Raw genomic sequence first — 61,581 nt, 5'->3', positions numbered from 1 at the left:
CGTATCGACGATTTCTCAGTTTGGAGCGAAAACTGGATCGTAATCCCGCGCTCAAGGAGCGTTACTCAGCTTTTATGAAAGAGTATACTGATTTAAAGCATATGTCCAAAGTCCATCCTGACTCACGTAGCCTCTGCAAGTATTTTCTGCCTCATCACTGCGTTTTAAAGGAGGATAGTATCACGACAAAACTCCGTGTCGTTTTCGATGGCTCTGCGGCTACATCAACTGGATGCTCTTTAAATGATGTGATGATGACAGGTCCTGTTATTCAGCCTGCATTATTTAACATACTGATCCGGTTCCGCACATATCCCGCTGCTCTCACTGGTGACATTTGTAAAATGTACCGCTGCGTAAAGGTATCTCCACCTGACAATTTTCTCCAGTGTATCCTATGGCGATATTCCATCCAGTCCAAGGTTCAGGTCTACACGTTAGACACCGTCACATACGGTACGAAGGCTGCATCGTTTTTAGCTGTCCGCGCAATGCACCAGCTGGCCATCGACGAGGGTAATCCCTAACCTCTTGGCTCAGCTGCTCTGCAACAGGAGTTCTATGTTGATGATCTCATCTCTGGCGGCAACTCGGTCGCAGAGGTCATGAAAAAGATGCGCCAAACTTCAAGTCTACTGTCTTGCGGTAACTTTAAGCTTAGAAAATGGTGCTCGAGTAAACAGGAGGTGCTTGATGGAATTCCAGAAGACGACGTGGAGAAATTTCTACGGTTTCATGATGGAAGCGACATTACCAAAACTCTCGGTTTAGCTTGGGACCCTGCGTCGGATCAGCTGCTGTTTGCCTTGTCCGCGCTGGACACGAATTCAAGGCCCTCCAAGCGGTCGGTTTTATCAACTATTGCGCGTTACTACGACCCTCTTGGATTGATTAATCCTGTTATTGTCAGGTGCAAGATCTTTCTTCAGCAGCTTTGGAGAGAACATTTGGACTGGGATAAAAGCCTACCGACAGCGCTGCACTCAACTTGGATCGACCTGAGAAACAGTTTGGCAAGCATCTCTCGCATTTCCTTTCCTCGCGTTGTCCATCATTACAATTGTAGAGGTTCATGGATTTTGTGATGCCAGCATGGAAGCATATGGTGCTTGCATATATGTCGTGTCCAGGCAAGGGGAGTCGTCGAGCAATGTTTTATGCTCTAAGTCTCGAGTGACGCCACTAAAATCATTGTCGATTCCAAAGCTCGAATTGAGTGGAGCCCATTTGCTTGCGACGGTTATGCGCAACTTAAAGGAGACGGGAATCTTCCCAGGTCAGTTTTACTGCTGGTCGGATTCGTCTACGGCGTTATCTTGGATTCGGGATGAGCCAGCCAAATTTCAGGTTTTCGTGGAAAATCGAGTGGCAACAATTCAGGAGTTGACGCAAGGCATGGAATGGCGCTATGTACCCACATCGTTGAATCTCGCTGATATCCTCTCCAGAGGCTCGCTTCCCAGCCAACTCATCCAGTCAGAGCTGTGGTTTCACGGCCCCTCGTTTTTTTAGGTTCTAAAGATGAGTGGCCTGTATCTCCCGTTTCTGAAACTCCGACCATTAAGCTTCGCAAACGTGTATTGCTGATCGCGTCTCCACATGCCGATCTCACGTCCGGATGCAAATTTGCAAACTCTTTCTTTGGCATGCACAGCACATTCGCCTACATACATAAATTCGTTCATCGTCTTAGGCATCCTGGACTCAGGGTTTCTGACACTCAGCAAGGAACGCATCTACTTGTTCGACACGTTCATCTGGCAAGTTTGTGGTCGGACATAAAGGAGATTAGACGCAATGGGCAAGTCAGAAAGTCTAGCTCCATCAGTTCGCTATCTCCGTTCATCGATCCGTCTGGTTTACTCCGAGTTGGAGGTCGTCTCGGCGACTCATCGCTCCCGCTTAATGCTCAGCACCCGTTTATTTTGCCCAAGGGACATCCCGTAACGTCTGCAATGATATGCTGTTATCATCAACGGAACCTCCATGCCGGACCTCGTGCCTTGCTGGCTAAAATTCGATTAGAATATTGGCCTATTGGAGGAAGCAAAGCCGTCTCGAAAGTAGTTAGCAAGTGTGTGAGATGCTTCAGGACGAGACCGCGCATGGCTGAGCACATTATGGGAGACTTGCCTAAGGAGCGTCTGGAAGGATCGCGGGCCTTCGAAGTAACTGGAGTGGACTATTATGGACCCTTTTTCTACCGATCAGAAATCCGCACGAGGCCTCCGATCAAGTGCTACATAAGCGTGTTTATTTGCTTCACATCTAAGGCCATACACATGGAGCTTGTTAAAGATCTGACCACCGCATCGTTCCTAGGCGCATTGAAACGTTTTACGTCCACTCGAGAAAGGCCAAGTCATATTTGGTCGGACAATGCGACAAATTTCGTTGGCGCTAAGAATGAGCTTCTGGAGCTGAAGAAGCTTTTCTTGAGCGACTCGCACATGAAGGAAGTCCATGAATCCTGCTTGGCTGACACCATCGACTGGCATTTCATCCCCCCGCGCTCTCCGCACTTTGGCGGATTGTGGGAAGCGGCCGTGAAGTCCGCAAAGTATCACCTGTACCGCTTTGACGAGCTCCGCACATTAATCTGCCAGATCGCGGCAATTGTTAATTTTCGCCCTTTGCTCTCGCTTTCAGAAAATCCTGATGACTTGGATGTGTTGACGCCTGCTCATCTGCTTTTGGGAGGCCCGCATTAGTCAATTCTCGAACCTGACCTAACGAAGCTCAATTACAACCGTCTGGATGGTTGGCAGCGGGTCACTCAACTGCAGCAGACATTCTGGAGGCGTTGGCGAGAAGAGTATCTGACTCTTTTGCAAGTGCGCTCGAAGTGGCGTACGCCTGCGAAAAACCTCTGCGTCAACGATGTCGTCTTGGTGAAGGATGAGAATCTTCCTCCAATGCGTTGGCCACTGGCTAGAAGGGTCGACGTCGTCAAAGGCAAGGATGGAGTATGCCGCGTGGCTGATTTGAAGACGGCTTCAGGAACCATCAGGAGGGCCGTTACGCGGCTTTGTTTGCTGCCCCTTGAGAAGTCAGTTGAAACGGGGGGAGTATGTTCGGGCCAGCGGCTACTTAAGCGTCTATCATAATATTAAATGTAGCTGTAACTAGTTGTATAAGAGTATCGAAACCTAAGTTATGTATGTCCCCAGCGTTCGGCAGTGCTGCTGCGCTCTCCCTGTTAAAGGGCGCTCTGCACCTGCCGCTTCGGCTCTTGTATTGATAGGCCGTCGTGGTAAAGTAGTTCTATGCTAATCTCTCGCCGCATAGGTTGCATACCGAACCCCCGCTTGTGCACATTTATCTGGCTGGGCAAAAGAGCGAGCAATTGGCTTCAGCTAGCCGTCGGTATAAATAAACATTATAACGTTGTAAATCGAAAGTCTTTTAACTGATTTTGGATAGATATAGGTGCCAAAAAAAGCTTGGCATCTCAAACAGTAATTATATCTAACAGTAGTTGATCAATAGACGGATCTGAAATTTCCGCGGAAATTACACTGTCTATTTCCCCAGGGAATATTTTGTCGACTAACAAAATTAGATTGTGTGCATAAGGTAATACTCGTTTTAGCCATTCAACTGAATACATCTAACATTTTTTATACCCGTACTCAAAAAAGAGTTAAGGGGTATATTAGATTTGTGGTAAAAGTGGATGTGTGTAACGCAGAGAAGGAAACGTTTCCGACCCCATAAAGTATATATATTCTTGATCAGCATCAATAGCCGAGTCGATATAGCCATGGCTGTCTGTCCGTCTCTCTGTCTGTCCGTCTTGTTGAGCGCCTAGATCTCAGAGACTATAAGAGCTAGGGCAACCAAATTTGGTTTCCAGACTCATGTGATATCACACTGCTACAAGTGTATTTCAAAATTTCGCCCCGCCCCTTCCGCCTACACAAAGAACGAAAATCTGTGGCAGGCACATTTTTAAAGATACGATAAAACTAAAAACGCATTGTCGTAGAGAATGCCCATATCTATCAGACTGCCGAATCTGAATCAGATCGGATCATAATTATAGACAGAATGAAGAAATTGATTTTCAGTCGCTTCCCCTGCCCCCTCCTGCCAACGACAACGCAACTAATTTTCCTTCTCGCTCGCATACACTGCCGCGTTCAGTGCGCGAGCAACCCCTAGCGGAGGAGATGTAGAATCTAAATGGTAAATGTATAATCTACATGTTAGATGTATAATATACATAATATATGTAGATGTAGATAACAGATGTAGCAAAAAAATGTAAAATGTAAATTTTTTTTTTTTAATTCAACTGGGCCCCCATCGTCTTGCGGGCATTGTTGGGCCCGCAACCTTCCAAAAGGTAATTTTTGTTCATTTATTTTTTGTTCATTTTTTCGGTGTGGTTAACGAATTTTAGCTCCAAAGTTTCTACATAGATTGAAATGAGCACTACTTTAGACTACGCCTAATTAATGCACCTATACACGAAAAAATAGAGGTCAAAGGATATAATTTTTTTTTCGACTTTTCTTGAGTTTTTAAAGTTTTTTTTTTTTCTTTTTTTTCTGACATAGAAAAAAAAATATCATCAAACCATTTCTGAGCCCGAAATCTTTAAGAAAAAGTTGGTTTTGTTCCTTGAGGAAAACTCGTGTCGAATAGTGTTATCCGACAACAAAATTGCAGTTAACTTTTAATCGCGATTATAGTGTTTTTTGACCGAGTAGTGCTTTGATTCAGCTGTCAGTGTGTTCTGAGACATAACCCAATATTTTGTGGTTTTTTTATCTGGTAAAATACCAGAAAGACGCCAAGGGGCCCAGTTGCACCGTCACACAAATCATGCAACATTAATGCGACAATATTATTTGTCACAAAACACACTGAAAACTAAATCAAGACACAAATTGTTCCAAAAAGATTAAAATCGCGATTAGAAGTTAATTGTTGGTATAATGAAGATCAAAAATACTTTACTACCTATGCGCAGACCTATTTAATAATTTCATAAAAATCATTCCAGCCGTTTGTGAGGAGCTCAGTTACAAACACTGTGACACGCTATTTTTGTATAAATAGGTTCACTGTTAAGTTCAGAAGATATAGCTATACTGTGGGTTCCACATGCCACAAACGAAAGTATTTCTGCCCTCAGATGGTATTGAGGATCATCTATTGCCATTATCGATCTAAACTTATGACCCCTTTTCCACGGACCAAAACTACAGGGGCTTGTTACCGGAGATGATAAATGGTATTTAAGTAAACATTATAAATATATTCATTAATATTTAAAATTGACATACAAGTACTACTTTAACTCCACCCATTTTCAAATTTTTATATTTCTCCAAAATGAACTTATTTCTATATTATTTACATTGTTTAAACTAATATCACCCTTTCTTCAAAATTTGAAGTCTTAGTTTTCTGTGCTATCAGCTGATTCCTCTCCTCCAAAATTTCCTTTATCTTATTCCCAACGGCGGTCATAGACCTTGCATAATTAAAGATTGAATATTTTTAACGAAAAAGTAAAGTGTAAATAAAAGTGTATAAAATGTATGTAAAATAAACATCGGTATAACCGATGACAAATATGACTCCAATTACGTAAAATGTTTTACTCACGACCGCATGGTATGGACCGTATTTTCTTCGTGTCACGTCACGACGAACAAAAAATTAAAGTTTTATTGCCGGATACAAATGTACTAAAATTTTGGAAGAATGCGAATGAAAGCGTTACAGCTTTTAGCTAGAAAAGTATTAAATTTTCCAGCCAGCTCGGCTACAAGCGAGAGTGTGTTTTCTAATTCGGGACAAATATTAAATGAACGCCGTACACGCTTATTAAGCCCTAACCTTGATAATTTGTTATTTTTATATAAAAATATGTTAATAAAAACGTATATGTAAGTAAAATCAGTGTTAATAATGGTATGAAAAAAAAGTATAATATTTCGAGCTGGACCGTGTTTGACCGTGTTCGGAAAATTTTTAGCCGTGCGCGTTAGTGCGTGTTGGAAATTTTCATTTTCGTGCCGTGTTGTGTCGTGTCGGAAAATTGCAGTCTATGCCCATCTCTAGTGCGGTCCATCGGCGAAAGCACTTTCTCGATATCCGCTATACATTGTAAGTTATATGGTGTCTTAAATGATTTACGTTAGAACAACAGTCAACACCACCCAGGAAAAACAAGCAAAACGAGAAGGAACGTGTGACGCTTCTGGGGACGCGACTCAACTTTTATACCCGTACTCAGTCAGTATATAAATTTTTAAACTTATTATTTATGTAGAAAAAAAAAAAATTAACATATTACATTTTTTTGCTACATCTGTTATCTACATTTACATCTACAATGTATATTCTACATCTTCTCCGCGCTCGCGTACATAACGAGGCAGAGTGTGCGAGCGAGAAAGAGAATGAGTAACGGGTCTCTTGCTGTAGGGTGCGGGAGAAGCAACTGAAAATTAATTTCTTCATTCTGGCTGTAATTATGATCCGATCTGATTCAGATTCGGCAATCTGGTGGATATGGGCATTTTCTACGATACTGCGTTGTTATCGTATCTTTAAAATTGTGCCTGCCACAGATTTTCGTCCTTTTTGAAATACACCAGTAACAGTGTTATATCTCAGCAGTCTGGATACAAAATTTGGTTACTCTAGCTCTTATAGTCTCTAAGATCTAGGCGCTCAACAAGACGGACAGACAGACATGTCTATGTCGACTCGGCTATTGATGCTGATCAAGAATATATATGCTTTATGGGTTCGGAAACATTTCCTTCTCTGCGTTGCACACATCCACTTTTACCACAAATACAATATATCCCTTAACTCTTTTTTGAGTACGGGTATAAAAATAATACGAGACAATGTTTTTTATGGATATGAATAAAATAATTCGAATGCAAAACAAAACGAGAAGGAACGTGTGAGTCGCTTCTGGGGACGCGACTCTACTTATACCCGTACTCATTCAGTATATACATTTTTGAGCTTATCATTTTTTAGAATTTTGAAATTAAAAAAAACGAGAAGGAACGTGCGAGTCGCTTCTGGGGACGCGACTCTACTTATACCCGTACTCAGTCAGTATATACATTTTTGATCATATAATTTTTTAGAATTTTAGAATTTAAAAAAAAATTTTACATTTTACATTTTTTTGCTACATCTGTTATCTACATCTACAATGTATATTCTACATCTAACATGTAGATTGTATAATGTTCATGTTCCATTTAGATTCTACATCTCCTCCGCTAGGGGTTGCTCGCGCACTGAACGCGGCAGAGTGTGCGAGCGAGAAGGAAAATGAGTTGTGTTGTCGTTTGCGGGAGGGGGGGCAGGGGAAGCAACTGAAAATTAATTTCTTCATTTAGGCTATAATTATGATCCGATCTGATTCAGATTCAGCAGTATGGTAGATATGGGCATTCTCTACGATACTGCGTTTTTAGTTTTATCGTATCTTTAAAAATGTGCCTGCCACAGATTTTCGTTCTTTGTGTAGGCGGAAGGGGCGGGGCGAAATTTTGAAATGCACTTGTAGCAGTGTGATGTCACATGAGTCTGGTAACCAAATTTGGTTACACTAACTCTTATAGTCTCTGAGATACAGGCGCTCAACAAGACGGACGCACGGACGGACGGACGGACAGACAGACATGGCTATATCCACTCGGCTATTGATGCTGATCAAGAATATGGGGTCGGAAACGTTTCCTTCTCTGCGTTACACAAATCTAATATACCACAAATCTAATATACCCCTTAACTCTATTTTGAGTACGGGTATAAAAATCTGAATGATTAAAATGAACTAAAAAAAAATAAAATGTCCAACATGCAATATGACATCAACATATAAACGAGGCCGTATGTAATATACTTAAGAAATAAATTAATCTTGAACTTAAACAACAAAACATTTTTGTATTTTTAGCTTAGTAATTTACTACTTCTGAATAAATATAGATATTTTCATGAAATAAGCTGTTTTTGAAAAAATAGATAAAGATTAATGTTTTTTAAAGCGCTCATTCTACGCGGATATACGAGGGCGGATCAATAAGTCCGAGACCTTTTGAATTTCTCTCAATTTATATGGTAATAATTTTACTGTCAAAAGGCATCTATTGGCTGATTCCTTTCAAAATTTGAAGAAGCTGCGCCAGTTTGTTTGTGTTGAATAGCCATTGATAGCATTAACGATGTGGTGTTGGCCGACTGGAGATTGAATTTGCAAGATATTCTGTAAGCCATAGGCAAACATGTGGCTAAGTGGTTTTAATTTTGAATTATCACTTGGGTATGAGAAAGCTTTCCGCAACCACATTGGTTACCTTCAGGAAGGGTAAAATAGACAATGGCGAATACTATGACAACTTATTGCATGGATTTAATGAGGATTAGCAAAGGAAACGACAGCATTGGGCCAAGAAAAAAAACTTTTCCACCAGAACAATGCAAGGGCGCAGACATGTGCAGTTGCCATTGCGAAACAGTTTCCATTGCGAACATGAACTAATTCTAAGTTCTCTGGATTTAGTCCTTAGTGACTATTTCTTGCTTCCAAACCTGAAAAAATGCCTTGGCGGAATGAGATTTGAGTCCATTTGAAACAACCTCAAAGAATTCTTCAAAATCGCCAAACAGGCGAACGATGAGATAATCAATGAGGAATACAAAATCCTACTACTGCTATCAAAGCGACCTACCATAAGAGTCAGCTAAGACGAAACGATGGACAGTGGACTGAGGGCAGTGAAGAAGCCCTAACAGCACTAATGGAAGCTCACTTCCTAGGATGCACCGAGGTTGCTGACGCTACAACGCATCAGGACCTAGCAACTGAGGAACAGCATACCCCAACGGAACTCATATCGTCTAAGAGAATCCACTGGGCTATAGACTCCTTTGCGGGTACAAACAGCACCTGGACTAGACTGTATATTTCCAGCCATGCTACAGGTGACCAAAAAAGTGATCACCCCATGGCCCTCTGCAATATACTCAGATTGCCTGAGCATAGGCTATATCCCTATCTAATGGAGGACCTCGAGGATTTTCTTCCTTCCAAAGACAGGAAAGTGCAGCCATATGAGGATTATAGACCGATAAGCCTAACCTCCTTTCTACTCAAAACTACAGAAAAGCTGCTGGATCTACACATCAGGAACGATGTAGGGGGACAGATGTCGACCAACCCGCATGCCTACACCAAAGGGAAGTCGGTAGAGACGGCACTGCATTCGCTAGTAGCCACCATCGAGAGAGCCCTCCACAATAAAAAGAATGCTCTAGGAGTATTCGTAGACATATCCGGAGTAATCCGGGCCTGTCACCTGCTCTAATGCACTGGATCTACATCTCGGTGGTGCGACCGACTCTGCTGTATGGAGTCTTAGTGTGGTGGCAAGCGACAGAAAAGAAGAAGTTCAATAAGCTTATGGAAAGGACCCAGCGGCAGGCACTGCTCTGCATAACGGGGGCGCTGAGGTCAACCCCAACAAAAGCACTCGAAACCATAATCGGAATCGACCCCCTGGATCCACGCTCAACTACCTGCAGGAAAAGCGGCACAACGCTTAGTAGCATCAGGAAACATGTCTCTACAAGGATTCGGGCACAGTTCAATTGGCCAAGACAATACCAGTATATCTGACTACATGATCCCCCAAACTTGCCTGGATGTAAAAACAACCTCATTTATGGGACCCGACGATTGGAAAAGGGGTCGGGACCAGACTCAACACCGACTCTACACCGACGGCTCCAAGATGGAAGGAGGAGTAGGTGCGGGCATATACTGCACAGACCCTGAGATAAGGCTGTCCTATAAGCTACCGGGCCAATGCAGCATATTTCAGGCTGGCTAAGGAAGGCGTCGGACAGAACCGAGAACGTGCCTGTCTCCCTTAGAACACTACAAAGCGCTCTGGAGAAACGAGCGGACACAAAGGTCAGAAGCAGGTGGGAGAGTAACACCATCTGCAGAATCTCGAAAACCATGTGCAAGGAACGCAATGGTAAACTTAGCCACTACTTGCTGCACCTACCACGGAATTACTGCAGAATGTTAGTGGGAATACTCAGAGGTCACTGTCTGACTGCAGGACACGCAGTTAAACTAGGCATCACCAACAGTGGAAACTGCAGGAAATGCAACGAAGCCGGGGCTATCGAAACCCTGGAACACCTCATATGCAGCTGCCCGGCGCTATCAAGGGCAAGGAGAAAATACCTGCGTACCCCGGTGATGGCATCACTGGAATAGGCCTCTAGGAGGACACCAAGGACACTACTTGCCTTCGCGAAAAACAACTCGATCTTCAAGGACTTCGAAATTTCAGAACAGTAAAGAAGGTTCATGCACCCCCCATATCAGGACAACTAAGGGCCATATCGGCCTATGCGTTGCCCCCGTGAGGGCCGTTCGGGTCAAGCTAACCTAACCTAACAGCCAGTGGAGCCTTTTTTTTACGGTATTTTACTTATCGGATCTTCCCTATTAGAGACTGACGACAAGTATGAAAATCTTAACCTAATATATTTATTTAATTAATTACACTTAATTACTTAGAGTACGTCCCTAGCTAAGTATTATTGTTGGGTGGGGAGATCTCTTCGCCGGAGTCGTGTATGGCCAAGTTAAAGATTTCGCAAGTCTATTAGGATGGGCCTGAAGCTTGGCCTAATACTTTGCTTTCACCTTGGCAATTTCATCTTTAACTGATCCTACATTTAAGTCTTTATAGATATTTTCATTCCGTATGTACCATGGTGCCCCAGTGATAATTCTTAGTATCTTCGATTGAGCTCTCTGGATTATTTCTAAATTACTACCGCATTTCCCCATAGCTCGGAGCCATACGTCCAGATGGGTTTTAGAACTGAATTGTACAGAAGTACTTTTTACTCCAGTTTGAGTGGTGAACGGGTGTTTATTAGCCAATGTTGATTACTAGCTTTAAATTTAAGTATATTTCTCTTCGCTTCGATGTGTCGGTCCAAGCACGCTGCCTTGGGGTACACCAGCTTCAATTGGATGATATTCAGAGATGAAATCTTTGCATCGTACTGCGAAACTTCTTTGCTGTAGGTATTACTCCAATATTCCATGGATGTTCTGTGGAAATTCCAAGCATCTGAGCGCTAACACGAGCCGAACCCTTTTCCGAATGCTGCTGAACATTCTCGGACCGAAGCAGGAAAGAAGACTATTGCTGACCAGTGGCGTTCGCTCAGCCATCACGTGCGCTGCAGTAGTATGGGCGGACGGCATTAAAGTCGCTAGCTACGCCAGGGGCGACAAGTCCATCCACCTCTGCGGATATTTAGTGGCTTTAGGACCATCTCAGTATGTTTGTTAAAGAAAAAAGAAGAAGAGGCACAGAAAATAAAGTATCGGGCGGAATGTCACTGCTATACTACTACTACTTATAATAACATTACACAGAAGACAGAATTATTGGCATCAATGGTATACATTTTTTTGTTGCCTAAGTAATTCCTTATTTTATCATCTATTTCAGAATTAAGGCAATATTATGATGTTTTAATACGGCGCAGTGATCAAAAGAATGGTTTTGTGAGCAAGCGAAAAGGGTGTTGGTGTAGGGTCTTTCCCCCTATTATAAAAATAAACTTAAAACATTTGTTTATATTATTATCACGATCAGAAATATTTTTAGAAACCACCTTACTATGTTTTTGACAACAAATGGTATTCAGGCCGGCTCCGTCTTTCCCATACTTTTGCGTTTTACGTTTTCAGCCAAAAGTCAAACTTTTTATTTTGAGGCACTCCGACATTCGCAAAAGTGTGATGTATTTACTTCTGTACCGTTAAGCCGAAAATGTACTGAGCTGTTATACCCATGAGTTAGTGCCAGCTCATATAAAACGGCCTCTGTTATGCTTACCGGAGATTTAACGATAAACAAATTGGGCTGCGATAGCTGTTCGCACGAATTCACAATTTTTTGTTGCACTGCGCAGTTTTTTCAGATCCAAGTTTGATTTTTATAAATTATAGTTTATAATTATTACACAAGCTCAAGTGCGCTGGTAATGGTATCCAATTCATGTCAATACATCAATAAGTCATCGTAGCAGAGAATGCTACGGCAACACCATCCGAGTATGCGACCGAGTATACCCCATATATCTCCAGCAGTAGTTCGTTGAATGCCACGTTTCATTGGAGGGGCCAGAGGACTCCGACTTGCATTGTACCGTTCTGAAAAACCTTGTAGACGTTGACGTCACCTGTGAGGTCTCAACAGTCCTGCATTTATCGATAAGGCTCACAGCCGGGAATCAAGCTCCAGGTCCGTCAGTACACCCGTAATGACGGTCTGAAAGGTACTCTTCTATGCCTAGGAAGGCTACGGTTAAGGAACGCTTCGATAATTATCGGTTATAATCGATGTGATTGGTGTAGGTCCTTTTCAGTGGATTTCTTTTCCGATAGGCATGGTGGGAATCAGAGAATAGTCTTCCGTAGGAAAGGGGGCTATGGGTCTGAAATCTTTGAGGACTGTGTGCGAAGACTAGCATGCCTTGGGAACAAAGATGATTTTGGTTTAAAGACAGGTCTGTGGAATATGTCTGGGGGAGAAGACTCGTTGATCGAGGCAGTTGGAGGCTCTGTGTCTGGCTTGGGAATTTTCTCATGTTCTGTATGGGTCACAGAAGAGGGTGAGTTGTAGTTTGATCTGTTGCTCCTGTCTGCGAATTTTACATCGCAGCCTAGGAAGTGATGAAAAGTTCTAGCGACTTTTCACTGAAAATATTTCAACACTGATCGGCTTTTTTCAGGTGGGCCAAATTGGGTGTTGTCTCTGAGTTGCTCTAGATTTTACTGCAGAACTCCGTAAGGCGCGTTTAAGATCTTTAAGTTAGGCAGGCATCAGTAAATATTTTTACAGGACGGTTCGTGGTCTCCCATTGAATGTTTGTCATCGATTGACATATCATTCTCTGCAGGTCCAGACAAGGTGCCTAGTTGTATTTTAAAACACTGTTTGCAGTCCTTATGCCAACCCCTGACCTTTCTTTTCTACCTATCATTGGAACGGTCTTGTCTCCCAGTGATTTCGAACGAATCCGTTTTACAAAAAACGTTCAAGATCTCACATTGAGAACTACCGAGGTATGGCAAAGCTTTCCGACATCCCGAAGCTGCCTTAGTTCTTGGTTACCAGGCAATTACAACACCTATGCAGTAGTCTGATGTCTCCATTGCACACGGTTTTTTTAAACATCGATCGACATCGACAAACCTTCTCGGGTTCTCTTCTGCAATTAACTGAGAATTTCAAAGCTTACTGCAAACTGACGTAATTTTTACGGATTTTAGCAAAGCTTTTGATTCCGTGAACCATTCTCTGCTAATTCACAAGCTTTATGTAATAGGTTTCCCTACTAATCTTTTAAACTGGATCTCGTCATATCTTAATAACCGCACACAACGTATTTTACTAATGTGTTGTCGAATGTGGTAATGTTAAATCAGGAATGCCACAAGGCAATCATTTAGGTCCACTTCTCTTAATTTTATTTGTGAATGACCTTTCTGAAGTTATAACGTACTCTTCTAAACTAATGTACGCAGACGATGTTAAAATCTATCTCTCCTACTCTGATTGGTACCTGCACACACGCCTTCAACTCGACTTAAACGAGTTGCAAATTTGGTGTTCAAAAAATCTTCTTTTTCAGAACCTAAATGTAAATTTATGATTTTTACCGTCGCACTCATAGTGTGGAAATCATATACTGGATCGAATTTTGAGTTCAAATGATCTTGGAGTCCTTTTTTATCATAGACTGGATTTTAATAGCCATATAGCTGCAACATTTAATGAAGCTTAAAGTGTTTTGGCGTTTATAAAGCGTTGGTCCAAGGAGTATGTCACCAAAACGCTGTACGTCTCCTTGGTTCGTCGATACTGGAATAATGAATCAAGTTTTTTTCAAAATTTTGCCACGCCAGGCGTTAAGGCCTCCGCAAAGAAACGCGAAAATTTGTGGCAGCCACAATTTTAAAGATACCAGAAAATTAAAAGCGTAGAATCGTTGGGCTTATTCATAAAAGAATAATTTCTCAGGGTATAAGTATAAGGTGTTAAGAACTTAGGGTCTCAGGGTCTTTTGGCTGTAAAATGTATATCCCGATTCAACAACGTGTATAGATGCAGACTTAAGCTCAAAGCTAACGAGAAGGAACGTGTGAGTCGCTTCTGTGGACGAGACACTACTTTTATACCCGTACTCAGTCAGAATATAAATATTTGAGGTTATGATTTATGTAGAACTTTGAGACACATTGTTTGCTTCATCTGTAATATACATCTACAATGTCGATTAAACATCTAAAATGTAGATTTTACATATGAAAAAGACCTGCAAAGGTTGCGCATTGAAAAAGGCAGAGTGTGTGCGAGCGAGAAAGAGTAGCGCTGGAGGAGGTGGGGAAAGCAACTGAAAATGAATTTCCTTATTCTGGCTGTAATAATGATACGATCTGATTCGGCATTCTGATAGATATGGTCATTCTCTACGATACTACGTTAGTTATATCGTATCTTTAAAATTGTGGCTGCCACAGATATTCGCCCTTTGTGGGGGAGGAAAGGGCGGGACAAAATTTTGAAATACACTTGTAGCAGTGTGATATCACATGAGTCTGGAAACCAAATTTGGTTTCTCTAGCTTTTATAGTCTCTGAAAACTAGGCGCTCATGAAGACGGACAGACCCACGGACAGACAGAAATGGCTATAACAACTCGGAAATTGATGCTGATCAAGAATATATCTACTTTATGGGGTCGGAAGCGTTTCCTTCTGTGCGTTGCACACATCCACTTTTACCACAAATACAATAAACCCATTAACTCTTTGTGAGTACGGATATTAAAATACGATTTTTGGCCGCTCAATTGACGTTGTTCTCTTTTTATACCCGTACTCAAAAAAGAGTTAAGGGGTATATTAGATTTGTGGTAAAAGTGGATGTGTGCAACGCAGAGAATGAATCGTTTCCGACCCCATAAAGTATATATATATTCTTGATCAGCATCAATCGCCGAGTCGATAGAGCCATGTCTGTCTGACCGTCTGTCCGTCTGGTTTGTCGCTTGGATCTCAGAGACTATGAGAGCTAGGGCAACCAAATTTGGTTTCCAGGCTCATGTGATATCACACTGCTACAAGTGTATTTCAAAATTTTGCCCCACCCCCACAGACGAAAATCTGTGGGACAATTTTAAAGATACAATAAAACTAAAAACGCAGTATCGTAGAGAATGACCATATCTACCAGATTGCCCAATCTGAATCAGATCGGATCATATGGTACATCTATAATCTACATGTTATATGTAGAATATACATAGTTGATGTAGATAACATATGTAGCAAAGAAATGTAAAATGTACATTTTTTTTAATTCTAAAAAATCATAAGCTCAAAAATGTACAAACTGACTGAGTACGGGTATAAGTAGAGTCGCGTCCCCAGAAGCGACTCACACGTTCCTTCTCGTTTTAGAATATTACACAGCTATCCCGTCCCACAAATTTAAGCTCGATATATTAATATTAAGCCAACACTAATAGTTACCATTCAACTTTTCAAATTAACTAAGGGTTACCGTCAAAAAACAAGTGCTACGTGTCTTTTTCTACAATAATACTTCGTTTGACAGTAAGAAAATCGTAGCACTTGCTATTAATGAAATATGTATGTTTTAACGAGCGAATTCCTATGTGCCAAGAATGTCGTTGCGTGGCGATCTGGAAAAGTAATTTAACGATCGGAAAAATATCAAAATAAAAAATAACAAAACTAGGGACTCTTTCACAGCAAAGAAATCTTCATTTATAGCTTAATTTGACAATTTGTTCGATTTTGCCATGTCGATGATAAAAATTTGAGAGGACAAGAGAGAGAAATGGTGGAACAGCTCTTGGAAATTCCTTGTGTTGACGATGTATCGGACTTTGCGGCGGGTATTTTGATTTTCAAAATGATTAAAAAATAATACAGCCGAGCGAGACTAAAATCGAATACTGAAAAAAAGATCAAATTCAAAAGTTGCTGAACGTCGAAAAGGAATATTATACTCAACATCCATTAAATAATAAATATTCCTTAAAATTCTATTTATTGTTGGCTTAAATTTTAACCAATCAAGCTAACATTTTCGGGACGAGACTATTTTTTTAAATTCTACAGTAAAAAAAATTCAATCCGAGCAGAGCGATATATAGTAATATAGTAAATATCGTCTGTAGCACGTCTGCAACTTTAAACGAATCGGGCTGGACCTTTTATTGATTTATTCCAAAAGCAACATTTTTAGGCACCATACATACATACATATGTATATCTCATCGTTAAACACTATTCGCCATTTTGATTCTGTTGATTCTCATAAAGCTCCTCCTATGTAACCTGTTTTATCTCTTAGTCTGACCAAATAGTTAAACTTTAAATGTGTTGAATCCAATCCATACACACCACATAAATATGTACATACATATTTATGTACATCAGCTCTCGGCGGGTACAATATGTTCGAGCATATGTTTATCCGCTTGTATAAAACTAAATACGTACATGTGTATGTACATATGTACACAAAAAATATACATACATATATGTATACTATGTACGCATTCAACTCTTAATAAAATATCGCATGAAACCTTCCTTTATTACGAGATGAATACTGTTGTTATTAGTAATATGTGCATTCATATGTACATAAACTAAAATTAAATTTGGAAATAAAATCTGTATGAAAATGATAGTACTAGTAGCCCTGTAACAACTGTCATCTGTATGTGTACAGTACATATACACATGTATATATTCATCAAAGATTCACATAAGTGTAGGTAAACATGTTTACATACATATGAACATAGGCATGACGAAACGGAAATATCTTCACGTTTTTGTTTGCTGGGTGATGGACACGACACACACACTCAAACCATTCTGAAACGGGTTAATGTTAATACAACAGACGAGAAACGCACACTGGTGTGTGTATAAAAGTATACAACTCAATAAAACATGGATAGGAGTAAAACAGGTTTCTGGCTTCTCTCTTTGTGGTTGAATACTTCATCGACTATAACCGATTACGAGGAATGTCTTCATTAGTTGGGTACAAAATTGCTACGTTTATCAGTTTAGGTTCTACATTGCATTTCCGAGCCGAATTTCTATACTCTAACACTGATACATATGTTAATATACTGGAGATTTTATTGGGGTTGACCCCAAGCCGATGTCTGTTACGCGTGCCAGGCAGAAACGCAGACCTTGCTTCAGCTTCTCCTAAACCGTTCCTATATCATCTACATGCATATCCAGTCCCACTTGGATCTTCCTCGTCTTCCTTTTATTTAATTCACTGTACTGGAAAGTAAATGTCATACGGATCTTTCTTTATTAGCAGCGGAACTGAAAAATACATATACAAACATATATATGCATGCATATTTTTATAAAAACAACAATACTGTTATCACATATGTAGATACATACATACATATGTAGCTTGGGGTATGTTTGTTTGTATGCATTGATGACGGTATGATACACACTTAACTATCTGCCGGCTTCAGGCTCAGACACAAAATTTCAAGCAACGACACGCAACAAGCACTTTGGCTGAGTTTGCGTTGATCGTACATATAAATAACAAGAGGGAAATATGTCGGAAAGAACCTTGTATACTCTCACTCAATATTTCCCCAAGATAATATTTTAAAATGTCGGGTAAATAACCATTGAAACATTGTATTTTTGAACATATTTAGTTAGTATCTTCATTGCCAGTTTATTTACGTATCTTCTATACTATAAATTTGTAGACAATTATGTGTGTGTGAGGGGCTATCTCCGCAACGCGTTCACCAAAATGCATGCGGTTTTTTAATAGATATCCAGAGTATGTGGCATGGTTTTTTTTTAATGTTATGGTAGAGACATCAGGCCGGTTAAGTCATCCAAAAAAAATGTCTATATTCAGAGTGGTGCAGTTTGTTTGTAATAATTTAAAAAAATAAATATTACACGCCATATCAAATATTACCTGCACAGTTATGTAAGAATTTCACCCGCACACAATCGTGTCGGGGTCAAAAAGTACACACCTACGTACATACATTTGTACCTACATATGTATGAGTGCTAAAGTGCTCATACTCCTTTTAAGGGTAAAATAATGTCTTCATCAGCAAAGCAACAGTAGCGACAACCGAACGAAGCGAATTGAGACAGTGGATGATAAAATGGAGAATAGAAGGGAATGGAAAGGTTTTGGATAGACTAAAAACGGAAAACATTAATGTGAGCATATGTACATACATACATATGTATATATTATGTATATGAATTAAATGTATTGACAATTCACAAAATATTGTGATTTAATAATTCACGTTCACAAATTTTACAAAAACATGTACATATTTATGTACATAGTCTTAGACTCCAAGACTTAGAGCATTATAGCCAATGACTTAATGGATATCATACCACTATAATATTGGGGATGCCGTGAGCACATATATATATACATAGATATGTATGGTACAGAGATAATCCAATCCTTGCATCGCGTAGAAACAGCGCAATCGAAATTCAAACTCAATCGAAATAGGATCTAGTGACGGCTTCATGCCATCTCCCCTTCGTGAACTAATACTTAGCGGCTGTACCGCTAGAGGGATATTATGAGTAGGATGGTTTAGGAGTAGTGGGTGGGGTAACTCCTGGTCCCACAATTATCGGAATGGCATTCAATGATTTTCCACACTAAACAAAATAAAAATTGTGTTTCAGCACCAAATATATCTGAGTAGCGGGTATCTTATAGTCGGAAGGTCAAGCAAAGGCTAACTTGTTCCTCTTTCATTTTCTGCTTCGACGGACAACATAATTCGAAAGGCGAGTTCGGCTCAATTTCTTGATAATGATGATGCTTCAATCTGCGTCTGTCTTGTCGCTTAATGGAGAAAGAAACTGGATTTAAGAGTATGTATGCATGTATGCATGTATGAGCGTTTACATGTATATAGGTATGTACATATAATGTGTGTGTGTATCGCTAAAGACAAAAGTGATGTTTTTGTGGGTTTCGATTTGCAGACTAATTAAGACCTTAAAATTGGTACTGGTCAAGTAAAAAAAAAATGAAAATTAAGTCATTGTGCTCTGCATCAATAAAAAGCCTTAATATGGACACAAGGTGGTACATACATATGTACCACGGTTTTAGACACCACATATTTAAATCTAAGTACATATGTATGTACATGTACATACATACATACATATGTACATATGTTAATAGTATTAATAATAATATTTTTCACCGTTGAGTAGTACATGTACATGTACATACATATGTACATACATCGCATTTTTCAAATTTGTGATAATCCTAAATTGATCCACAACTACGACACTTCTAACCAAGTACCTACTCAACGGTGAAAAATATTATTATTAATACTATTAATATAATGTATCATCTGTTGTGTCGTCTTATAAAGGCCTGTGAATTGTAGCTGAAGTTAAAAACCTGCTGATGAACCAAGTTATGGTACTGGAGCACGGAGAAGTTGCTTGGTCGCGTCCTACAGATTAGGTCGCTTTCATTTTTTTGCCGCTCTGCAGTTAATAGGCAGACGAATGCAGATGCAAAGTCTTACATTTCTTTATACAAACATATGTACGAAAAAAGTGCATGTGTGTGTACAGAAATACCACCATACGTACTTACATACTTACAGAAATGTGTACATATGTATGTATATAAAAATATCTGGTTTTTTGTTGTTTCCAAGAACCGACCAAAGTTCCCTCATAAAATAAGACTAAATGTGTGCATGGAAATGTCCATACATACATATACATATATGTATGTAGATAAATATGTATGCATCTCCGTTCACATACAGAAATACATATGTGTGTATGTATTACCCGCTGCCAGGGCATCTTTCGTCCATTTCATAGAGGGAAGAGAAGACTTGGAATGACTTGAATAAGACGTTAAATTACAAAAGGAAGGCATATAATGAGAACGTAGGAGCGCACAGCAAGCGCATTTTAAGGCCTGAATCCAGCCCCGCTGTGCTCTCGCAGGCAGAGAATCTGCTTGAGTCCAAACGTTCGTTGTCTGTGACTTTTTCGAAACACAAGTAGTAAGCCCTCAGCCACGCCACAGGTTACCAAAAGGTCGTTTTATAGACATCGTGGCTCGTTGACTACCCCGGCCAGGGCATGGGCATTGACAAATTTCAGAGTCAGTGTCTGCAGGTACAATGCAGATCGCACACAGATACACACTGATTCTCTCACAACACATTTCTTCCTCGTACATAAGCATGTATACATACATATGTACCTCTTTAGTGAAGTATTTTATTTTTTTATTTTTTACTGCTCTAAAGTTCAGAAAAAAACATTGCCTTTTTTAATGCCTATTACAAATTTTTATCTACGATTTACAAAATATAAATATAAACCTATTTCTGGACGAAAGAAATTTATATAAAAACGTTTTGTACGTACTTATATTTTTAAATAAAATTGTTTCTGAAAATTTTTTTTAAATGATTCTTAAAATATCTTTAGAAACAAATCAGGTTTGTCAGAAGGCATCGAACTTTTGTTCCCCTAGTGCAGCTGTATAATATTTATATTAATCTAATCAATACGTGGTACTTAGATATGGGACATACAGTAGCGGACATTGAAATGTGGACACTCAAAAACAAGTGCTTTTTTCTGTTTTATAAAGTTTTGGTATGTTTCCAAAGAAAAAAACTTATTTAACTAAGTAAACAATTTAAACACCCAAGGAAACACTCCAAAAGTTAAAACACAAATGTCCTTGTTTTCGAAAGAATCCTTAAATTAAAAATTATTCACTTTTTCATACAATTTTCATATATACACAAAAAATTCATTACTAATTTTTGGTAAGAAAAAACAAAATTTATTTTATTGCGTTTAAGAACACGACTATTAGGAAATACAAAATTTGTTATATTAATATTTAGTTGAACCTCCTCTATTTTTTATAATTAGTTTTATGCGTGATGGCATTGAATCTATTACATTCCTGATGATTTCGATTGTAATATCTTCATTCTACACTTTTTCAATTATCTTGTCCAATTCTGACAATGTTTTGGGTCTCTGCTTCGTAATGAAAACCTTCATAGCGTGCCAAAGGTTTTCGATCGGGTTGAGATCAGGACTATTTCCTGGCCACTCCAACGACGAAATTCCCACTTCTTTTAAATAACTTTTTATCTAAAAAAATCAATTGGTGAAAAATTAAACTATTTTATAAATCAATAGACAATTGAATAACAAAGTTAAAACAAATATTACTTACCAATTTTGCACGGTGGCAAGGAGCAGAATCATCCTGAAAGATGACACAGTCGGTAGGAGAAAATTGTTCCTCAATTGAGGGTATGAGGTTTTCTTCTAAAATGGCTTTGTATTAAACTGCGTTTACAGATCCGTTAAAGATGATGACCAACTCCATAATATCAAAAACATCCCCAGATCATCCTGCTCCCTCCTTGCCTCACCGTTCTTTTGAGGCACTCATCCTTATACAGTTCTCTGACTTTGCGACGAACGTACGTCATGCCATCTGAACCAAATAGGTTTATTTTAGATTTATCGGAGAAAATACCGTTTCTCCAATCTTCTACAGTCCAAGATTCGTGAAGTTTGGCCCATTGGATCCTTTTTTTTTCGCATTTTTAGTGTTAATAAAGGTCATATTGCTGGCCCAGGACCGTTAAGTCATGTCTCCTGAAGACGCCGTCGTTTATCTTTGGTGCTAAAATCGATACCTACCGATTCAAAAAACTCTCTTCTAATATCTTATATCATTTTGAACCGATCTTCGACGCCCAATCGTTTACGAATATGATCCTACTTTGAAGGTCCTTTGGGGTGGTCTTCCTCTTACTTCCTGAGGCGGGTAGTCGTGTTACCGAACAGAATTTTTAGAAATCCTTTAGTAAATTGTGTTTTGAGGACTTACTCATACTAAATTTGGTGCTAATAGCGCCAAAACTAAAATTATTTGACCGCAAACACAAAATGGCTGCCTTCTCAGTTTCAGTTTTTTACGAAATTTTTTACATTTTTAATTTTTGTTTGAAAGAGAAGAGAAGACTCTGTGCAAAACATCCAATATAACAAACGAATAGTCATAGCTTCTAATATAATAAAATTATATTTTTTTAATTTGTATCGTTTAATAATGGAAGGCATTTTATGAAAATTTTCTCATTTTTATACCCGTACTCAAAAAAGAGTTAAGGGGTATATTAGATTTGTGGTAAAAGTGGATGTGTGTAACGCAGAGAAGGAAACGTTTCCGACCCCATAAAGTATATATATTCTTGATCAGCATCAATAGCCGAGTCGATAGAGCCATGTCTGTCCGTCTTGTTTGACGCCTGGATCTCAGAGACTATAAAAGCTAGAGAAACCAAATTTTGTTTCCAGACTCATGTGATATCACACTGCTACAAGTGTATTTCAAAATTTCGCCCCGCCCCCTTCCGCCCCCACAAAGTACGAAAATCTGTGGCAGCCACAATTTTAAAGATACGATAAAACAGTTTTATAGAGAATGACCATATCTACCAGATTGCCGAATCTGAATTAAATCGGATCATAATTATAGCCAGAATGAAGAAATTAATTTTCAGTTGCTTCCCCTGCCCCCTCCTGCCAACGACATCACAACTCATTTTCCTTCTCGCTCGCACACTCTGCCGCGTGTAGTGCGCGAGCAACCCCTAGCGGAGGAGATGTAGAATATACATAGTAGATGTAGATAACAGATGTAGCAAAGAAATGTAAAATGTAAAATTTTTTTATTTTATTTTTTTTTAATTCTAAAAAATTATAAGCTCAAAAATGTATATACTGACTGAGTACGGGTATAAGTAGAGTCGCGTTCCCAGAAGCGACTCACACGTTCCTTCTCGTTTATTTATTTTTTGATGATAGCTAAAATATAAAAATTAATTTCAATTTAAGATATGAATAATGAAAATAATTATTCCTAAGTTTTGAGGACTATGTATATCTTAAAAAAATGTTATGTTGTAAAAAGTTCCCGGGTATTGTGTTTCAATTTATAAATTTTACAATGACAAAAGTTGCACTCCACAAAAGTCTAACAGAAGATTTTCAAATGGAAAAACGACCTTCCGCTCCAACAAAGGACGGAGATCTGTGGCATCCACATTCAATTTTGAATATACGAAAATACCTACGCAGGATCGTAACAGATTGCCGAATCTGATTCAGATCGGATCATTATTAAAGCACGAATGAAGAAATTAATTTGCAGCTTTACTAACAGCAGTCAAATTTTAACTTTGTAGCCAGTGCATATTTTCCTTTGTAAAATTATTTGTCCGCGACTCTACCTTTATACCCAAACTCAGTCAGTATATATGTGACCTTATGACCTTTTTTCTTTTGTGAAAGCGGAAGGAGGCGGGGCAAAAGTTTAAAACAAACTTGATTCAGTGTGACACCACATGAGACTGGAACCAAATTTTGTTGCTCTAGCTCTTACAGACTCTGAGAACTAGGCGACAAACGGGTGGATTTACGTACGGTCAGACGGACGAACCGAACGGATGGACGGACTGACAGAAATGGCTAAATCGACTCGGCTATTGATGCTAATCAAGAATATATATTCTTTATGGGTTCGAAAATGTTTCTTTCTCTGCGTTATCCACTTTGACCATAAATTTAATATACCCCTTAACTTTTCTATTGCGGGTATCCTCTAGATTGGCTGTTTTGCCCAGTGTGAGACGCCGAGATAGCATCAAAAGTGAGGGACTAGTGTGCATAGCTATTACATTTGTACAAACATATGTACACATATCGCTGTATCAACAGACATTCCAAAAGTATAAATCTGAAAATATGTATTGATTCAGGATTGGAATCTAGAATTTAAAAACAGCTGGTATAAGATTCTTTCCAAGGCTAAGTCCTCGAATCTACGAGGTATTGAAGGTTTGACCAGACGTTCATAAAACACAAAAAAAAGATGCTCAAAACTCAAAAAGTATTCATATATGTATGTATATATGTATATTTTCTATGTCTGTCGTGTCAGTTTCTATGCGAACCACTTCCTCCTTCATTTTCAAACCGACTCTTATTTTTGCTGCACCTAGTACAGAACTACGATGCGTCAAGATCGGACAACTTTGTAATTACAAAATTGTATATTTCCTTTGCTAATAAAGATAAGCAGCCGAAAATAATATAAATCGGATTATTATATCTTTAATGACTGCTATAAACAAAAACAACTGCTTGAGGAATGATTTTTCATAATAATGCAAGGATAATATGAAGAATTGGCAAGCACAGAATGTTGTAATTTTTGTTTCACGATTATTAGAAAATGATAAATATATATCCATATGCCACTTTTTACGAATTGATAAAAACTTTCAAAAAAAAATGTCATGAGCATGTCGGTAATATGTTAAGAAATTTTTATTATAATATGCACTCAAATTTAAATGAATAGATAGTCTAAAAGGAATTATACATTTATGCTGCGCATTTTCCATTCAGATGAGAAGAGTATGTATGCCTGACTTTTATTTTATTTTAAGTATAGATGGTAATATACACATTTACCTCATCATGTTCGTTGGCATCATAAGCCCGGATGCAACGAAGTAATTTCTTCATTATTATTTTTTTGTATTAATTGAGCAAAGGTATACTATACCCTTGGCGCTACTCATTTCGAATTTTTAAGAGTATGTATGCAGTATGCATGTGTGTTTATATATGGTATGTATGTATATGTACACATGAAAACTTATCCATATACATGCCACCACACACCAAGAAAAAATCAAAGAGAGCATAATATTGTGAAGGGATAGATAGGGAGAGAGACGACTGTAGGACAGCGAGATGGGAAATCCAGAGAGTCGCAATGTGGGAGCGGCGTGCCGATCGTTTTTACGTCTGAGGCATAGCAAAAACAATAAAAGTCTATTCGTTAAAATTCGGTTGGTGCCGTCCAGGCCGTAAAAACGAACCTACCTGCCATTGGACCAGATCGGGAGAGAGAGCTGAGCCTTATTCGGTTGTAGCGGAAAAGTAGCCAAATCGTCAGCTCTAAGGGCAAAAAGTATCTTAAATTAGTATGTGTGAATGTGTATTCTGTTTTGTGTATATTGTATGGCCATCTTCGATCTGCCCGCCTTCGCTGACTGTTCGTGATCTGTAGCTATACACTTGAATCTGTGACGCACTTGCACATGTATCTGTGCGCTTGTGTTGTATTTTAAAATGTATCTGTGTAAGCATCTGCAGCAGTATCTGTGAGAGGAGACGACGTGCGGTGCTGGTGCTCCATCTAAGCAAGCGAAGCATTGCAAGAGATAGAGTTGCTGCCACTCAGTCCACTCGCAAGAAACACCGCAATAAGACGCAGCACACACTCGTTATTGACTTTGTCACACTTAATTTATTTTTGTTGGCTGAAAGTTAAAATAAATTAAGCGATTAATTTGGGTGCTGTGTGTAACCTCATGATTCGCGTACAGTACTCACCCGCGTGTGATCACTGTTGGGGAAACAAGTGAATATATTTAAAAATTGTTAAACAAGCATTGCAACCACTATTTGTGTCCTGGGAATTATATACGAGTGGTTCCTGGAAAAATATTTACTTACAAAAGCGGAAATATATTAACCTTTTGTGCTATTTGTGTCAGTGTCTTGTTAAAATGAATATGTTTCCAAACGCCGCTATAATTTAATACGAAAGTGCCGACGGTAAAGCCATGATGTGAAAAAATAAAATTACGTTAACTTATACGACGTTTAAAGAAACGTTTAGAAACATCTTTAATCTGGATAAATAAAACCAACATGGACGCGTACGCTTTACCAACTTATTTTCCCCTTGCGTAAGTTGAATTATACTGAGCTATCTGTAAACATTCATACATATGTAAATTTCTGGGATCATATACTTGATGGGTTTTCAGTGTACAAAGTACACTGTAAACGGTTTCTACGGCCGATTTCGAAATGTTCTTCCCGAAGTCCTAAATGTTCATAAATAAATAGCGTTGAAGTTTGATCAAACCTGTTATTTTGTACACTTGGAAAATGTATACGAATAATAATACTTTTAATAATAATAATTTAATGAAATTGATATTCGGTCTTTCCATCAACATATAAATACATATGTACATATATATTATGTCTTTCACATATTCGCCATAAAAAACGGTTCCACTTTAATTCAGTAAATTTTAACTATTGTATTCTTAGAATGTCAAAATATTGTATGAAATATTTACCAAAAACGTGATAACGCATGATATTTTTAGCAATGCAGCTAACCGATTCAATAGAGCATACCAAATTCCATCGGAATAATTTTCAACTGTGCCATCCAATAAAAATAGGACCGTGTTCAGTATCAATTATACCGTGAGTTAATTTTTGCAGTTAGCATGACCGTCGTGTAAAAGAAAGTTTTAATAAATTATAATAATTAAACCCACATTTTCTGACTACAAAAAATGTTAAAAACACTTCTTATCAGCATGAACTACCGCTTTCCTATGGCTTTATCGGTTCTCAGTTGTCCCCTGAAAATCTATGCATGCTATAGCCGAGCATCTGTCCGTCCGTCTTGTTTGTCACCTTGTTCTCAGAGACTATAAGACCTAGAGCAACCAAATTTTGTTTCGAGACTCATATGATATCACACTGCTTCAAGTGTATTTTAAAATTCCACCGGGGGTGGGAATTCCGCCCCACAAAGAACGAAAATCTGTGGCATCCATAAAAACTGAAAAAGCAGGGTCTAAGAAAAACACATATATCAGATTACCGAATCTGGTACAGATCGGATCATTATTATAGACAGAATGAAGAAAAAATTTTCAGTTGCTTAACCCGCCCCTTGTAGCACTTCAGACGCTACTTATTCTCTTTCTCGCTCGTACACACTCTGCCGTGTGCAGTGCGCGACCTTTCGCGGAGATGTTGAATCTACATTGCATATGTATAATCTACATTGTAGGTACATTTCAGATGTAGATTACAGATGTAGCAAAAATAAAGTAAAATATAAAATTATTTAAAATTCCATATTGTACATCATAGTCTCACATATTTATACACGGACTGAGTGCGGGTATAAAAGTAGAGCTGCGTCCACAGAAGCTACTCAAAATTTCCTTCTCGTTTGTGTTGACTTTTGTGGATTCGGGGAAAATCTGTTTCTGACATCCTGAGCTATCCCCATCGCTGACGATACGATGGATAGCTAAACTGTTCTAAAAAATGGCAAATTTTGACAGTTGTTAACACAAGACAACAGATCCTAAAATTTGCAATATATCTTAAATCTTAAACAAATCGAAGACAGTAACAGCCAAACGTAAGCGTTTATTTAAAATGGCAAGATAAACACTAAAAAAATTAAAGAACACGTTAACTTTCGCTTGGTATATCTTATGCAATTATAGCCATTGTTTAGAAACTAACTTTACGACAAATGAAAGACTATACATTTCCGTTTTTAACTCATTCATTTTACAGCCAATCAGTGTACTATACTAATTGCCTAACTCAATTAAGTTTATACAACTTATGATTTATGTAACTTAAGCAATATATTTTATACGTAAAAGTCAGAAATGGTATCGAAGCCGTTGATTGCCGCATGCTCCCTCGTTCTCTATTTGGTATTGCTGTTCGCAAAACGGTCACATTGTTTGTTCATTCTGGCTATAATAATGATCTGAATGGGATGACAGACTTGGTACATCGACTCGGCTATTGATGCTGATAAAGAATTTATGGGGTCGAAAAAGCTTCCCTCTGGATATTACATACATCTACACGAAGTCTTTGAGTACAGGGTGTAACCACTGTAGAACAGTTTTACAGCTGCAGTTAGTTCTATTAATACCAGGATTTCTGAAATATATATATACATATATACATACATATATATACCTTAATAGAATTGAAGGGGGGTGAAAGCATCCTATAGGAGTTTGTGTAGCAAACCAGTGTGCCCATCTTTATCAAACATCTTACCGAAGGGAGAACTGCTGTACAGTTATTTTGGGCTTCAAGGTGTTTTTTGATTAAATGCTGGATGTAAAAACCCGCCCATTACTGCTAAGCCAATATGTTTTTTTAAGAATTTAATAATTTTTCTATGGTAATTATGCTCTTGTGCTTTGTTAAGCCGTTTGCTTATTTGCGTTTGCGAGTCTCTTGTACAAGTCTCGTACGTTGGTTTGCGTGGTTGGACTATGAAAAGTACCAAGAAAATGTAACCTTTGCCGTGCTTTTGACAATTTTAATGATTATAAGCTTATTTAGTGCGGAATTAGCTACACTCTATAGTGGAAAAACTAAATTCTAAAAATAGAATAATACCACACAAAAACAAATAATTTTTTTAAGCAAAGTTGACAAAACAATATACATTTTGAAAAGTTCAATATATAAGAAAGACATTGAGGAAAAACTTGTATCAAGAATCATCCGAATCCTATGAGATAATAGTAAAAGAACGTGTCTATAAAAATACCAAAAACGCGAACTTTAGCTTATATTAATAGGTTTTCGGATCACAATTAATGAAATTATATGTCAATTGTGAAATTAGTTACCTTTCAATAAATTTAGAACATAATATCCGGAAAAAATTATATGTAAATCTGTTTCTATCGGCTTTTCAAGATATTTTCCTGGTGGGCCTTTTGGCGGAACTGCCCATATATGATTTATTATCGACCTTTGTTACAGACCTTTACAGAAATAAAATCTTACATATTATCCTCCTTATTTCTAACAAAGCCAGGTGTACAAAAATAATGTTTAATATATGGATTTATATGTTACAGATACTCGGAACTACAATTCCTAGCATCTAGGCGAGCTGCAGCTGTAGCAGCGGCGGCAACTGTGTTACCAGGTTCGCCATGCCTTAACCACGTTCCGATAGCAGATGTTAGTAGCTCGGTGACAGTTCCGCCCTCGTTGACCGGGAATGAAGCAGCGGCATCGGACTCTATAAAAGTGCCGGTTTCTATTCACACACCAATTAATACTGGGAATGTTAGCAACCACACATTACTAGCCAACTCAGCTGGTCACCATCATCATCACCAGCATCAACATATTCATAGTATAAATGTAGGTGGGCAACCTCAACCGCACGATTTCCACCCTGCCTACAGAATTCCCGGATACATGGAACAATTTTACTCTCTGCAACGGAGCAGCCCCACTGCATCCTACCATGGTAGTTACTCTGCTTCATAGCATAGCTGCTAATAGTAGTCAGATTATTAAAAATGTAATTAATGTAATCTCCTTCTGGTAGATCCATATGCTAACTGTGCCTCAGCATTCCACTTGGCCGGGCTTGGATTAGGCTCAGGTGACTTCTTGGGTACGCGAGGTATGGGTTCTCTGGGTGAATTGCATCACGCAGCCGTTGCAGCAGCCGCCGCTGCTGGATCACTGGCAAGTACAGACTTTCACTTTAGTATTGATGGCAACGGACGACTAAATAGCCCGCGGCCGGCTACTGGTAGTATTCGCGCAAGCGTAAGCCGCAAACGCGCGCTGTCTTCATCGCCATATTCGGACTCATTTGATATTAATTCAATGATCAGATTCTCACCAAATTCACTAGCCACGATTATGAATGGTTCGAGGGCAAGCAGTGCCGCTAGTGGGTCATATGGTCATATCGCCGCTAGTGCATTGAGTCCAATGACACACGCCCACACATCAATAGCACCACGTCTACAGCAAATACAAGCACATTTGTTGCGTGCAAGTGCTGGACTTCTGCACCCCATGACCCCGCAACAGGCGGCTGCTGCCAGTTTTTCCATGACCCATGCAGCTAACGCTGCTGCTCTAGGCCTAAGCGATTCCAAACCAAAAGACTTACACTTACCCATTCTTTCGTCGAAATCACCGGTAGCGAGAACAGTTCCAAATGAATCAAAGGAGGTTGCTGCTTTAAAGGTAAGTGTGCTTTTATTTCTACGCAATATGTTAATAGTGTTAGATATTATGTTACATGCTATAATAGAACTTCGACGAGGGAAACCAGAAGGCCCGACAGTTAAAAAACAAACCCATGGAGCAGCCATCATCCACATCTGACAGCGTGGCACAAGTAGAAGCGGATAGCGCCTCTTCGAATTTATTAGAGCGCCGACAACGTAGTAAAGGCTCAGGCAGCACTGGTAATGTTAATGGGATTGGACAGAGTAGCCACGTGGAGGAATTTGTCAACTTTGCCTCTACATCGACTCCATCGAATGAATATGATTGTACCACTGCCGACACAACAGATATTAAGGACGAGCCCGGGGACTTCATTGAAACAAATTGCCATTGGCGTAGCTGTGGCATTGAATTTATGACCCAAGATGAACTTGTTAGGCACATAAATAATGACCACATTCAAACCAACAAGAAAGCTTTCGTCTGCCGATGGGAGAATTGTTCACGAGGTGAAAAGCCATTTAAGGCGCAGTATATGCTGGTTGTACACATGCGTCGCCATACCGGTGAAAAACCACATAAGTGCACGGTATGATTGCTTTTCAATTCATGTTGAAACATTTTTTATATAACATTCATTATAGTTTGAAGGTTGTTACAAAGCTTACTCCCGTCTGGAAAACCTAAAAACACATTTGCGTTCGCACACGGGAGAAAAGCCCTACACCTGTGAGTATCCAGGATGCAGCAAGGCCTTCAGTAATGCCAGTGATCGTGCGAAGCATCAAAACCGAACCCACAGTAATGAGGTAAGTTAATAAAATACTACAATTATCGAAATTTGTAAATTTTGTGTACATTTTTTCAGAAGCCATACGTTTGTAAAGCTCCTGGCTGTACGAAACGTTATACCGATCCAAGTTCGTTGCGAAAACACGTCAAAACCGTTCATGGTGCTGAGTTCTATGCTAATAAGAAACACAAAGGCTTGCCTTTAAATGATGCAAACTCTCAACTAGAAAGGGACAATGGCCAGCATCGACAGCATTTGCAGGAACAGCATATTGACTCAAGCCCTTGTAGCGATGACCTGCATATTGGAAAAATGATAGGCATGTCCAGTCCCAGTATTAAATCTGAATCAGATGCCAATTCTCCACATCATTTAATATCAAATGGTGGTGGCGCCGCAGCTTCCGAATGCTTTATATCATACACGCAAGACGATATTGCCGAAAACGGTGGATTAAATGATTGTTGGAACTGTGATGATGACGTCGATGTGGCCGACCTACCTATTGTCTTGCGGGCAATGGTTAATATTGGGAATGGAAATGCGTCTGCGACTTCTATGGGGGCAACTTCTATGGGTCGTCAGCGCTTTCGCAGTCGACTTCAAACTAAAGGTATAAACTCGTGTACTTCGATGCTTTGCAATATTCCGGAAAGTAATCGTGCCATTGGGATTAGCGAACTTAACAAACGTATTACAGAGCTGAAGATGGAGCCAGGCATGCCAACGGCTCAAGTTCAAGCGCGAGTACCTGCTAATACAGGTTTAGGCGGCTTGCAAGATGATTTATTACAAACTCAATCACAGAATCGCAACACTGCTTTAACTAAGCAGGGCTATGCATCAGTACATAGTTCTCTACAAGCTCAGTATCGACGAGATAGCCAGAACTCCAATGCCAGCACATATTACGGCAGCATGCAAAGTCGTCGTAGTAGTCAATCATCGCAGTTATCGTCTATGTCTACTATGCGACCGAACCCTTCCTATAACACGACATCGGCTTCTCTTTACGACCCAATTTCACCTGGCTGCTCTCGCCGATCCAGCCAAATGTCAAATGTTGCAAGCTGCTATGCCGTGACACCAACAACAGGATCGAATTCCACAGACAAATATGCGAATTTAAACTGTGGCGCTGGTGCACAAATAAACGACAGGCCTGGCAATCCATATTTTGTCCCTAATAACAGTCTTCCGCCTCCTCCGTCTTCACATTTGATTGCAACTAATCTGAAGCGCTTGCAGGGATCAAATGGTATTAGCAGCTATCAACAGGAAAAGGCTTTTCAAAATAGCGGACGTTATTCTACTCCCAATATTATGCAGTCTCCGCATTCTGGGAACTACCGACAGGAAGCAGGGTTAGAGTTCGGTAAATCAGTGCAGAATGGTGTATCTAGGCGACAATCCGAGCCATTATTGCCGAATCTGAGCCTAGAGCCTCATACTTTGAATGACACAAATATGCGAAACTCCAATAATAGGTATAGAACTTGCACAGGTGATACTCATGGGAATGAGTTCAAAACCGGGCAAGAGACCATTCAAATGCAGGATGGTTGCAATGTCCCAGTCACCACTGGGAACATGCTTACGATCCCTGAGCAACATCCAAATGAAAGAGTGAATTTGGATGAAGTTGAAGAGCTCATATTACCCGATGAGATGCTCCAGTATCTTAATTTGGTCAAAGATGATGATAAGCTGTTGTCTGGAAGGGGGCATGAAAATAGAGATACCTCAACTGGCGTAGCAAACCCCTCATCAGCTATTGATAATCAAGATCGACCACCTGGAAATTTATTAAATCAGCAGTTGGCGTCACATACCTCGAACCTAGACATATCAGTAGCAATTCGACCGTATAGTACGTCGCATCAAAATGGACGTGCCTTCGGCATATTATGCGCACAAAGAGATCAGATAAACGCATCTGAACTCCGTCGTCCTGCACAGACTGTATGTAATAATTTCTCGCAGAGATTTGATAATGGCCAATACACCCAACTCCAAGCACTATCTTTTGAGCAACAACCAATAACAGCAACCCAGAATCAAATTATAGATTCATCAATGACAAGTTTACCAGAGATAACGGATATTTCTACTAATACACCAATAGCTTCAGATGATAAAGGCCTATTGAATAGTGAACATCAAAACAATAACGTAAATGAGATTCAATGCGGTGTCATAAGCCAGTCACAAATGTCACCATCTATTAACACAAATGGCACTGGCCAAGTGCCGACCATAAGGCCACAAACCCATAGTTCAAGTAAATTCCCTATAAAACCCGCCTTAAAAAATGTTCAGCTTACGTGTCTCTCTGCGATGAGCCCAAAAATCGTAACTGAAAACCAACTAAATAATGTAACTTCAATGCATTTAGAGACTTACCAACGTACCCTGGAATATGTTCAAAGTTGTCAAAACTGGATGCAGACAAACAACGCCGTTGCGGGCCATGTTCATGCTACTGGAACCACCGCTATCACCAACATGCAAGTTTCTAGCAACAATCCCGTGTGGCCGGACGTAAGCAGCTCGACTCACCCCCATGCGGGAATAAATATGGTTATCAACGATATGACTACATCACTGACCTCACTTTTAGAGGAGAATCGATATCTACAGATGATGCAGTAGAGCTCTGCGTCAAAAAAAACAATGGGACTAAAACTGCGAAACCGCCTGCGAGATTATTAAATATCCGACTCAAGTCACGAAGTTCATATTTTCATATAAACAAGACAATCCAATATTTATTGTTTAGATTTGAGTGGAAAACAAAACCCAAAAGAAGCCCCACTTGCATGTCGTATATACATGCTATATATGAATATATGAATTGACTATTTAATTTTCAAGTATTATTTTTTCTATTATAACTAAGAATATTGAAAAGGCCATTTGATAAAAAAAGGACTATTAATTTTTTAAGATATACATACAAAATGATAACTGCCTGAAAGCATAGATGAACTAAAATGCTTTTAAGTACTAAGGTAATATTATACAATCTTGACATGTGTCTTCCAAATCATTGATATGATTTAATTCCCTGTAATACAAATATTCATATTTTTGTAACAAAAATTACACTTGTTTTTTACACCTACCTAAACACATATTTAGACATTTAAGTAATCTACAATAAACCATGTTCCCGACTTTCTTTCTTGAAGAGATTGATGGTCAGAGCAAGACACCCTTTAATGCTAAGGTATATTGGGAGAGAGAGAGCACGCGTGATGCAGGAGAGTCATTATGGAATATAAAGACTTTATTGGGTCGAAAACGCTTCTTTCTGGCTGTTAAATATATTTTTACGCTTACACTTAGGTAAGTACCTAAATTCTGCGTCAAAAACATTCCGAGCTGATTTTTAATCAAACTGATTGGAAAATTGTAAGTCGCTTGTGAGAGTCGGATGCAAAATAAATCTGTTGCGAATGGAACTGTGGTATAAATCCGAGCTGACAATATCGGCTCACTATATAGGAGATAGATGCCATGAGCGTAGCAGACAAACAAGACAAACTTACAAGTCATTCGATAACTTATATGTGCATCATGCTTTTAGTCAAAGTGGATGTGTTGAACGCAGAGAAGGATACGTTTCCGACCCCATAAAGTATATATATTCTTGATCAGCATCAATAGCCGAGTCGATATAGCCATGTCTGTCTGTCCGCCCGTCTGTCCGTCTTGATGAGCGCCTAGAACTCGGAGACTATAAGAGCTAGCAGAACTAAATGTTTTTTTTCCATACATGTGATATCACGTTGTTACAAGGGTATTTTCGTCCCGCCCCTTCCGACAACACAATGGACGAAAATGTGTGGCGTCCACAATTTTAAATATACAAGAAAGCGAAAAACGCAGTATCGTAGAAAATTACCATATCTTTTAGATTGCCGAATCTGGTTAAGATCGGATCATTATTATAGCCGGAATGAAGAACAAAAATTTCGGATGCTTTGATTTTAAAAGTTGGCATGAATTGAGAAGTTGTAATACTCCGCTCCTAATGAATTCGTTTGAAAGCAAGAGTTATGTTTTCTGTTGTTCGATAGGAAATGCTTTGATACATCCAGCAAGTAGAGTTTTCAATGGCTCCGGTTTTGCCGGATGGAACGTGTTAGTCGCTTCTGGGGACTCAATTGTGGACGCCACACATTTTCGTCCATTGTGGGTGCGGCAGGGGGTGGGACGAAAATACCCTTGTAACAACGTGATATCACATGTATGGAAAAAAACATATAGTTCCTCTAGCTCTTATAGTCTTAGAGATCTAGGCGCTCATCGAGACTATTGGCTATTGATGCTGATCAAGAATATTTATACTTTATGGGGTCGGAAACTTTTCCTTCTCTGCGTTGCGCACATCCACTTCTATCACAAATACAATTTACCCCTTAGCTCTTTTTTGATTACGGGTATAATTACTTAACTTATTGTTACTTTGAGTATTTACAAGATTTTTATTAAAACATACGGGACAATTGGGGCGTTACTGGGGGTTGTGTAATTAGCTTAGGACAAAGCTTCGTCAGGTAGCGCTATGCCTGTGCATTTATAATTTGCGGATATACCAATCAGCTCCAGTTGCCAAGCGGGGGACCTTGCTCTGGAACACCCTGAACCTATTCAGGTGGGATTTGGCTGCCTTTGACCTTGTAGATAAGGATCTTGTTGGATATGCTTAGCTTGCTGTTGGGTTTTAGGAGCCAGTAGAGCTGGCCTTCGTTTCCAGGGGCACCTCTAACCATCTTGATGTGTCTGGCAAAGGTCAGGCGAGTGTCTAGAGTAACTCCCAGGTATCTACACTCCTTCCGCAGCTCTATCATCTCACCGTGTAGGAGGACTCAGGGCACGTTTCTCTTCGAAGCGTGTGGGTCACCACCACGCACTTCTCCGGGTTCACCGAGACATTCCTTCGACACGCCCAGTTCTCGAATTGCTTCAGGTACCGCTGGAGTTTGTCTGTGGCATCATATACACAGTCAGCTCTCGACAGTACTACCGTGTCGTCTGCAAAAGTTGCAATCTGTAGGTCGATCGACTGGGACGGTGTTCTGGCGTAGCTTTTCGGCATGTCATGAGTGAGCGGACTGTACAGTGTTGACCCGAGTACACTGCTTTGCGGGACTCCTGTTCGTATGCCCCTCTCTGAAAAGACCACCCCGTTTCGCGCTACCCTGAATGTTCGGTCCTTCAGGAAGCTGCCGATTAGCTGATATGGCTGAGACTTGATCTTTGCTAGCAGAGCGGCGTGCCATACCTTGTCGAAGGCTTGCTGGATATCCACGCTGTCCGCGTGGAACCCGTGCAAAATAAACTCCATTACCCTGTGTAGCTAATCCGGAGTACCATGTCTCATTCTAAACCCAAACCGGAAGTTTGGTATTGCTCTCTTTACCGCTTGGATTCATTCATTAGCCTCCTCAGGATGCACCGCTCCAGAAGTTTGCTGAAGGTGGGAAGCAGACTAATAGAGTAACCCACGTCGTCAGGGGCTTCTAGGCTCTCGGGAAGTGACTCAACTTAAGCGCAGCATTGAATATGAGCACCAGGAACAGTATTGCTCTATGGGGCAACGCCTTTGCAACTCTGTTGTCGATTTTGTCGTATCCCGGGGCCTTTTTCATCATCAGCTTCCTGATCTCGTCCTTAACTTCCTGCAGCGTTAATGGAGCCACTGGGAGCTCCAATTGGTGTGCCTCTGCCAACTTGGCGGTGACCAGGCAGGCTCTTCTTGGTGATGTCATTTGGAAGGGTTGGAACCTTTCCTAAAGGTTGGCAGCAAACGCCCCGATCCTATCAGAAGCCTTCCTTATGGGAAAGATTGGCGAGGCTTGCCTTTTACATCGGCCAGTGAGCTTCCAGAGCACGTAATTGGAGCCTAAGTCTGCAGTCGCCTCTTCCAACATTCTGTCGCAGGCCTCTGCCCTCGACTTGGCTTTTTCCGCAACCGATTTGACACCCTTCTGTAGAGTCGATTAACCATCCTCCGAGTACGTCCCTAAACAAGGAAAAAAAAAACGTAACAAACACACTCTGCTGTCCGGACTGCGAAGACTGTACCTCTGGCCATAGTCACTGACACGGACAGTACGAGGAGCTGCAGACCAATCTGCAGGCACCGAAATAATATCACAATTCAACACTGACAACTAGATCAAGGCTCTACTTGTTTAAATCGTTTATCGTAGCTTTAAAATTGTGCCTGCCACAGATTTTCGTCCTTTGTGGAGGAGGAAGGGGGACGTGGCGAAATTTTGAAATCCACCTGTAACAGTGTGATATCACAGCAGTCTGGATACAAAATTTGGTTACTCTAGCTCTTATAGTCTCTGAGACAGACATGTCTATGTCGACTCGGCTATTGTTGCTGATCAAGAATATATATACTTAATGGGGTCGGAAACGTTTCCTTCTCTGAGTTACACACATTCACTTTTACCACAAATACAATTAACTCTTTTTGAGTACGGGTATAATTATATATGTTATTTCACCAAACACACTGACCGCTAAATCAAAGCAATACTTGATCAAAAAACACTAAAATCGCGATTAAAAGTTATTGGGTGGTAATATGAAGATCAAAAGTACTTTACGACCTAGGCGCAGAAGATTAAATGTACTTTACGACCTATGCGCAGACCTAATATACGACAAAAATTTCATGAAAATCGGTCGAGCCGTTTTGGAGGAGTTCAGTCACAAACACCGTGACACAAGATTTTTATATATAGCCTATTACTCAGATCAAAATATTTCATTTGGTTTTTTTGTTCTCATATTGCAATGTTTGCTTCGTGATTGCTGGCAAAATATATCAAATTGATATAATTTTCGAGGTGGGTATAAACATACCAAAAAAAACAAGCAAATACATTCGGATACTTTTCTAGTATATGCCGAACTTTTTTTTTGTTGAGCCTAGTACTCAGATCGAAAATACCTCGCGAACAGAATCAGGGTTGATATTCGTATGAAACCGATAAGACATTTTTTAACGTAAAAACTGTTTTCTAGGCTCTGTACGGAAGGCAGTACCACTAACCATACAGTATATAGATGTGCCAGTTCATACAACGAAAGGGGCGCAGCTGAGTTTGCAGCGTACGTTCCCAGATCTTTGGCTTTGGGAATGGCCGCGTTGGGCTCATGACGTCACACGAGCCGACTGGCAGCAAGCATGCATGTGTTGTGTACGTGACACTCCAAAATATATGACTGTATGCATAGAATAATTTTTAGCTGCCGAAACCGACTTTGTTCGAGATTTCAGTTTACGTAAACGTGTGTGTGCCATGTATTCACACATACTGTGCTTGTGTGTGGGCTCTACAATTTTTGGCCGCTTGAATTGGTTTTTCATTTTGTTTTGAGGGCTGATGTGATGTAGCGACCTATTCAGGGCCGCATCAACCCTCAACCGGGCCCTGGGCAACCATCAATCTGGGGCCCTCCTTTATTTTGTATTTTTCTCAGTGGCTATTATATTTTTTATTCATTATTTGGAGTTCTGTTTTTTTAACAAAATTTTTCTGTTATCCCTAGGGGGCCCTAGGCAACTGCTAATCCGGCCCTGGACCTATTCCAGTCGTAAGACTTCATATTTTCTTGGTGTGTTCTTTAGCTCGACTCGACGCGGGTTGAGGCATTGACGAAGCGGTTCATAAAATATTTTTTCGTTTTGTTTTGAAAAGCTGATGTTGCGACGGGCGCGCGGTTCTCTTTTAGGCTAGCCTTTGCCTCTGCTTTCGGCTTCGTCAACAGAAAGCGACAATACACCAAGAAAATATGAAGTCTTACGACTGGAATAGGTCCAGCCGGATTAGCAGTTGCCTAGGGCCCCCTAGGGATAACAGAAAAATTTTGTTAAAAAAACAGAACTCCAAATAATGAATAAAAAATATAATAGCCACTGAGAAAAATACAAATAAAGGAGGGCCCCAGATTGATGGTTGCCCAGGCCCGGTCTAGGGTTGATGCGGCCCTAATAGGTCGCTACATCACATCAGCCCTCAAAACAAAATGAAAAACCAATTCAAGCGGCCAAAATTGTAGAGCCCACACACAAGCACAGTATGTGTGAATACATGGCACACACACGTTTACGTAAACTGAAATCTCGAACAAAGTCGGTTTCGGCAGCTAAAAATTATTCTATGCATACAGTCATATATTTTGGAGTGTCACGTACACAACACATGCATGCTTGCTGCCAGTCGGCTCGTGTGACGTCATGAGCCCAACGCGGCCATTCCCAAAGCCAAAGATCTGGGAACGTACGCTGCAAACTCAGCTGCGCCCCTTTCGTTGTATGAACTGGCACATCTATATACTGTATGGTTAGTGGCAGTACTCAGATCAACAAAAAAAAGGTCGGTATATACTGGAAAAGTATCAGAAGTATTTGCTTGTTTTTTTGGTATGTTTCGACCAACCTCGAAAAAGATATCAGTTTGATATCTTTTGCCAGCAAACACGAAGCAAACATTGCAATAAGAGAACAAAAAAACCAAATGAAATATTTTAATAATGAAGACAAATAGAATCTAATTAATGCAGCATTATATAAAGGACAATTATATGGATATTATAATATATTATTTTTATTAATTTTCATAAATATAAAACAAATATTGTTTTCAAAACATTTTGTCTTCACGGTGGTCGGCACAGGAGGCGTCGCCATCTGCTGCTGCTGATAGTCAGACACATTACCTTGCCAATAAAATATTGGGGAGCCCAGGATATGCCTGGGGAAGAGCGGCCCCAGCCGAAGAAGTGAATTTTGATAACTTTAAACAAAACCAAGCAGCGGTCTGAGCAGTGTAACCGTTCGGAATGCAGTGCACACCTCTGGTCACACCACTGCACAGTGGGTGCGCCCATAGGCCAAAATTCAAAAAATCCATCTAAAAATTTTTAGTCAAAATTTAAACAGTTTTTCTCTAAATTGTCCAAATTTCTTAATGGCAAACCATTTTTTCCGGAAATCTAACTGGACTTTCTAAAAATAGAATGCAAAGCGAGAACACGTGTTCAATTTTTCAGCGCCGTTGCGTCAAGTTAACTTTTCATCAAAACAAAAGTGCTTTTAGAAGTGGTCAGGCGTTCGAAAGAGTTATCCTAATTTAATTATTTAAAATGAATTTTAAAGTTGAAGGTATTTACTTTAGTTGTTGTTCTTGTAAAATTAATCTGATTGATTAAATTTTTTTTGTGTATTTTAGATCGATTAAACCTTTTTTGTGTATTTTGTAAACGTATTTTTCATGTTTAGTTGGAGTTTTAGTTGTGATCCCACAAAATTCCACAATTCGTTTGTATGTTACTGTGTTTGTCTGATTCTTAAGGTACAATAATCGTTAAAATTAGCTGCAGAAATTTGCAGATGTGTATATAATCGTAAATATACTGACGACGTCTGACGTTTTTCAAGGTTATGTTTTTGCGTATTTTGATTTTGCTCTATCTTCGTCTTTCGTGTTTGTTGCTTTCTTACTTACTTATTTGTAACATTCTTATTCATTCATTTCATTGGAATTTACTTTTTAGGCGTTTCTCATAAATGTGTGTTTGCACGCCTATATATTTTTAATCTATGGTGCACAGAAAATGGAACCAACGCAGAAAAATTGAAAAAAAATATCGAAGTTGTGCAAGAGCACATTGAAAACAACGGTTACATTCCCGAGTTGAGCCAACTATCCAAACGTAGTAGTAACATAGTAGGAAAATATCTCGAATTGCAACAAACACGGATTTAATAAACAGACTTCTTTTGTCTTCCGATCCCTTTATTACAGGACTAAGGAAATTACCATGCAAATATAATTCAAATTTAATGAATTCTGCATTAGATTTGTTAGAAGAATCGGATTAATTATTATTTCTTCCCTTTTTTTTTTGATTATTTAATTTTTACCACGCCCATTTCTTTTGTTATGACTCCTATTTTGTTTGCATAAAAGTATGTTGTTGTTATAATAAAATTACTAATATTTGAATCTGGTATATTTTTTTAAAATTATTTTTGTTTGCAATTGTTGCTATGGAAGCTATATGATATAGTATCCCGATTTTGACTAAACTCGCTCGGTTTACATAAAGTTCTTATTTGTGCAGAAATATAATATTTAATTGCATTAAAATATAAAAAAAAAAGTTTTTCATACAAACACTCGATTTCATACAAATGGTTTATATGGCAGCTATAGGATATAGTAGTCCGATCCGGCTGATTTTCATACGTCAATTTACAAAAAATAAAATAAAATTGTATGCAAACTTTCAAGCCTCTACCTTAACTTTAAGTCTTTTTGGCCGCTCTCCCATAGAACGCCGCCCACTGTGCACTGGTCGCTCGAAAAATAAATGACCTCTGTTTGCTAGCAAACAGTTTTTTGATCTGAGTACTAGGCTTTAATCTGAGTACTGCCTTCCGTACAGAGCCTAGAAAACAGTTTTTTGCCGTAAAAAATTTCTTATCGGTTTCATACGAATATCAACCCTGATTCTGTTCGCGAGGTGTTTTTTTCGATCTGAGTACTAGGCTTATATAGAGATAAATTTAAAACATCAGCAGAGTTGCTTATACTTTATTCCTCCTTATACAAGTTTTTATTTACGTGCTATGTGCAATTCGATTTGAAATCGCGAGCTCATTAGCGGCCGGTTTAAAATCGTAAAAATCTTGCAATTTAAGAAAACTGGAGTACGATTTTTTTTACTGAGGAAGTAAAATTGTTTAAATCGATTTGGCTTATTGTCGAATAGACAATTAGTTTAAAAGTGTATGTCGAAAAGTCGAAAAATTGTGCTGAAAGTGTTTTTGTGTGAGTATTATCATCATTAATATATGTATACAGATTAAAATAGATCCCGCGACCAAGAATATCTAATCTTTGCTCACGGAGCCACAAAGCCACAAAGATAAAGCATATGCATAGTGGGAGACGGAATGGGAGTCGATCAACTGAAGATTTTTATACCCTCCAATTATTGCAAAAATATATATATATTGAGCGTATTATTCGTATTATTATTATCAATGCGAAGTGTACAGCTAGTGCTTTGTTTTCCTTCCAATCTTTTTTTATTCTGAAAGAAATTCTGAAATAGCTAATAGACCATTAGTTGTGTGTTGCTGTCTTTTTCCATTACTTTTTGTCAGTCGTGGTTGACATTTTCGCAGTGAATTTACTCAGTTTTTCTTTCTGAATGTCAATTATTTATGGTTGCATTTGAAAATTGTCGAACAAGTATTGCATAGAAACGCGCGAATTAGGAACATCCCAGATGTATGGTGGAATAACTGGGATATTTTCGGAACAGCAAAACCTTACGGACCATCCCAGAAATGGATGGTGAATGGCGACCATCCGATTCCGTTAAATTGCGTGCGTCCGAGGTGTCCATCTAGGCGATTTGGACTGTTAAAGTTACGACAGTAATGCCACCTTTTTTAAGCCGAATATGGAGCATGATATTTAATATTAATTATTTTGAAAACATTTTGTTCTTCTTTAATTAAGCATTCAAAAGACTATATTATTGCAGTAAATTTTTCTTTACCTCAAACGTTCACGTACTTTTTGTGCGAATTGCGAAAACATTTGCGGTCAGTTGCAGTACCGACTGGTAGCGGCATCGCTTTAAAATGTCAAACATTATTACAAAAACCATTTCTACACATTATTGCTATTGCATTTTTGTTAAAAACAGCTGTTCTGCTAAACGCAAGCCCGTGCCAGCAAAAAGAAAAGCTTAGCGATATCGAAAACTGTTTATTGTAATGAAAGAAATTAAGAGTAGTTTGTAGTAGTGTTCAAACTACGTAGTGCTCACTGGTAGAACTGCAACTGACCGCAAATGTTTTCGCAATTTGCACAAAAAGTACGTGAACGTTTGAGGTAAAGAAAAATTTACTGCAATAATATATTCTTTTGAATGCTTAATTAAAGAAGAACAAAATGTTTTCAAAATAATTAATATTAAATATCATGCTCCATATTCGGCTTAAAAAAGGTGGCATTACTGTCGTAACTTTAACAGTCCAAATCGCCTAGATGGACACCTCGGACGCACGCAATTTAATGGAATCGGATGGTCGCCATTCACCATCCATTTCTGGGATGGTCCGTAAGGTTTTGCTGTTCCGAAAATATCCCAGTTATTCCACCATACATCTGGGATGTTCCTAATTCGCGCGTTTCTATGCAATACTTGTTCGACAATTTTCAAATGCAACCATAAATAATTGACATTCAGAAAGAAAAACTGAGTAAATTCACTGCGAAAATGTCAACCACGACTGACAAAAAGTAATGGAAAAAGACAGCAACACACAACTAATGGTCTATTAGCTATTTCAGAATTTCTTTCAGAATAAAAAAAGATTGGAAGGAAAACAAAGCACTAGCTGTACACTTCGCATTGATAATAATAATACGAATAATACGCTCAATATATATATATTTTTGCAATAATTGGAGGGTATAAAAATCTTCAGTTGATCGACTCCCATTCCGTCTCCCACTATGCATATGCTTTATCTTTGTGGCTTTGTGGCTCCGTGAGCAAAGATTAGATATTCTTGGTCGCGGGATCTATTTTAATCTGTATACATATATTAATGATGATAATACTCACACAAAAACACTTTCAGCACAATTTTTCGACTTTTCGACATACACTTTTAAACTAATTGTCTATTCGACAATAAGCCAAATCGATTTAAACAATTTTACTTCCTCAGTAAAAAAATCGTACTCCAGTTTTCTTAAATTGCAAGATTTTTACGATTTTAAACCGGCCGCTAATAAGCTCGCGATTTCAAATCGAATTGCACATAGCACGTAAATAAAAAAATAAGGAGGAATAAAGTATAAGCAACTCTGCTGATGTTTTAAATTTATCTCTATATAAGCCTAGTACTCAGATCGAAAAAAACACCTCGCGAACAGAATCAGGGTTGATATTCGTATGAAACCGATAAGAAATTTTTTACGGCAAAAAACTGTTTTCTAGGCTCTGTACGGAAGGCACGCTAAGTACGCTAAGTATCGCTAAGCTTTTTGTCTGATCGTGAAAACAGTTCTGATGCGCATCTGAGAAGCCTGAGCTACAAGATTTATATTCCGATATGTTGCCTCCATAGCTCTTCGATGGCCAACAGTCTCGCTAAAGTCAATTTTATTAAGTTTACCTGACAATTCAGATATTTGTTTTTTTGAACAGCTGATTGCACCCATGCACGGAGAGTTTCCAGACAACTGCTAGAGTTTCCAAGTAAATTTTTTTGTTTGACGCGCATGTTATAAGTTTTTTTTTTTTTTTGTTTTCTTTGAAATTATAAGAATACAGCTTTGAAAAATCAATTATTTTATATCATAAAAGAAATAATTAAAAACGAATGGTTTTGATACGATAAAATCAATAAAACTGCGAAATGAACGTTATTCGGATTTAAGCCTGGAAGGTTTCAGCCCTAGCCTTAGTACGAATTTGTTTTTTTTAAATGCTAAGAAAAATTTAAGAAAAAATCGCTCAGAATTCTGTGGCGCCGTGGAAGTTTTTAAGCGGAAATCCTCTGCGTGGATTCCCATTTCAATCGCGATTTCTGGGGCACCCCTGACTAATTTCCATGGATGGTGGCAGTGTAAATCGGTGTTTCACATCCTTTAAAAATTACCACCGTTCCCCCCGGGATGGGCTCAGTGTGCAGAGACTATACTATAATATATTTTGATGACTTCTTTTCCCGAATACCCCAACTGTCGATTGCATTGCAATAATTTTGAAGAAGTGGTGGAAAATCTGTATACATATTTAACAAATTGAATTGGAGTCTTTTGTACAAACGACAAACGGTTCTATAAATAAAAGTGCAAACTGTAGTCTTTAACAATGTATAACTAATTCCAAGTACATGAACGTAACAATACATGCAATGAGCCATTCTTGTTTTGAAGTGTTGCTGCTCATGGAGAAGTAGAGTAGTGGGCATCCATATACATATGTATATAAACTTGTGAGCTTATGCTGTGCACGCTTAATATAATCTAAACACCTTGGCCACATTGTAAAAGCGGGTGGACAAATAATCCCACGCTAAGGGTAGCGCGGTAACAAAACCTCCCCCCCCGAACAAACAAAAATTCCGTGGTCTAAATGGATCGAGAAAACAGTATTTGACAAATGCAATGTAATATAAGTGATCAATAGTCATCATATTAAAGAAGACGAGGATTCTTTCTGCACGAAAAGAAGATAAACCACCGAAGGAAAATGCTGCGGAAAAACTTTTTTCTTACTGATGCCGTATCAGTGTTTTATGGATTCTGTATAATCCATGTTCTCAGCTGGCTACTACTTAATTCAGTGCAGTGCGCCAAAGATGTCGTTGTAGAAAAGGTGTCGGCTCAGGCTCAGTTCTCCTCAAATGACATCGTCGCGCAGTTTAGCTTACCTCCTATATCTGCTGGATTGGGAACCAGGAGTAGTTCCACCTCCACGGCTGCGAATTTTTCCAACCGCTCTATCACAAATAGTGCAGCTGGAGATGTTCAATCTAAAAACTACTTCACACACTTGAGCTATGATTTTACACACAACGTTTTGTACGCTGGCGCGACTAATAAAATATTGAAACTGAACGAAAACCTTCGCGTGCTGTCTGAAGCTGTTACTGGTCCTAAGAATGACTCACCACAATGCCATGCTGGTGGCTGTCCTGAGGATGTGGAGACCACCCTGGTCAACAACTACAATAAAATTCTGGTAGTGAGCTACGCGAACGATGGTATCCTTATATCATGTGGTAGTATTCGACAAGGTAATCATTTTAAATATATATCTAGCGTTTTACCTGACCTCTACAAATGCACTTTCGGGCATTAATTGTTATATTCCGTGTGTACATATGTATCTCCATACTGGCAAGGTATGTAGCTATCGTTGGTATAAAGTAATCAAAATAATTTGCTTCCCGGAAAGAGTGGAAAGATACCTTGCAAACGTGTCCGTCCGACCCTCGGTCCAAGATTTTCCAGTTTGATATATTTTTATAGACTGCAGATCCATCGTTACTATGCCAGATATATAATATATGATAATTTTTCTGAATCTCAATGCTAAAAATAAAAATTTGGTTGGACTGTTTTATTGTTTGTTGTCTGTTAAGGTGGGACTCAAACTGATACGTTTTCGTATTTCTGTTGTGTCCTGTTGTATTCTAAACCAGTAGCTGTTACGTTACCGATATAAAAACTTGTTTAACGTACGTAACCACTAACTCGTAACCGAAACGAAATACTTATATACATACATAGAGATGTAGTATGTGCAAAGGTATCTACATTTGATAATATATATTCTTGAAATTATTTTCAGGTGCATGTGAAATATACAGCCTGCCACGTTTTCCAGTCGCACCGCAGTTCATTGCAGTGCCATTAGCTGCCAACGATGAATATGCATCGACGTATGCGTTCGTGGGACCAGCGCGATATTCCTGGAAGGAGGAGGATATATTGTATGTGGGCACCACTTTCACCAACGTTGGTGACTATCGGCATGACGTGCCTGCCATTTCATCCCGTCGTCTAGACGATTTGAACTATGCAGAGTTCTCGATCCAGCAGTCAATTATAAACATTGATGTCAAATATCGGGATCATTTTCTGGTCGATTATGTATATGGCTTCAATTCGTCGGAGTATGCTTATTTTCTTCTTGTTCAAAAGAAATCACATCTGGCCGACGAAGCCGGGTATATAACTCGTTTGGCTCGTATATGCATCACAGATCCAAACTACGATAGTTACACTGAAATAACAATTCAGTGTACGGCTACCGAACACAATGACGATTACAATATACTACGAGATGCTAAGATTACTCACGCCAGCCAAAAGCTGGCTCAACAAATGGGAATCAAGAAAGACGATCATGTTTTAGTTACCGTTTTCTCCCCCTCAAAAGAGATCAGCGATCAGCCAGAAAGCAAGTCGGCCATGTGCATATATAGCATAAAGGACATTGAGGACACTTTCATAGAGAATATACATATGTGCTTCAACGGTACTATCAAAGATCGAAATCTCGGCTATATATCCGGGACAATTAACGACGGAAGATGCCCGATTGTCGGATCCCTCGGCAACATTTACAACTTCTGTTCCGTGGGATTAAAAATAAGCGGGGTGTCTCCCATCATGGCCCATGCTCTCTTCCATTTTGATAATGTATCGGTCACGTCCGTAACGGCAACTTCAACAACTGATCAACAACATTCACTCGCTTTTCTTGGCACGGATGCGGGCATTATCAAGAAGGTTTTGCTATCCGGTCAAAAGCCTGGCGAATATGAAGAAATTATCGTGGATGCTGGCAACCGCATATTACCCAACACTATGATGTCGCCAAATAAAGACTTTCTGTATGTGTTGTCCCTGCAAAAGATCACGAAATTGAGGATCGAACATTGCTCTGTTTATACAAATTGTTCCGCCTGCCTAGAGTCTCGGGACCCCTTTTGTGGATGGTGCTCCTTGGAAAAACGGTGCACCGTACGATCAACCTGCCAGAGAGATACCTCTGCATCGCGCTGGCTTTCTCTGGGAAGCGGGCAACAGTGCATTGATTTCGAATCCATTGTGCCGGACAAAATACCAATCACTGAGCTGACGCAGCTGCATTTAATCATTCGCACTTTGCCGGAGCCATTCAATGCCAAGTATCGCTGTGTCTTTGGCAACTCCACTCCCATTGACGCTGAAATACTGGAGAATGGCTTGGCTTGTGCCACGCCACCTCTGGATCAAAGACCGATAATACCAAGCAACATTGACCATGTGCTGGTACCACTCTCAGTGCGCAGCTCCGAAACAAACAAGGACTTTGTGTCCAGATCGTTTGCATTCTTTGACTGTTCGCACCATGGAAACTGCCAGGAATGCATGCACAGCTCCTGGGGATGCAATTGGTGTGTTTTTGACAATAAATGTGTGCACAAGTCGCAGCAGTGTCGCAATATGGAAAACGCCATCAGTGCTGTGGCCCAATGTCCCCATTTGAAGCGGAGCCGTGAGCCGATTCTTCTGCCGGTGCGAGTTCCACAGGAAATACGCCTGGAGATTGAAAACCTGCCAAAGCCAAAAAGTGCGCATGCCGGTTTCCTATGCACCATTCATATTGAAGCCGCACAAATGCTGCTGCCAGCGCACATTGAGGCCAACAGGATAGTGGTGTGTGAGAAAACGCCCTACTTTTACGAGACCAATACGCACGAGTATGAGGCTAAAGTAGTCGTCACTTGGAACTTTCAGCACTATGTGGACACCGCAATGGTTACCCTGTACAAGTGCGACATCCTTGGTTCTCATCGGGACCATGCGGACTGCAGTTTGTGCGTAACTCGTGACCCAAAATACCAGTGTGCCTGGTGCAGCAACTCGTGTGTATACAATGAGACCTGCGGAGCCAGCGACGGCTCCATAAAAACAATATCAGCAACGGCTAACCAAAGCGAGTGCCCTCGACCAAGGATTGATATTATAAAGCCGCTATCAGGACCAGTCGAGGGTGGCACTCTGGTAACAATTGAGGGAAGCAATTTGGGAATACGCGAAGAAGACGTGCGTGGAAAAATATCCATAGGCTCAGTTCCATGTGAACTGGTCAACTACCAAATATCTGTTAAGATTGAATGCCGCACCGGAGCAGCTTTGCACGAGATGTCAGCACCTATTAAGGTGGCCAATGACGCGGGATACACTGAATCAAGTGTACAATTTCACTTTAAGGATGTACAGCTTACCGGCTTATACCCAACGATTGGACCCAAATCGGGTGGCACGCAATTGTCTCTAATGGGGAAGTTCTTGAACATCGGTTCAAGCATTCGTGCTTTTCTAGATGAATATGAGTGCCACGTTAACGTGTCCCAGGCACTGTCTTCCCAAGTGAGCTGCACCACCTCAGAGGCGACACAGCCGGAGCCGATACGCTCTCTACGTCTGGTTATAGATGGCGCTAACCGAACGTTTACCTGTCAAAATCCAGTCAACAGTTTCGGCAACCAGCATCGGGTAACAAGTCCGTCTCGCAGCTACTTCAGTTCTTATCAAATCCGCACCTTGCCAAGACAACCATGCTCCATCTTTAACTATACCCAGGACCCGCGGATAATGCAAATAAAACCTCTACGCAGCTTTATAAGTGGCGGTCGAGTTCTAACTGTGCACGGCATGTACCTGGACTCTATTCAAAAGCCAGAGCTGGAGGTTTTTTTTGATAATGAGAGGGTGAACAAAACCTCCTGCGTAGTCATTAACTCCAGTCAGATGGAGTGTCCTTCACCACCAGTGAATTTTAAATTTCACTTATTAAAGAATAACAGCAAAATGACAGACTCTGAGTCGGTCCTGAAGAACTCTACAGTGTCCAGTGAAGTCACGGACCACAGTGGTTTGGCAAGGCGAAAGCGCAAAGCCAAAGCCCAAATTACCGATAACTTTCAATTATACTCGACAGGCGGTACAGTTGGCAGCTATTTCACCGCTAACAACTTGGATGTGACGGCTTTTGTAAAGGTTCATGAAACCCAATTAAATCTGCAGCTTAGTTTTGTAATGGACAACGTGCAACTAGTTCGTGACTTGAACAAATATTTTCACGATATTCGCAGTACCATTGTTTATTTGGCCGATCCCAGGTATTTGCCATTTCCGAATGATGGCGTGAAGCTATATAAGGGGGATACTTTGGTTATCGAAGGCGAGCTATTGAATTTGGCGGCTGACGAGTATGACGTGAATGTTACTATCGGAACCTCGCAATGCAACATCACCAGCCTGGCACTCACACAGCTGCTATGCATTCCACCAGAGCAGCAACCTTCTCCAACTGATGAAAATGGCGTGGATCAATCCCCGGATTTACCATTAGTTGTTGTTAAAGTGGGACGCAATCTGCGTTTCGTCATTGGGTACCTAAAGTATGATCTGAACAAGCCATATGCGTTTTCTCATGCATTATTCGGCATAATGTTGACGGTGGCCGCCCTTGTTATAGTCTTGGTTATCATACTTATCATATTCAGGAGAAAGTCAACGCAGGCCGAGCGTGAGTACAAACGAATTCAGATTCAGATGATAACACTAGAGAGCAATGTGCGTTCCGAGTGCAAGCAGGCATTTGCCGAGCTCCAGACGGACATGACTGACCTAACTGCCGATTTGGAGAGCAGTGGAATACCAACTCTTGATCACGTGAACTACATAATGAAGGTTTTCTTTCCCGGAGTATCGGATCATCCCATTTTGAACTCGCCAAAATTTCGTGGCAATAGTCCACATACCAATTATGATGCCGCTATGATACAGTTTGAGCAGCTCATTGGCAACAAATATTTTCTGCTTATATTTATAGAGACCTTAGAGGCTCAGCGGTCATCGTTTTCAATACGCGATCGAGTAAACGTGGCTTCTCTGCTTATGGTTGTTCTAATGAATAAGATGGAATACGCCACGGAGATCTTAAAGTCGCTTCTATTGCGTTTAATTGACAAATCACTGACCAGCAAGCACCCTCACCTAATGCTGCGTCGTACGGAGAGTGTTGTGGAAAAAATGTTGACCAATTATTTGGCGATTTGCATGTACGACTATTTAAGGGAATATACTGGATCCAGTCTGTTTTTATTGTTTAAAGCAATTAAGCATCAAATTGAAAAGGGCTTGGTGGATGCCATAACCAACGATGCGCGGTACTCCCTCTCAGAAGAGCGTCTACTACACGAACAAGTTACTCATTCCATTGTTATATTACATATCCTACAAGATGATCTTGATGAGAAGGTCCAATGTAGAGTAAACGACTGGGATACCATATCTCAAGTCAAGCTGAAAATACTTGACGCTATTTTTAAAAACACACCGTTTTCCATGCGGCCATCTGTTCACGAGGTGGACTTGGAGTGGAGACACGGTCGTGGGGGTCATCTCACCCTGCAGGATGAAGACTTGACCACAAAAACAATAAGTGGCTGGAAGCGTCTTAATACATTGGCTCATTATGGAGTTAAAGAATCTGCAGTAATGTCACTTATTGCACGACAAAATGATAGCTACCATATACCGTATAGTAAAAACCAGCACCCAGCACCATACCACAATTGTAAGTACCCTCGAATGGTCTTTGCCTCTGACTTACAAAATATCTCTAACTCTAACTGTAACTTTCATTTGCAGTTTATTTCATAAATAATTCCCAAAGTCATATTATAATAAACAACGACATCGAGTCCGGGCTTCAGCAGCCTCGACTCTATCACCTGGTTAAACCGATTATGCCTGATCATTATATGAATATAAAAAACTCGGTCATGTCGGGAGCATTGTCGGTATCACAAACCTCACATTGCGTTAGCAATGCCAACGAGAGGGTGAATAAAACGATACCTGAAGTATACTTAACTCGGTTGCTTGCTACCAAAGGAACTATACAAAAATTTGTCGATGATTTCTTTTCAATAATTCTAACTGTAAATGAGGAGCTACCGCCGGCAGTTAAGTGGCTTTTTGACCTGCTAGATGAAGCAGCTCGTCGGCATAATATCGCCGATACTGATATAGTTCACGCATGGAAATCAAATAGCTTACCCTTGCGTTTCTGGGTTAATTTTATAAAGAACCCAGACTTCATATTTGATGTAAATAAGACGTACTGTGTGGATTCTTGCTTGAGTGTCATAGCACAAACCTTTATGGACGCATGCTCGACCTCAGAGCATCGACTTGGAAAGGATTCGCCGTCAAATAAGCTGCTTTTTGCGAAAGTGAGTATTACATTTATTTTATCAGTTTCGGATTCAAAGTTTTGCAACGTGATTCGTTTTTATCTTTCGTGTTTTCATACCTGTTGCTCAAACAGTACAAGTACAAATGGAAGCATTAATTAATGATAACACTACCCGACACCATTTCGCCGCTTCGAACCAAACCATGTTTTTTTTATTTTTTACATTTACACTTACATTTTACATTTTTTTTGTTACATTTGTTATCTACATCTACAATGTATATTCTACATCTAACATGTATATTCTACATGTACCATTTATATTCTACACCTACTCCGGTAGAGAGCGCTCGCATACATAACGCGGCAGAGTGTGAAAGCGGGAAAGAGAATGAGTAGCAGGAGGGGGCGGGGGAAACAACTGAAAATTCAGATTCTGATTCAGATTCGGCAATCTGGTAGATATGGGCATTCTCTACGAAACTGCGTTTTTAGTTTTATCGTATCTTTAAAATTGTGCCTGCCACAGATTTTCGTTCTTTTGGTGTCGGAAGGGGGCGGGGCGAAATTTTGAAATACACTTGTAGCAGGGTGATATCACATGAGTCTGGAAACCAAATTTGGTTGCCCTAGCTCTTATAGTCTCTGAGATCTAGGCGCTCAACAAGACGGACAGACAGACAAACAGACAGACATGGCTATATCGACTCGGCTATTGATGCTGATCAAGAATATATGTACTTTATGGGGTCGGAAACGTTTCCTTCTCTGCGTTACACACATCCACTTTTACCACAAATCTAATATACCCGTTAACTCTTTTTTGAGTACGGGTATAAAAAATTCTGCCTCTAATTTTGAAGATAGTTGTGCCTCGAATTATAAAAAAAAGAGTTTGTCTACTACATTATCCAAAAGAGAGAGAGATAGAGACAGATTATGAAATAGATATTTCCCCCAGAAACTGAGTAAAACTCTAATAAATTTCGACTGTTATATAGGGTTTATATAAGTATATAAGGTGCCCGTTGCCGGAAATAGTTTTTTATTTCAGCACGAAAACAAACAAAAAAATGACATAAGTAGCATCTGCTTGCTGTCCAAGTTTACGTGGGTACAACTAGACCCTGTATTTACTAATCATAAAATGTTTTAATTTAATTAATACAGGATATTCCAAACTATAGAATAATGGTTAAGGATTTTTACCGAGACGTGGCACGGCTTCCCCAGATAAGTGACCAGGAAATGAGTACGGCTATGCAGCAATTGTCCGTACAGCAGAACGACGAGTTTGACACCATTTCTGCTTTGAAAGAGTTGTACATTTATATAACCAAATATAAAGACCAGGTAAGCAATTTATTATATATATTGTAATCTCATTTCACGTTATTATTTTTCTCCTGAAAGATAATGGAAGCCCTTGAGTCTGACATAAATTGTCGAAAGATGCACCTTTCCCGGAAATTGGAAAATGTTGCGTGCACACTCGAGGGCGACAATACATCTAATTGCTGACATGAATATGAATATCAGTATGCAATTTGTATAATTTACAGAGATTCCAATACAACATTTTGCATTGGGGCTTACGCGTGAAATAGGTTAATATTTTGATATTGTGTTAATAACGGTATTTGGTATATTAAACCGAACAGGGAATTAAGTATCTAGATGGATTTCCAGTTTCATAATTTTTAAATGTCCCTAGCACATAACTTAGTTTCATTTTAGTTAATAGGTCACTACAATTTTAACTGACTGTAGAAACATTTAAGCAAATCACAAGAAGAAAATCCTGAACGCGCTAATCTCTCAAGTGTAAATGAGGAGAATACTATTGTGAAACTTTTTTACTTTTATATATTTTTTCTTCAACAAAATTAATAATATGCTGCATTTTAAGAAATTATTGATGTTCAACGACTGAATGTATAACTCTCGAAAAATACAAAGAATTAAATAAGAATTGTACATAAAACTTAAAAATAATTAAATATTAACTGAAAATACTATTCTAATTTTTTAAAAATTGAATTGAATCGTCTTAAAAATTTATATATTGGTTCATCACACACTCTTAGTTGACTTTGCAACGATCATAGTATTTTAGAAAATGTGATATGTATAATATTAGGCATTTCTCTCATTTTTTGTTTTGTATTTCATTCCAAAATGTATTAGTCCGATTTCCAACTACGTTACGTTTTTTATATATTAACGATGGATTTGTATCATGTAAATATCCCATTGAATGAAAACGGTTGGGATTCCGATAATGTTTTAGACACAATATAAATATTGATGACAATGTCGGGCTGGCCATGTTTTCCGATCCACTTAATATATACAAAATTATGAAACAGGTCTGATTTAATTTTTAAAATTTTTAATTACTCGTACATTATAGGCTTAAGTAAAAAATTGCGTGTCTTGAATTTTAAAGTAAGTCTAGAGATAGTCAGTTATCTGGCTTTAGTCACTTAAGTAATCTGCATTTTGTAAATTAACTTATTGACACGCAAACATTTCGAATACATATATATATATATATATATATATATATAAATGATAACAAGCTAAACATAGCTGCCATTTATAGTTTTATAGTACATAAGTTAATAAATTTCTTTATGAATGAACTATTAGATATATCTTTTTGCCCAAAGTCAAACCGGAAAGTTATAGACTGTTGCAATATTGACATCAGTGTGCATTTTTTCGAGAATGGAAATAATTTGAGAGTTACTCTTTTACCTAAACAGTCTGACTTACATCGTTCGTTCTCATTCGTAGGCACCAGACGTGTTTTTGTTTTGAGCCCGCATTTTCCTTTTGCCGGTGTTTTTTCAAAATACATTTTTAATAAGCTCCCTAATTAACCTAAAACTTAAATTCTAACCTTAACCGCGAGTACATTCTTGTTAATTTTTTAAAAACAACTTATCTATTTAATTTGTGCGTCGGTCAGTCGTGTGTCTGCGTTGCTTTTCGTAAGAACGCTCAAATTTTGTTAAAGGCGTCTAGCAACTAAGTGTTCATATCAGAGCAGGACTTTATTGACAGCTTATTAGACCTTTCAAGACTTTATAAAAAAATAGCGGCCCGGGCACGCTTTACTGTGGCACATTGTCGTTGCTGGGAAGAGAAGTGAGTATTTAATAAAAGGGCCGATCAGGTTATATTGAATAGGTATATATACAATTGGTAGGCAAAAGCGAAACTTATGTATACAGTATGTACGAGTATGACGATCAGCTCAAGACTATCTGCAGGACCGAATTGCAATAGAAAGAGAGCTTTAGAGCAGCTTGGGGCAGCTGCTAAGCTGAGAACGAACGTTAGCTAGAGCGCGAGAAAAGTGCAGGAACGAAGAAGATGGGCTATGGACAATGTTTATTTGCAGTGATTTACGTTAGGCTGCTCCACTAACTAACTCCACTAGCTACAACAAAACACACCACCCACTTCTTCTACCTTTCTTTTGGCGGTATTCATCTGGGGATTTTGGCACGACAGGAATCCCTGATAGATGGAATCAGCAAAAGTTGGTGTTGATCCGAAAGCTAGGGAAAGACAGAGATTCATCGGCATACAGGCCCATCTGCTTCCTCGACAGTGCAGGCAAGGTGCTTCATCAGCATCATCAGCGAAAGGCTTATTAAAGCAATAGAGGTCGCTGGGGGATTCTCAGACAGTCAGTACGGATTAAGGAAGTACTGGTACCTTTGCTGTGTAATACCATGTACGCAGGAATCTTGGGCCTGGACTTTCAAGTGGGAGTAGAGATTGTGGGCTTCTCTGAGGATTTCGCGGTCACGGTCGTCAAGAAAACCATCGCAGAAACAGATACAATGAACGAGGCCATCAGAACCCCGATATGGCCAGATGCATTGTGGAGGAGCTTTTCCCGCGCATGGCGGATCACATCGAGGAGATCCCTTGCCTAATCCCACCGCTGCAACAGGCCCACATCGAGGAGGTGACTCTCGAGGAGGTCACAACTGCAGCCAGGAGCATTAGCCCGAACAAAGCCCCGGGGCCGGATTCTATCCCGAATCGAGCCCTCATACTAGCCCTTTCCCTGCGCCCGGAAATCTTCGTGAAGCTGATAAACCAGTGCCTTCGCGAAGGAGTCTTCCCTACGCGGTGGAAGACGCAGAAGCTGGTGCTCATTCCCAAGCCAGGCAAGCCGCCAGGGATGGCGTCGTCGTATAGGCCAATCTGCCTGATAGACACAGCGGGCAAACTGCTCGAGAAAGTGGTGTGCTCGCGACTGGAACGAGCCATCGCGGATGCTGGTGACCTATCACCGCATCAATACGGCTTTCGCAAGGCCAGATCCACGATTGACGCCGTGGGTAGAGTGGTAGACATTGCATCTAGGGCAATCGCTGGCACTCGGTGGAAAGGCGGCTGCAAGGAGTACTGCCTAATGGTCACGCTGGACATCAGAAACGCGTTCAACACGGCGAGATGGAGCTGTATCTTGAGGGCGCTTGGGAGGTTTAATACACCCATGTACCTTCAGCGCATGGTACGAAGCTACTTCGAGAAAAGGCTGCTCTTGTACGACACTCATGGTGGCACGGAGCAATACGAGGTATCTGGAGGCGTTCCGCAGGGGTCGGTATTGGGTCCCTTACTGTGGAACGCAATGTACGACGGCATACTGCGACTCAGACTCCCCCACGGAGTGCATGTGGTGGGCTTTGCGGACGACGTGGCTGTCCTGGTAGTGGCTAAGGACTTGGCCGCAGTAGAGACGACCTGCAACCAGACGATTGCGCTTATACAGCAGTGGCTAGAGCTGGTCGGGCTTGAACTCGCACCTCACAAGACCGAGGCAGTGCTGGTGTCCAGCCGGAAGAAAGTGGAGACGGCCAGCATCACAGTGGCAGGCACCCTAGTGTCATCAAAGCGGGCTATCAAGTACCTTGGCGTCCTGATAGACACACGTCTCTGTTTTCGAGAGCATCTGGTGTACTTGAACACAAAGGCGGCATCCAGTAACAGAGCGCTGTCGAGGATAATGCTGAACACCCGAGGACCCAAGCAATGGCGACGACAGCTTCTATCGAGTGTGACGAGATCGGTGATGCTTTACGCGGCGCCAATCTGGACAAAGGCCCTACAGACAGCGAGCTACACCAGAGGCCTGGCAGCCACTCACCGACTCTCTTCACTTCGAATAGTCAGTGCCTTCCGAACAGTCTCGGACGATGCTGCTCACGTGATAGGGGGAATAGCACCATTTGAGTTCCTAGCGGAGGAGCGGTGCACCTTCCATCGGGATACGCATGGCAGAGGCATGGAAGCAGCGGACAAACGGCAGGTGCGCAAGGCTTGCAAGCAGCAGAGCCTCCGGAAGTGGCAACAACGTTGGGATACGTCCCCCAAGGGGCGTTGGACTCACCAACTCATCCCATCCATCGAAGCGTGGGTTGTCAGAAAGCACGGCCAGGTAAATTTCTACCTAACTCAGCTACTCAGCGGCCACGGCTGCTTTCGCAAGTATCTGCACCGCTTCGGGCATGAGGACACACCAGAGTGCTCATGGTGCGGACACAACGTGGAGGAGGACGCCGAACATTCAATATTTGCGTGCGGCAGGTTTACGGCGCAGCGTCACCAGCTGGAGGTAGCCCTGGGTGGGGCGATATCCAAGCACAACCTGGTGCAGTACATGCTAAGGTCCCCAGGTAACTGGGAGGCGACCAGTAACTTCGCGGCTGCGATTATGACGGAACTGCGCGCTGTTGAGCGCCAGAGAAGGGAGCAGCAAGGCTAAGCGACGCCTCCACTTGTGTGAAGCATTGCTTCGCGGCCGTACCACACTTGTCGGGCTCGCATAGTCATGTCACCTTATTGTAAATAGTTAAGTAAAGTAGATCAATTAAATAAATGGAATTTAAAAAAAAAAAAAAAAAAAGGGCAATCAGAACCATAAGTGGTTGGCTAAACCAGGCAGGACTTGAACTTGACGAGTACAAGACGGAAGTAAAAAAGTTAAGATGGCGAGGATAACCGTAAGAGCATCCTGCATCATCTCAAAAAGAGCCATAAGGTACCTGGAAGTCATGCTAGACACCCGGCTATCATTCAGAGAGCATCTACCAGAGACACACCGGAAGGCACTCGGCGTCGGTTTGGCGTTATCTCGCATGTTGTTAAACAATAGAGGCCCGAAGTCGACGAGCAGGTCATTTCATCATCAAATTTGTCAATCCTATACGAAGCGCTGATGTTGGTTCAGGCAACGAGCAACAACAGCTAAATCACGGACATAGAGTCTAACTTTAGGCTTGGAGCTCTGCGGGTCAGTTCGGTTCTTCGCACAGTCTCCACAGAGGCTATTCTGATAATCAGAGTCATACCACCCGTCAAACTGTCAGCGATGGAAGCCAGTATAAACTACAAGGAGAGGAAGGTCAAACCATAAGACGTCATGGCAGCCAGGAGCGGGCTGAGTTCCATATGCCTGGAGAGCTGGACACAACGACTAATCTCTAACCTTAAGACATGGAGGCATGGGGAACCTACGGTCGCATTGCACAGGTTCTCAGTACCTACATCGCTTTGGCCACGAGGAAGACGAGCTATGCTATGGCGTAGAAGAGAACGCGGAGCACGTCCTGACCATATGCGTCGGATTTCAAGAAGCCCACAGACGGACAGAAGGCATCCTTGGGGTGCCCATCACAGTTGAAGGCGTAGTACCAGCTATGCTGGATTGCCAATAAAACCAGACGGCGATTCGCAGCCTTGCGACAGAAATCGCAACAGAACTGAGGCGACTGAAATGTATCCGAAACGAGCGGTCGTAACAGGCTAGACAGCCTTTGGAAGCACTGCTTCTCAGTAGTCCCGCAAGTCTGGTTTATATATGGTCATAATAGCGGACTTTTACGGTACATCCGCACGCATTTTCAATGAAAATTGCCTCAAAAACAAATTAAACTGTGGTTTCAAGTTCAAGTTGCGCAACACTTTCGAAAAGTCTGCTCTTCTGTTTGAAGCAAGGAAGCGAAGGATGTGGGCCTCTAATGTTCGCCAAAAGAAAGTAAAGATAGAAGCATTCGTTTTGGCGGATGAACTGGATGAACTGTGTATATTCGTCCGCGGGCATCAGTCTAATAGACATCAAAGAAGCCAGGAACAGCGTCACCTCTCTTCCGGAGTTGAAAATTCCTTGATGCAGCGTTCCATGTTTAAAAGCGTGGCATTTCCGAATAGAGTAAAGTCCTTGCAAACGGATCGATTTCGCATGTCGAAAACAAATTTGTCAATGTTGTTGCTGGTGGTCGTTCTGCTCTTTGCGCTGCATTTTCGTCCGTAAACTACACACGCTGTCCGTTCCCCAAGTGAACTGCCAAATGTACGACAGTCGGGGGACGTTCATGGATTGAAAACAGACTCCGAATTTCCATCTACAACTCACGTAACTCACGTGCAAGTTGAAATTTCGTCCCCTCATCGTTTGCATTTGGACCGGCCATGCCAAACACCGCCAAGTCGCTCTCTTTGTTGACATATTTGCAATCGTATTTGATGGAGTTGCAGTAATCAACATTTAAGTGGGTTGAGAACATTTTCGACAAAAGCGGACAGTATAGACAGTATGGTTATCGATAACGACATCATCTGCTTTCACTTTCATCACGATTGATCTGCCGTTGTCATTTGGAGAACGACGCAGATACAATGGATATCCATTCCACTGATTGTGTCGTTCACCAACGGACGGGAAAAACGCTTTGTTCAATTCCCGTTTTCCATACACGGAGAGTCCGGGTTGTGGACTCCGCAAGGGCCATGGATCATGTTTGTTGTAACAATGGAATGGAACTTCGGATCAGTTTCTGGATCTGGTATTTCGGCAGAAATGATCGAATCAATATGATCTGGTCGAGTCTTGCGAACATCCAAAGCAAAATGTGTGCATTTGATAAATCGCGCTTCTGCCATTAAATCGAGTAAATCGAGCAACGAATTTCGCCAAAAACCTTTTCCTTAACAATGTAACACATGAGTACTCTGATCTTTTCTTTGAATACTCGTGTAGTGTTATCATGTCGATCGCTGGATGTTTGTCCTGTCAGCAACAGATTCGTAATTTCGGGCCATATCAGATTGCAAGTGAACGTGATGAATAAATCCGGACGTCCGTAATTCCGCACGTACGTCATCGCATCTTGAGCGTATTCAAACAACCTATGCTGGCGGCGTTTCCTTCTGTAGCGATGGTGTCACGCAAGAGGATGTACTCTTCTGATCGCAACTTCGACTGATTATAGCGAATCCGTTTCGACCTTTACGTACATGTCGACGCAGTACTGTTGAAACAACCGGCGATATCTCAACAGATGATTGTCAACCTCTTGCCGAATCATCAATCGATACGCATAAAAATGTATTGCGCTGACCTTCTTATTCGTTTCTTCTCCTGAAATATGAATTTATCCAACTTAGTTGTAGAATGAAAAAAATAACTAATTACTTTTAAAGAACCCTTTTGTTGCATTGACCATCTTTATATTCAAGTGATAGCCATCCTCTCCACGACAGATCATAAATGGGATTTGAAGTGAATCGTATGACCGATGAGTCTCGTATACTCGTTGCAATTGTCCGCCATCCACTGCAACTTCATTGATATCTATCATAGCTATAACTATAGTTGGAGCATTGAATTGCCTTGCATGGCCTACAGCTGGTCTTTTGTCTATTCTGATAATGATTTTGTGGTAGTCAGAATACATTGTATCTAATGCGGTTTTGAACAATCTGACCAATTCATTATGCTCATGCAGAAGAGTTTGCAATTGGTGTATCATTTCACGTTTAGTGCAGTAAAAATTGCACAACGCCTATCTAGTGATGGACACTTTTCGCGCTATTTAACACCGCAGCACACTGGGCAAAACAGCCAATCTAGCGGAATTAAAGTCACATTTTGAAATGTGACAAACTCAAAATGTTTTTGTTGGATTCAACTACCAACACACTAGTTAGGCAGCCGATAGTTTTTAAAAAATTATGCTTTCGATATTCGGTCAGCTGTGACCATTTAAAGTGAACATATGTTTTCGTAGGTACAACATCAAATTTTCCCGCTATTTTTTAAACTCCAAACTTTTTGCTAGCAAATTACTTAAAATGTATTGTTTTTCATATTTGTTTTGGTGTTTATTGATTTCAACATACATATGTACTAATTAAAAAAAATTAGTGTGTTAACTTTGCGTATCGTCATGTAAGATTGGAGACATACATACTTAACATTGGCAAGAAGCTCCTTTTTGACATTCGTGGATTGTAACTTGCCAAATTCGACCGGATTCGACCGAATTCTATTAATTCATTTGGCTATGTCAAATGCAAAGAGGCATGGCATTGTACGAGCCAATTGTACGGTCATCCATAAGTATGACTTAATGTGAATCTATATAGAAACTGTGTTGATGTAAACTGCTTCTGTGATAATGTTACCTGTGATAATAGTTTTTCATGTGTAACTGAGTCAGATGTCCTCGAATCAATGTTAAAAATTAAGTCAAATGCCACTGGTATTGATGATATAAATCCAAAATTTATAAAATTGTTTTTGCCAAAAATACTGCCATTCATAACCCACTTATACAACACAGCACTGCTGAAGGAGGCGGGGGAAGCAACTGAAAATTAATTTCTTCGTTCTGGCTATAATTATGATCCGATCTGATTCAGATTCGGCAATCTCTATGATACTGCGTTTTTAGTTTTATCGTATCTTTAAAATTGTGCCTGCCACAGATTTTTG

General features: G+C 40.1%; 2 protein-coding genes and 1 long non-coding RNA gene across 3 annotated transcripts; 2 read left to right on the top strand and 1 right to left on the bottom strand.

Annotated features, from left to right (window-relative positions):
* Window positions 1-24,598: 24,598 nt before the first annotated feature.
* On the bottom strand, window positions 24,599-26,027 carry LOC121404181. Its single transcript, XR_005967791.1, has 3 exons — window positions 25,691-26,027; window positions 25,178-25,617; window positions 24,599-25,099 (listed from the first exon to the last, which is right to left on the bottom strand). It is a non-coding gene; the product is annotated as an uncharacterized LOC121404181 (long non-coding RNA).
* Window positions 25,530-34,178, top strand: LOC111070815 (transcriptional activator cubitus interruptus). The gene is made up of 6 exons (XM_022361772.2): window positions 25,530-26,049; window positions 29,026-29,426; window positions 29,508-30,163; window positions 30,231-30,737; window positions 30,793-30,957; window positions 31,017-34,178. The coding sequence occupies exons 1-6, from the start codon at window positions 26,012-26,014 to the stop codon at window positions 33,591-33,593; spliced, it is 4,344 nt and encodes a 1,447-aa protein (XP_022217464.2). The 5' UTR covers window positions 25,530-26,011; the 3' UTR covers window positions 33,594-34,178.
* A 10,408-nt stretch (window positions 34,179-44,586) lies between these two features.
* Window positions 44,587-53,303, top strand: LOC111070792 (plexin-B). The gene is made up of 5 exons (XM_022361707.2): window positions 44,587-45,807; window positions 46,365-51,152; window positions 51,227-51,813; window positions 52,947-53,129; window positions 53,190-53,303. Exons 1-5 carry the CDS (start codon window positions 45,261-45,263, stop codon window positions 53,295-53,297), a joined length of 6,213 nt encoding a protein of 2,070 aa, XP_022217399.2. The 5' UTR covers window positions 44,587-45,260; the 3' UTR covers window positions 53,298-53,303.
* The last annotated feature ends 8,278 nt before the right edge of the window (window positions 53,304-61,581 follow it).

Source organism: Drosophila obscura, unplaced genomic scaffold (genome assembly GCF_018151105.1).
Source record: "Drosophila obscura isolate BZ-5 IFL unplaced genomic scaffold, ASM1815110v1 contig_187, whole genome shotgun sequence".
NCBI classification, from domain to species: domain Eukaryota; kingdom Metazoa; phylum Arthropoda; class Insecta; order Diptera; family Drosophilidae; genus Drosophila; species Drosophila obscura.
Note: the sequence above shows the minus strand (reverse complement) of the source record. Positions and strands in the feature narration are given on the sequence as shown.

Coding starts and splice junctions, on each gene's coding strand:
- LOC111070815 (XM_022361772.2), top strand. CDS start 26,012: ATGGACGCGTACGCTTTACCAACTTATTTTCCCCTTGC. Junction 29,427..29,507: donor CCCCACTGCATCCTACCATG/GTAGTTACTCTG, acceptor TCCTTCTGGTAG/ATCCATATGCTAACTGTGCC. Junction 30,164..30,230: donor AGGAGGTTGCTGCTTTAAAG/GTAAGTGTGCTT, acceptor ATGCTATAATAG/AACTTCGACGAGGGAAACCA.
- LOC111070792 (XM_022361707.2), top strand. CDS start 45,261: ATGCTGCGGAAAAACTTTTTTCTTACTGATGCCGTATCAGTGTTTTAT. Junction 51,153..51,226: donor CCCAGCACCATACCACAATT/GTAAGTACCCTC, acceptor TTTCATTTGCAG/TTTATTTCATAAATAATTCC. Junction 51,814..52,946: donor ATAAGCTGCTTTTTGCGAAA/GTGAGTATTACA, acceptor TAATTAATACAG/GATATTCCAAACTATAGAAT.